The sequence below is a fragment of the Somniosus microcephalus genome, unplaced genomic scaffold, assembly GCF_052327205.1.
Source record: "Somniosus microcephalus isolate GS21.2 unplaced genomic scaffold, FLI_Smic_1.0 unresolved_chr9, whole genome shotgun sequence".
Lineage (NCBI taxonomy): Eukaryota > Metazoa > Chordata > Chondrichthyes > Squaliformes > Somniosidae > Somniosus > Somniosus microcephalus.
The window spans coordinates 37,873,104-37,945,192 of NW_028225187.1; the positions used below are offsets into that span (position 1 = coordinate 37,873,104).

The 72,089-nt window shown below is 45.6% G+C and overlaps 2 protein-coding genes across 2 annotated transcripts in view; one reads left to right on the top strand and one right to left on the bottom strand.

The window, feature by feature from the left end:
* The first annotated feature begins 19,454 nt into the window (after window positions 1-19,454).
* Window positions 19,455-46,457, top strand: LOC147085082 (low affinity immunoglobulin gamma Fc region receptor II-like). Its single transcript, XM_085979426.1, has 9 exons — window positions 19,455-19,485; window positions 21,061-21,096; window positions 22,080-22,370; window positions 26,359-26,664; window positions 29,259-29,360; window positions 33,083-33,110; window positions 33,279-33,331; window positions 41,218-41,255; window positions 45,944-46,457. The coding sequence occupies exons 1-9, from the start codon at window positions 19,455-19,457 to the stop codon at window positions 46,082-46,084; spliced, it is 1,026 nt and encodes a 341-aa protein (XP_085835552.1). The 3' UTR covers window positions 46,085-46,457.
* Window positions 46,458-62,433: 15,976 nt separating this feature from the next.
* The window catches only part of LOC147085083 (leukocyte immunoglobulin-like receptor subfamily A member 3), a 118,995-nt gene continuing 109,339 nt past the window's right edge, over window positions 62,434-72,089 (bottom strand). The window contains exons 6-8 of the mRNA XM_085979427.1: window positions 71,237-71,542; window positions 64,980-65,087; window positions 62,434-62,626 (exon numbers count right to left, since the gene is read on the bottom strand). Coding sequence (XP_085835553.1) covers window positions 62,523-62,626; window positions 64,980-65,087; window positions 71,237-71,542 — 518 coding nt within the window. The 3' untranslated portion in view covers window positions 62,434-62,522. The remainder of the gene's footprint in view (window positions 62,627-64,979; window positions 65,088-71,236; window positions 71,543-72,089) is intronic.

Consider the following 72,089-nt stretch of genomic DNA (forward strand, 5'->3'; position numbering starts at 1 on the left):
ATGAACTGCATGGTGTATCGGCGGAATAATTGCCAAGTTCGCAAATGACACAAAGCATAGAAATATAGTGAGCAGTGAGGAGCATAGTAGTAGACTTTAGGAGGAAAGAGAAAGAATGGTGAATTGGGCAGAACAATGGTAGATATATTTGATGGAGAGATTTGTGAAGTGATGCATTTTGGCAGGGAAAAAAATGAGGAGCTGCAGAATAGACTCAATGGAAAACATTTACATAGGGTGCGGGAACAAATAGAACTGTCGATTCACACATACACATTTTTGATGGTCACAGGACAAGTTGAGAAGGCTGCGAAAAATGTATCCGGGACACATTGGTTTCAAAATAGAGGCATAAACAAGGAAGTTATGGTAAAGCTTTATAAATCATTGCTTACGCCTCAGCTAGAGTCTTGTGTACTATTATGTTCACCACACTCTGGAAAGAATGTCACGGCCTTGGAGCAGGTACAGAAGAGATATACCAGAATTAGGGATTTCAGTCATGTGGAGGGACTAGAAAAGCTGGGATTGCTCTCCTTGGAGGAAAGATTAAGTAGAGATGTATTCAAAATTATGAGGGTTTTTTTATCGAGTACATAGGGAGCAATTGTTTCCACTAGCAGGAGCGTTGTTAAGCAAAGGCCACAGATTTTAATTTATTTGTCAAAAAAACAGAGGAAGGGTGAGGAGATTTTTTTTAACTCAGCGATTTATGATCTGGAATGCAATGCCTGAAAAAGTGTCATAAGCACCTTCGACAGTAACTTGCAGGGCTAAGGGGAAGGAGTAGGGGAGTTGAACTATCTGGAGAGCACTTTCAGAGCGCTAGCACAGGCACCATGGGCCGAATAGCCTCCTTCTGAGCTGCATGATTATCTGAATATTAGCTGTGCTGAATTTTCTTCGATGTGAATATTTTTTGTCAGAAACAACCTGATGGTTTTTATATTCCGTAATAGTTTTAAAAGGGCTTACAATGGTTCATATTAATACACAAACCACATTAAACTATTTTTAGCTTTTACCAGCGCTCAGTTTTTGCGAATTCTTCACGGTCTATCAATATTTCCTCCTCGGAAGACGAAGGGTGAAACCCGAATTCGGGAGATTTACCAAAAGTGGGGAGCGGATCGGCTGACCGTTATACACGCAGCTCATTTTACTTTCTATTTGGGATTAATTTGAACTCCTGGCACAGGTGAACAACGGGCGACATTGAATTAGCCGCTGAATGTGCAACTCTCCCGATTTTACATTCCATCACCTTCAGTGGAAAGGGAAATCCGGTGTGGTTTATAATGGGTGTCTATTTCAATACTGCACATTCTGTGCCATCAGCCAACTGTAAGATTCACCTATTAAATTCAATGGGAACTAAATTCGGGCCGGGTGTATAACAGGTGATGTATCCACACCTGCCCTCTTTTCACCCTTGCCATTGAATCCCCCGTCTCCCAGTTGAGGCTTTGCTCAAATTGTTTACTGTCCAAAGAGCGCCCTCGTGTACTTCATGAAATGTGTCTATTATTCTTGTTCCGGTTGTTCAAAGGCCAGTGGCCAATGCTCAGTGCCTCATTGCTTGAACCCACTGAGCCACTGGGTGAAGCTGCACCCATTTGTGTTGTTCATTGTTTGATAACAATATCTTCCTGGACCTTACTCTTACCTTTTCTATATCAATGGTGGAATCACATTTGGGAAGTAAGAGCGAATATTTGACGTGCTGGGACAATTTTTCAACATAATTGTTTAGGAGGTAATTTGCTGTCGCATATTGTCTGTACTTGATAGAACCCAGCAATTTACATTCAATTTCGAGCGGTTTTATAACTGGAAGCAAATGCGATTCCGCACATGTTCCATCCCCGCACAGGTGCTATTTCACCACCTCGAATCTAGGTCAAGGGTTACATTCGGTTAAACTACATTTTACCCACAGATCTCTTGAGTCTAATGCAGCTTTCTTACGTTCCATGTGTTATTTGTCTGTTTGTCAGGATGAATTGATTCATTTATACAGTGTGGCTGCAGAAATCGAAAAATGTATATATTGCCACGAGCCCTGTATTCATTCTTTACCTTTACCTACATGTCACTGTATAAATAGCACTCACCCTTTACAGTCACCTGCACATGTTGACTGATAGCTGATGTTATCACTGTTCCATTAACCATTGCTTTATAGCAATAGGAGTAGACTCCTTCATCATCCTGAGTCACATTTGTGAAGGTGAATGTGAAGGTGACAGAATTATCCTCTGCTGACACAGTCAGGGAGGCAGAGCAATTGGTATTGCCAGCTCTCTGCAAGAAGAATATGATGCTGCGATAGACAGTCGATCTGGTGCAGGTAATAGAGACGTTTCCACCGATTTCAACTTTTCCTGGATGTATTGATATAACTGGTTTAAAAATCTCTGAAAAGTAAACGTATTGAGTGAATTTGACTAAATTTCCTATGTTGAAGCCATTGCCATCAATTCAGTGTAGAGTTGCGCTAAGTACAATTGGGCAAGTTGCTGATGATATGATTGAGTCGTTAGAAGTCAATAGAGAAATTGGACTCGGACGGTGGCGAAAACCGAATGGTGTCGGATCGGCCGCCCGCTCTATGTAGCGACTGATATTAAGTTCAATTGACAGCATATTACTCGGCGAATGAATTGAATGTCGGGCACAGCATATACCAGGTCACTAATGTTCTACCGTCAGTTTTACAAGCGCACTCCCTACCCCCTGCCCCGCCATGACCAATTCCACCACAATCATTCTTCACACTTCAACTTCACGTTTGTCTTTAATGTGCTAAATGTTGATCCATTTCAGTTTCAGCGTGGTTCGTAACCTCATAGGTAGCAGATTCATTCCTGGATAATGGGCTTGTTGTTTATTTTGCTGGCTAAGTGTATTAATTGTCGGTAAGCATTGGCAGCTGGTTGTAGAACCGTCTCCAGTTACATTTCCATTGGTTTCTTTAATGGGAACACCGGGGTTCTGCCCAAGCGGTAGGTAGAATATCTATCCCTGTATGACTAATGTTTAACCAGATGGTTGTCACTATTCTTACTGCTGTGTCTTGCAGAACAGGAACACACTCTGAAATAGCCCATTTAAAGTACTGGGGCTTCCACAGGGGAAGCTCTACAGATATGGAGAGACAGCCACATAATACCAGTTATGAGTAGATTTACATGGCATGTGCCAAAATTGTTGAAGGTGAGCAGAGATGTGGCAAGGCAAAAGGTTTAGCAGGATAATTCACTAGAGCAGGAGTCAGTTAGTCTAATGCTTTACCAATCACAACAATTGTCACGAATAGAAGTGAAAGACACTGGATATGATCGACCAGTAACTCCACAGATTTTCTACCGCCAGGTGATTCACCGGCGGGTTCAGTCCCATTCATGTTAATTGGACTGAATATCCGGCGGGGCAAATAACACGCGGCCAATAAGATTCCGCCCGTTTGTCGCTTCTGCCAAAGACGAAATTCAGCTGTGTAACAGCCGCATCTCTTACCAATTCAGAAAGTGTATGTTTTGCCTAAGGATGGGGGATGTATTGTTTGTTGCATGAGTGAGGAAATCATAAACTCCTTCTAGGTGTAGGAATTGAGATTTTGTTAAGTAAAGCAAAAGGAGGAAGAGTTACCTTCCACAGTTATTAACACAGAGGTGTGATAATAATTGCCTTCCGAACACTCTCAACTCGTACTTGCAGCTGTAAAATCCTGTGCGTATATCGGAAATGTTGCTGATAATGATCGAGGCAAAATCATGAGGGGAACCAATATCTAGGGAGCTCAGTACCAAATTGTCCCGATAGAAAGTGAAGTTGTTAACCTTGTTCTGATCGGAATCGGAACAGGTAATGGGAGCTGACTCTTCTTTCATATACACACCCGGCTCGTGGTACAAAGAAACACTGGCGATCATCTTTTGTCCTGGAACAGAAGTTTAAAATAATAGATTTGAAAGAATTTATATTCGTATCGCAACATAAATCTCTAAGGCGCGAGACTCTGAGGGTCAATTAATTTTGCGAGGTGGTATAAAACGGATGATAATGAATTGACCGGTCATTATAAATAAATTCAATGGAGGGAAAAGCAGGCTTGCAAGTATTACAGGTGGCTAATGGAAATCACCCAATTTGCATCATCGCAAAAATGTAAAACAAGATCTGTTATCATGGGCCACAATTACAGAGATATGCGCCAGAAATCTCAACTTCCCTAGGGGCGTAAAACGACGATTTCCGATCATCCTTCCATCATACCCACTGCCTGCCCCACATTATTTTATTTTCCATTGAAAACAATGCAAAGCAAAAGCGAGCATGATATATAATGGGCAGCATTCCCATATTGCCCATATTATCCAGCTGAAGTTGAGGCAGCCACACACAGGCAGCCAACATCAATAGAGACGCCAACGGCATCATTCAGATGCATTTCTATTGATTTTGTCTAGCAATTCTTATATTACATTACTGGTTTTTAGCCTGCTGCCTTAGCTCGGGTTAATTCGTTATAAATTTATTTCCTGAAGATGTTGCAGTATTAAATCATATCGGGTGTAACACAAAACGTGAGCAATGCAATCGGCCTCCCATTATACGCACCGGGGTGTGGAACAGGCAGAAGAAGCGATGCTGCCCATTATACCATTGCTGCCCAGGAGGAAGTTCTACCACATAAAAATGCAGCAGAAGAACAATTCTAGATGTCGCTACAATTTAACGTGGTAACTCGGTAAAAGCATATTTTTGCGGTGAAATTTGTGTTGTGCGGAAGCACAAAATGGTGGGAATTAATCGGTCGCCCCTTTTTAACACTGCCCAGTTTCCGTTTCCACAGAGGGTTGAGCACACACAATAAGATTTTTACCAGTTATCAGAGCCAAGTTTTACAGGTAGATATTCAGTTCCATTGCAGTCAATCGATGTCAACATCAGGCGGGACCAAAAACGTGCAGCAGATTGGATAGCGCCCATTTGTGCACCAGCCCATGAGCAATATCTACGTTTCTTCAACTGAAGGTGTTGCTGATCTCTGGAAGCCGTTATACAAAATTGGAATGGCATAAAATATCAGAAAGTATAACTCACTTTGGACAGTCACAGCATCACTGGGAATAGAGTTAATCCGGCGTCCGGACACTTGTTTCTCATAAAGGCATTTGTAGCATCCGTCACTATTGTTATTGACATTTATTATTGAGTTAGTAAACGATTGTTGTTCCTTGTATATTTCATTGGCTGCATTGCCAACCGGCCACCTGAGTAACCACTGAAGCTGACCGAAAGTGTAACCATTGGCAGCTTCGCAGATAATGATGAGTTCTTCTCTGACCAGATATACCGGATAACTGGGCCTTGTTGGAGGAGGTGGGGGGTCTGAAACGATAGAATTCATTACTGATGTTACACTCAGGCTCTGACTGATGAATAAGCCAATTAACATTGCATTAACACATATGATCTGGTGCGCGTTCAGTGTCACAATGTTGCTGCTGTGTTAGAACAAATGTAAACTTCATTATATAAAGGACAGAAAATAACAGGTTTCTGTCAAAGTTTGTTCTATAATAAACGGACCAACACAATTATAATAATATACACCAGTGAATATCACACACTTATTTTACAAACTATCGTTGTATTCCTTGGTATTTAGATGATTAAGATGTGATTTTATTGAACTTTTCAAGATATTATGGGTAACATAGGGTCCTAAATTTAAATAAAGGAAACTACGATGGTCTGAGGCTGGAGTTGGGTAGGATTGATTGGGGAATGTCACTCAAAGGGTTGACGGTGGATAGGCAATGGCAAACATTCAAAGACTGCATGGATGAACTACAGAATTTATTCCTCACAGTTTGGCATGAAAATAAAACAGAAAAGGGGACTCAACCGTGGCTAACAAGGGAAATTAGTGATAGCATAAGATCCAAGGAGAGGACATATAAATTGGCCAGAAAAAGCAGTAAACCTGAGGATTGGAAGCAGTTTAGTATTCAACAAAGGAGGACAAAGGGATTAATTAAGAAAGGGAAAATAAAATATGAGAGTAAGCTTTCAGGGAACATAAAAACTGACTGTAAAAGCTTTTATAGATATGTGAAGAGAAAACGTTTGGGGAAGTCAAGCTAAGGTCCCTTGCAGTCAGAATCAGGGGAATTTATAATGGGGAACAAAGAAATGGCAGGCCAATTAAATACATTTTTTGATTCGGTCTTCACAAAGGAGGACACAAAACCTCCCACAGATTTCGGGGAACATAGGGTCTGATGAAAGAGAGGAACTGTAAGAAATCAGTATTTGTAGGGAAATGATGTTAGGGAAATAGATGGGAGTGAAGGCCGATAAATCCCCACTGCTTGATAATCTACATCCTAGGGTACTTAAGGAAGTGGCCCTAGAAATAGTTGATGCTTTGCTGATCATCTTCCAGCATTTGATGGAATCTGGAACAGTAGCCATGGATTGGAGGGTAGCTAATGTTACCCCACTATTCAAAAAAGGTGGTAGGGAGAAAACAGGGAATTACAGACTGGTAAGCCTGACAGTGGTAGTGGGGAAAGTGCTAGAGTCCATTGTAAAAGATGTAATAGCAGAGCACTTGGAAAACAGTGACAGGATCGGACAAATTCAACATGGATTCACAAAAGATAAATCGTGCTTGACTAATCTACTGGCATTTTGTGAGGATGTAACTGGTAACATAGATCAGGGAGAATCAGTGGATGTGGTGTATTTCAACTTTCAGAAGGCTTTTGATAAGGTCCTGCATAAGAGATTAGCGTGTAAAGTTAAAGCACATGGGATTTGGGGAAAGGTATTGACTTGGATAGAGAACTAGTTGGCAGACAGAAAGCAAAGAGATGGAATAAACGGGTCATTTTCCAAGTGGCAGGCAGTGACTAGTGGGGTACCGCAAGGATTGGTCCTAGGACCCCAGGGCCTAGAAATTCAGTTGGGCGTGCCAGCTGTTAGCGTCTTAGGAGGAGCAGATCTCGAGCGCTAGGTGCTTAGCGCCCGGACGCAGCGCGATCTGCGCCTCGCCCCAACTTCAGTACACATTTAGCACTGGCGCAAAATCTTAGCGCGCGCCCTGCTGCGCGCGCAGATCATGACGTCATTTACTAGTGCAACGCCCTTTGTGCGCCCTGAACTGGAACTTCACTCGCGCCGGCCCATTGTGCACCGGGCGGTCGTAACGACTGTGAAGTGGAACGGTACACAGCCGATGCGGGCCGCGGGGAGCGCAATTTAAAGGGCCCTCCTGTACTACAAATGGTACGGTATGGCTGGGGGGGTGGGGGGAGAGGAGGAGGAGGAGGAGGACGAGGATGAGAATGAGGAGGAGGAGGAGGAGGAGGTGGAGGAGATGGAGACGACTGGTGTTCCGGGAACACATAACAAACTGATGGAGAGACACCCTCCCCAAAACCACAAATACACCAGTGGCGGCCTTTCAAAAAAATCCACCCTCCCCCTTTAAGAGCTCACCGGAGCCAGAGTGTCTGCCGTCAATCAGCAGCTCGCCGCACCTGCCCTGCGCCCAACTTCCGGTGTAGCACCCCGGCCCGCCGGCTTAGCGCCTAAAGAGAGGCGTGCAGCGCCAGTTTTAGCGCTCGAGCAAACTCTTAGGGCGAAGCTAATGAATATCGGAGAAGTGGCCTCGATTTGGCGGCGAGCGCAAACTTTAGCGGCCGCCCTACTTTACCGCCCCAAAAGTGGCTACAATGAATTTCTAGGCCCAACTGTTCACAATCCATATTAATGATCTGGATGAGGGAATTGGATGTAATATCTCCAAATTTGAAGACGACACAATGCTGGGTGGGAGGGTATGCTGTGAGGAGGATGTCGTGAACCTCCAGTACGATTTGGACAGGTTGGGTGATTGGGCAGAAACATGGCAAATGCACTAGAATGTGGATAAATGTGAGGTTTTCCACTTTGGTGGCAAAAACCAGAAGGCAGATTATTTTTTGAATGGCAATAGATTGGGAGAAGGGGAAGTGCAAAGTGACCTGGGTGATCTTGCGCACCAGATGCTGAAGGAAAGGATGCAGGTGCAGCAGGTGGTTAAGAAGGCAAATGGTATGTTGGCCTTAGTAACAAAAGGGTTCGAGTACAGGAACAAGGATGTCTTGCTGCAGTTGTACAGGGCCTTGGTGAGACCGCACCTTGAGTATTGTGTGCAGTTTTGGTCACTTTATCTGAGGAAGAACGTTCTTGCCATTGAAGGAGTGCAGCGAAGATTCACCAGGCTGATACCTGGGATGGCAGGAATGACGTATGAGGAGAGATTGAGTCGATTCGGCTTGTACTCGCTGGAGTTTAGATGAATGAGAGGGGATCTCATTGAAACTTATAAAATTCTAACATGACTAGACAGACTAGATGCAGGAAGGATGTTCCCGATGGTCGGCGAGTCCAGAACCAGGGGTCACAGTCTAAGGGGTAAGCCAATTAGGATAGAGATGAGGAGGAATTTCTTCACCCAGAAAGTGGTGAACCTGTGGAATTTTCTACCACAGTTGAGGCCAATTAATTACATATATTCAAGAAGAAGTTGGATATATTTCTTAAGGCTACAGGGATCAAGGGATCTGGGGGGAAAGCAGGGACAGTGTACTAATTTTGGATGATCAGCCATGATCTCATTGAATGGTAGAGCAGGCTCGAGGGGCCGAATGGCATACTCCTGCTCCTATCTTCTATGTTTCTATGTAAATAGTGACTGTAATTCCCACTTCAAACAGGAGGTGACGATCGAATGGGTGTAGAGCCACCTGTTCATGTGATTCGTGCTCCAGACCCAGCTTAATCATTATCGCAGCTCATTAACAGAGAGCTTTCGAGGCAGTTGCCTCGGCTGGAGTTCAGCCTAATGACAACATTGTGATGCCAAGATTTTGTGTCAATGGGAAAGGAACAGAAAGTATTTGAACAGTGGTCAATGGAAGGGTTAAATCTCCAAGGCATCAGAGAGGATGGAATCATTTATCGAGGGGCGGCAGTCTAGAGGGAGGAGAAGGACATTAAAGGTCAGGAACGGAAAGTTATAACAAGGTGGATGAAGAAGTTCACAGTCCGTTGTGTATGTTCAAAATACACAAGAGGGGAAGGTGAGTGGCAGTGCCAATGAAACCATTTATTCGGGGTAATATAAAGCAGTTAAAATTCTGCCATTAGTACATCATTCATCCGTGCCAGGTGTAGTGAATGGTAGGTGCTGTTTGACGCAGATACTCTTTAATGCTGTTCGCCTTTATTCCCTTCACTGCACGCTAATGAGTGACAAATGGAAAGCAAAGACACAAACACGTAAGCAGAGTAAATGACATGCATTAAACTTTCACAATATAAGAGGTATAACATATGCTAATGAAGCTGAGATCAAAACCTCTCCCAGCTAGCTGCCTATTCTGTGAAATGAAAGAAGGATTTGCATTTATATAGCGCCTTTCATGGCCACCGGACATCCCAAAATGCTATACAGCCAATGAAGTACTTTTTGAAAATTAGTGACGTGCAATGTAGAAAACTCGGCAGCTAATTTGCACACAGCAAGCTCCCACAAGCAGCAATGTGATAATGACCAGATCATCTGTTTCTGTGATGTTGAATGTGGGATAAACATTGGCCAGGTCAATCGGGAATAACTTCCATGCTCCTTTTCAAAATTGTGCCATAGAATAATTTACGTCCAACTTACAGAGCAGAAAAATCTGAAAGACGGCACCTCCGACATTGCAGCACTCCCTCAGCACTGTACTGGAGTGTCAGCCCCAGGTTTTTGTGCCCAAGTCTCTGGAGTAGTGACTTGATCCCATGAGCTTGTGCGAGAATGCGACCCATTGAGCTCTGGTTAACACTACAACAGGAAGAATACTTTCAAATATTTTGTCAAGCTATCATTTCCTGTTGCTGTACTGTTCCCGCTCTCTCACTATGTGAACCATGTGACTGCACAGTATCAATGTTGGGAAAGCACCTTAACAGAAGCTGGCCGCTGTTGAAATGCAATTAATTTTCTTGGCTGGTCAGGTTCCACCTTTCTTGTTGCGTGTGACCGTTTAGTATTAACATGTTCAAACAGCAGGTTATTGCTCCTTCTGAGTAACGAGGCATCTGCCGTGATGGCTTTGGCTCAGTGCTGTCCACCCTGTGGGATTAGAATTTTATAGTAATATTCTGCACAATATAGAGTGTAGCCGAGCTGATGTTTTAACTGAAGATATAGGCAAATATGACAGCAGCAAATTAGGCCTGTGGCTCAATTATCAGGCCAAAAACATTACATTTTATGTCGCCCAATGTGTACAAACACTGGATGTAATTTTATTGAAATGGCACAATATCATCAATGTCCTTCCATATTCAGTTGATGAGGTTGGCTGTGATGTTATTTAATTGCTGCATCATTTGAATCAATGGAATAGATCTTCCACTTCATATCTCAGGGAATCTTTGAATCTGAATTATTCCATTGTGAAGGAGTGTAGAAAAAGCGCTGGCCTAAGATTTATTTCTACAGACACAGTGATTTCCTTCTTGGCAGTTTCACTGCCATCCTCCCTGTGACATCCACCGCCAGACCTACCCGAGCCCCTTTCCTGAGGCATCACCCAATTCATTATCAGCAAGTCAGGAACGCTTACACAGAAGGTGGTATACGGACCTGGTCCTTTGTTAACAACTCTAATCACTGATCACATACAATACCTTATCTCCGAGTCACCCGGAGATCCCCTTTTTCTGCAGAATAATTTTGGAGAACCGAGAAATTCCTCAACTCCACTTTCCAATCTCTAATAGATTACTTACAGAGTCTTTCCCTCCCTTGGGAAGGAACGGTTCAGATTCACTGGGAGAAATTGCTGACAAATATCCTGTAGATTACAACATTGCACAAGTCAAATAACGAACTATCACTCAAATACTGGATTCAGGTCCAGAAAATGCTCCACAATTGCGCATTTCTGTCATCTTTGAACAGACCAACATACATTTTAAAGTGAAGCCTAGGCTATACAGTACTACAATATCATATCAGTTACTCATATTCTATTTTATGTTAATTGTGTTACAACATCGACTCACCTAGATTTTAAAACTACCCATGCACGGAATACAATCGTGTTTTGATTTAATAAAGGCTTTCATAACCTGTATATCTTTCTGACAGCACGTTTATACAGTCTGTGCATATTAGTGATGTACACCACCGCATCATCATCAACCGATCCCCTCCCACCCCACCAGTATGTCGCTTTGTTTGTTTTAGCCTAGTTTAACCTTGAGTTCAGTCACCATTCAAACGTAAGCAGTTTTCTCTTTCGCATGAATTACTTCTTTTGAGGTTTTCTGAAACTTTAGGATTTTGCAGATGCTCATGACACCATTCAGACCTCCCTCTCTCTCCCTGTCTCTCTCTGTCTCTCTCTCTCTGTTTGTCTCTCTGTCTTACTCTCTCTCGATCTCTCTCTGTCTCTGTCCCTGTCTGTCTCTCTCTGTCTGTCTCTCTCACACTCTTTGTCTCTCTCTGTCTCCCTCTCTCTCTCTCTGTCTCTCTCTCTGTCTCTCTGTCTCCCTCTCTGTCTCTCTGTCTCTGCCTCTCATAGAGTCATAGAGTCATAGAGTAATACAGCACGGATAGAGGCCCTTCGGCCCATCGTGTCCGCGCCGGCCATCAAGCCCTGTCTAATCTAATCCCATATTCCAGCATTTGGCCCGTAGCCTTGTATGCTATGGCATTTCAAGTGCACATCCAAATGCTTCTTAAATGTTGTGAGGGTTTCTGCCTCCACAACCCTTTCAGGCAGTGAGTTCCAGACTCCAACCACCCTCTGGGTGAAAAAGTTCTTTCTCAAATCCCCTCTAAACCTCCCGCCCTTTACCTTGAATCTATGCCCCCTAGTTATCGACCCCTCTACTAAGGGAAAAAGCTCCTCAGCATCCATCCTATCTATGCCCCTCATAATTTTGTACACCTCAATCATGTCCCCCCTCAGCCTCCTCTGCTCCAAGGAAAACAAACCCAACCTGCCCAGTCTCTCTTCATAGCTGAAGCGCTCCAGCCCTGGTAACATCCTGGTGAACCTCCTCTGCACCCTCTCTAACGCGATCACATCCTTCCTGTAGTGTGGCGACCAGAACTGCACACAATATTCCAGCTGTGGCCTAACCAGTGTTTTATACAGCTCCATCATAACCTCCTTGCTCTTATATTCAATGCCTCGGCTAATGAAGGCAAGTATCCCATATGCCTTTTTTACCACCTTATCCACCTGTTCCGCCGCCTTCAGGGATCTGTGTACTTGCACACCCAGATCCCTCTGACCCTCCGTCTTGCCTAGGTTCTTTCCATTCATTGTGTATTCCTTTGCCTTGTTAGTCCCCCCAAAGTGCATCACCTCGCACTTTTCCGGGTTAAATTCCATTTGCCACTGTTCCGCCCATCTGACCAACCCATCTATATCGTCCTGCAGACTGAGGCTACCCTCCTCGCTATTTACCACCCTACCAATTTTTGTATCATCCGCGAACTTACTGATCATACCCTTAACATTCATATCCAAGTCATTAATGTAGACCACAAACAGCAAGGGACCCAGCACCGATCCCTGTGGTACCCCACTGGCCACAGGCTTCCAGTCACAAAAACAACCTTCGACCATCACCCTCTGCCTTCTGCCACTAAGCCAGTTTTGTATCCAATGTGCCAAGGCACCCTGGATTCCATGGGCTCTTACCTTCTTGACCAGTCTCCTGTGCGGGACTTTATCGAAGGCCTTACTGAAATCCATGTATACCACATCCACTGCGTTACCCTCATCCACACACCTAGTCACCCCCTCAGAAAATTCAATCAAATTAGCCTCTCTCTCTGTTTCTCTGCCTCTCTCTCCGTCTCTGTCTGTGTGTGTTTGATTCTCTTTCTCACTCTCCCTGTCTCTCTCTCTGTCTGTTTGTTTCTCTCTCTGCTGGCTGTTTGCTGCAGCAACCCTGATGAAATTCCAATATCCTGCCGTTTTGCCATAGCCCTGTATTTGCCTCAGCTTAAAACATGTAAACTCTTACCCCTTAAACAAGTCAATACAACCTGCTTGTAGTTGCTGCCTGTGTTGCTACTGTGTCCGGGTCCCTCCTTTTATTCCTCGACATTCAATTAAAAACTATTGAACGGTAATTGCCCACTTATTGCTGCTTATTGTCCTTTTCTCAATTATATTAATTAAGAGTCAGTGGCAGCGTGGATATAAAAACAGCTCAGGATCAGAAAGAAGTGAGTGGTGCTGAAGGCTTGTTTTTCAGACTGGAGAGAAGTATGTAGTGGGGTTCCCCATGGGTCGCTTATTGAGACCTCTGCCCTTGCTCCTATATATTAACGACCTGGACTTGGGGTTAAAGGGCATCATTTCAAATGTGCAGAGACATTGCTGCTGAAACGTAATGCAGGGAAGTGATGCCTGTTGGAAGGAAGAATGAGGTGAGACAATATAAATAGCTTGGTGTAATTCTAAAGGGGGTGCAGTAACAGATAGACCTGGAGGTTCACTTACACACATCTTTGAAGTTGGCAGGCCAATTGTAAAGACTGTTAAAAAGTATACCGTATCATGTGATTTATAAATAGAGCCATAAAGTAGTGATGAATAATTGTGAGGTGATGCTAAATCATTAAACATCATTGTTGGGGGCTCAGATGGAACATTGTGTCCAGTTCTGGCCATCAGATTTTACAAAGGATGTAAAGGCCTTGGAAAGAATGAAGAGAAAATTGAACAGAATGGAAACAGATGAGGAACTTCGATTATGTGGACATGGTAGAGAAGCAGGGTGATGTTCTCTGTGCAGCAGGGAAGGGCAAGGGGTTTTAATAGAGTTATTCATAATTAGAAATTATTTTGATGATGCAAATAGGAAAAACCGTTTCACTGTCCAGAGATCAGCAACCAGAGGGTGCACATTTAGGGCAGATGGTAAAATCGCCAGAGGGAGCGCTGCACTGCCGGAGGTGCCCTCTTTAGTATGAGATGGTAAACTGAGGCCCCTTCCTCCTCCCTCAGGTGGATGTAAGTTATCCCACACCATGACTCAATGAAGATCAGGGCAGCTGCACTGTTGTCCTGGTCATTATTCCTCACTCAGCCAACCGAAAATAGCATTTGGAAAATCCACCCGTTTGGGAAGTTAGTGCAAATTTGAAGACAAATGATATAAGATGAAACGCATTGGAGAATAAATTATCAATATAGGTATATCTCAGGTACAGATCTGAGAATAAAGCATGAAATAGTAATCCTGGCGCCGGCAGTTATAGAAACAGAATAATTATTCACAAAGACTGAATCACAAGCTGCCTGCAGTTAGAGCAAACTTGATTCAGGCATTGCTCAATTTAACCTGTTTCCTTTGAAAACTGATATCTCTGCTGTAAGCTGCTGCTGGCATTTTCACAGCAACACCATCAGTTGAGGAAGATGCCTTTAATACACACTGTTTCGTGCAGAGAGGGAAGTGTAACTTCTTGACTCACTTCCCTGTGAACTGTGGCTCAGTTGCTAGCACACTCGCCTCTGAGTCAGAAGGTTGTGGGTTCAGAGTCTCACTCTATGGTCTTGAGCACATAAAGCCATACTTGAAGCTCTGAAGCAAAGCTGAGGGAGAGCTGCACTGTCGGAGGTGCTGTCTTTTGGATGAGACATTAAACAGAGGGCCTGTCCCTCTTCTCAGGTGAACATTAAAAAGGTCCCATGGCCAATATTTCAAAGAAACAGGGGAGTTATCCCCGGTGTCCTGGCCAACATTTATCCCTCCACCAAACTAACAAAAACAGATTATCTGGTCATTATCACATTGCTGTTAGTGGGACCTTGCTGTACGCAAAATGGCAGCACCGTTTCCCACAATACAACAGTGATTTCACTTGAAAAGTATTTCATTGGCTGTAACGTGCTTTGAGAAGTCCGATGTTCGTGAAAGGCGCTATATAAATGCAAGTCTACATTTTTTCCAATTTTCTCGCTGTCTTCTTCGCAGATAGATCAGTGCCACAGAAACGATACATTAATAATACAGCTCCCTTCTAATCAATTAGCGAGGGAAAACTGTGGCTCAGAGAAGGTGCCTTTATATGTATTCTGGATATCAATCATTACATGTTCAGCAATGTATTCATTTTCGGTTTAATTTTATGCTTGTCTGTATATATGTAAGCTTGTCTAAATGCCTCTCTCTCTATCTCTTTCTTTCTCCATATCTATAGTAAGAGAGAGTGTAGGGAGAAATAGATACCACAATCTGCATCGTGTACCTGAGAAGAACCTAAAGTGATCATAATTATATAGGGTTTTGATAGGTTGAATTAGGACAAACAGTTCCCACTGGCTAGAGATCGTTGACCAGAGGATGTACATTTATGGTAATTGGCAAAAAAGAGGGGAGTTGCGGATATTTTTTTAATACCCTATTAATCACTACCTGGAATTCATTGCTTGAAAGGAAAATAGAAACAGATTTCACACTTAATTTAAGGTAAGTGATTTTATAGTTGAAAAGGAAACATTTACAGGGATTTGGTGAAATAACAGGGGAGTGGGTCAACTGAATAGTTCTTTCAAAGAGACTGTACAGGCACGATGACCACATTCTGTGCTGTTTTGCTATATATATACAATAATTTGTAATATGTCTCTGAAAAGTACACAAAACACTTCTGATTAACCAAATTGTTTGCTGCATGTCTTTGGAATAATACAGGGTATCATTATCAGAGATGAAATATGTGTAAAGTGATTTGTTCACTATCTTTGGCTATGAAACATTGCTTCCTGCTAAATACTGCACTGGCTGCAGATAGGCTACAGTACGTAAAGCTAATTATTAAACAAATCTGCTCTTTGAATAATGTAGCGAGTAATCTTATTGTTGTACTGAAAATTAAACAGGATTGTTGTGTGTTTAGCGATTAAATGTACTAATATGTACATATATATGCAAATATATTAAGATAACGTCAACATACAATTAACATAATCTGGAATATAAATTAATCCTTCTGAGCTTCTCTCTGTGATCCTAAAACAGTCTCTATTTTTTTAAATTAAGGTTTTCAGTCCTTCATCATTGAAACAAGATGTTTAATATTGAAAGATCTTCAGAGAGGCACCGGGAAGTTATATGTGATTGCCTAAAACGCACTGGCATTGTAGGTGGTTGTTTCAATACATTGTTTAATATATGCTACAGGCTTCTATTTACATATATAGGAAAAGGAAGAGGCCATTCCGCCCCTCGAGCCTGTTCTGCCATTCATTGAGATCATGGTTAATCTGCCTTTGGCCCATATCCCTTAATTCCTTTGGTTAATGGAAAGCTATCAATCTCCGATTTAAATTTAACAATTGATTTAGCAACAATTGCCGTTTGCGAGAGATAGTTTCAAACTTCGACCACCATTTGTGTGTATAATTTTGGAATTTCATATTTTCACTCCTGATAGGTCTGGCTCTAATTTTAAGACTATGCCACCTAGTCCAGGAATCCCTAACCAGCGGAAATCCTTTATCTCTATCTATCCTATCTGTTCCCCTTACTATCTTGATAACATCGAACAGATCACCCCCTCACATTTAAATTTTAGGAAATACATGCGTTGTTTGTGTAATCTCTCCTCGTAACTCAATATATTACACACCGGTGTAACATGTCAAATTCATGTTCAGAATGAGTGTGTAGTAATTGTATGTGCTGACAGGTCAGGAAGAGAGTGTTTGAAGACCAGGACCACAAACCCAGCACTAGGCTCCTGGTCTACAGAGCAGCAATGATACCCGCCCTGCTGTATGCCTCAGAGACATGGACCATGTACAGGAGGCACCTCAACGCGCTGGAGAGGTACCACCAACGCTGCCTCCGCAAGATCCTGCAAATCCTTTGGCAGGATAGGCGCACCATTGTCAGTATTCTCGGTCAGGCCAACATCCCCAGCATCGAAGCCTTGACCACACTCGATCAACTCCGATGGATGGGTCAAATTTTCCGCATGCCCGATACGAGACATTCAAAACAAGCACTCTACTCAGAGCTCCGGCACGGCAAGAGAGCCCCAGGTGGGCAGAGGAAACGCTTCAAGGACACCCTCAAAGCCTCCTTGAAAAAGTGTAACATCCCCACCGACACCTGGGAATCCCTGGCCTGAGACCATGGCACAAAGTGGAGGAGAAGCATCCGGGAAGGCACCGAACACCTCGAGTCTCTTCGCCGGGAGCAAGCGGAAGCCAAGCGCAAGCAGCGCACGTCAACCAAAGCACCCCACCCTCCCGCCCCTTCAACCACCGTTTGCCCCATGTGTGACAGAGACTGTAGGTCCTGCATTGGACTCATCAGTCACCTACGAACTCATTTTTAATGTGGAAGAAAGTCATCCTCGGTTCCGAGGAACTGCCTATGAGGATGAAGAAGATTATTCGTTCCTTTATTAACAACTTGATTAACGTGATTTCTGTGTTGCAATCTTGGTTACTACAGCAACAGCCACGTCATATCCTTTATGCCCAAACCAATGACTAAGGAAGTTAAGAAAGAAATCTATCTCGGTCCTTTGGAGGCTCCGAAAATTGTGCGCGAATCTAATTAGAACATGTATACTCTCTCAGTTCTTCTTGGGATCAGTGAGTATGATTCTAGTGTCTGGTAATTTCAAATCCACGAAGGTTTTTATTTCAATGTAAAGTTGAAATAGAGAGTTATGCAAACTGTTTGAATTGAGGAACAGTCTACACAGGGCGTTGCTCGCTGCTGTATTTGTTTCTAATGAGCATAGTCGGTGATACTCGACCTGTATTTGTAATTGTTAAAAGGTGGGCGAGCAATTCACAGGGTACAAACTGGATGATGTGCTCTGGTAGCTTAAACAATAAATCATGCAGAGGTTTCTCAAGATCTGGACACTGTTCTCGTACAGTTTTGAAAGCGGATTACAGGAAGTAAGGGCAGGGTATGTGTGGCTGCTATATAACTAATTCAAAGACACATTGTCTATCTAACTTACTTCAAACGGTAAGTGCTGGACACACCCAAAAAGTCAGGCATCATCTGTGGAGAGAGAGTAGAGTTATTGTTTCAGTTCAACGACTTTTCATCAGAACTGGAAGTTGTTAGAGATGAGCAGCTTTTAAGAATATAAAGTGCCAGGATAAAGGGGACAGGAAATTAATAAAAGGAGGCAGTCTGTGATATGTTGGAGGACGTGAGTGATTCAGTGACAAAATGGATGATGGTGTAAGGCAAATGGGAGTGCTAATGTTGCAAGTGTAGAAACACATATTGGGTGCAGAGGATTTTTAATGGTTACAGTAGAACAGCGAGAGGTAAGGGAATCGTGGAAAATCTAACAAGGTGGAGAGGCTTACCGTGGTTCGGGAATGAGGTGGAAGACAGTAGGTAGACTGGCAGGGGTGGGGTTGATGGTCGGAAATAGTTTCTGGGAGGGAAGTGGCGATGGTGGAAGTGTGGGAAAGAGGTTTCTGGGAGTGGTTCCCAGTTCCTGCACTTATTTTAAAAGCACTTCATCTCTAATATCTTCTAGTTCTCATTTCATTTATCGACCTGAATCGTTAACTCTGTCTCACTCTCCACAGATACTGCGTGACCTGCTGAATGTTTCCTGAATTTACTGTTTGTATTTCAGGATTCCAGGATTCACTGTGTTTTGTTTTATCGACTTGCCTAACTTTCTCTTTGTTTTTTCTTTCTTACTATCTCTTTCTTTCTTTCTTTCTTTCTTTCTTTCTTTCTTTCTTTCTTTCTTTCTTTCTTTCTTTCTTTCTTTCTTTCTTTCTTTCAGTCATTCTTTCTTTCAATCTCTTTCTTTCAATCATTCTTTCTTTCAATCATTCTTTCAATCTTTCAATCTCTCTCTCTTTCTCTCTTTCTCTCTCTCTTTCTCTCTGTTTATTTATTGCTCTGTGTCTATATCGATGTGTGCATCTATCATCTTTTGCACTATTCCACAGGTTGTTCCCCTGTGTCTATTCCCGTGAGCACATTGACTGGCAGTCCAGACCCGAGCCGTTCATTTCTCTTTCCACTTTCTCTCCCCTTTTACTTTTCTCGCTCTCCCTCCATGACCGCGCCCTCCTGTTGTTCTGCTTCCTTCGCTCTCTCCACTTTCGGATAGTCTACCCTCCCAAATCCCTACCACAATCCAACATAACGAATAAGGGATGTTATCCACTCCTTTAGTGACAACTTGACGAATGTTAACCCAGTGCCCTAATTAGTGACTTCAGTCTGTGTTGCAATCTCGGTTACTACAGCAACGTTCCTGTCATATCCGTTACCCCAAATCAATGACCAAGGCAATTAACAAAACACAATATCGCGGTATTTTGCAGGATCCGCACAGTGTGCACGAATCTAATTAGAACATGTTTACTCTCTCAGTTGTTCTTGGGATCAGTGGGCATGGGTGATTACTGTCTGGTAACATTAACTACTCGAAGATCTTTACGTCAATGAAAAGTTCAAATAGAGAGTTCCGCAAACTGCTTGAATTGAGGAACTGCCGACACAGGGTTCAGCACGCAGTTGTTTTTTCTCTAATGTGCATAATTGATCATTATCGACATTTCTTTGACATTTTAAATACATGAAATAGCAGTTCACAGGATACAAACTGGATGATGTGCTCTAGTTGCTTAAACAAAATCACACAGATGTTTGTCATGATCTGGACAATCTTATCGTACAATCTAAAAGCCTATTAAAGGAACAATGGAGAAGGTATGTGAGGCTGCTATAGACATAAGTCAAAGACACATTGGCCCTGAATTTCCGATCAGAGGCTTCGTGCGTGCGGATGCCTCCGATCAGGAAAAATCTACGCATTAAGCTGTTGGCTCTGTTGGTGCCGAGGATTGCGATCCTGGGTCTCTCCACTACGAAATGTGAGGAGGGCCATGTATCCCAGGGACTCATGCAGTTCGGAGGCTTGCGCTGTTCAAAGTGCAGAGGCTTGTCCTGGATCGGCAATGTGGCAGACGGAAGGTAGTTAGACACCCAAGGGGGGCGGATATTTATTATAAATGCTCTTCATCTCTACTTTCTGCTAGTTCTCATTACATTTATACACCTAAAACTTTAACTCTCTGTTTCTTTCTTTCTTTCTTTCTTTCTTACTTTCTTACTTTCTTTCCTTCTCTCTCTTGATGAAAGTTTGAGCAGGTTGGGCCTGTACCGATTGGAGTTTAGAAGAATGAGAGGTGATCTTATTCATACATATAAGATTCTGAGGGGGATTGACAGGGTGGATGCTGAGAGGATGTTTCCCCTCCTGGGGGAATCTAGAACTAGGGGGCATAGTTTCAGAATAAGGGGTCGCCAATTTAAGATGGAGATGGGGAGGAATTTCTTCTCTCAGAGGGTCGTGAATCTTTGGAATTCTCTAACCCAGAGAGCTGGGGAGGCGGAGTCAGTGAATATATTCAAGGCGGAGATTGACAGACATTTGAACTACAGGGGAGTCAAGGGGCATGGGGAGAGTGGTGAAGTGTTGTTGAGGGCAAGGTTGGATCAGCCATGATCTTATTAAATGGTGGAGCCGGCTCGAGGGGCCAATTGGCCGACTCCTGCTCCTATTGCTTACTTTCTTATGTTCTTATGATCTTTCTTTCTTTCTTTCTTTCTTTCTTTCCTTCTTTCCTTCTTTCCAATAGTCTAGACCAAAATGTATTAACATTTATATCCACTACGAAACACAAAGTGACATTTCAAAATGTTTTTCTCGGTGTATACAATCTGTTTAATTGTGCAGTAATATAATTATGCTGGTTATTGTTTGATAATTTAGAATCAATTTGAATTTTGTACCTTACCTGTACTGAATTATAAAGGTACACATAAATCTGGGGAAGAAAATCTGATGTAATTCCGGAAGTGATAACATGCGAGCTCTGGGAGCTGTTGGTTAATGCGACAGGTCAACAGGCTATTGATGGGCAAAACTTTTCATTGATCCATTTTTTTCTCTTTCAGTTCATTTCCAGGCGTTGTTCGGACAGAGATTTATATGTAAGTATGTGACATTAAAATGAATAGTCAATTCATTAATATAGCCATCAGTTAGCCGAAATTAATATTTGACAGTTGGGATTTCGTTTAACTCCAGGGCGCATTGATCTATTGCAGGAATTATTGTGCAACTTCCCGCAATTGTTTCTTAAATTCTGATATTCCAAAAAAAATTGCACTTATTTGAAAGGTGATCACGGCTTGTACGCGTTTTGTAATATTGTATTTATTAACACTGTCAATCACTATTATTATGGGCTAGACATTCATCTCGGGCGGTGCGCAAAACGGGCAGCATCGGATCGGCCGCACATTATACGCAGCGCCTGCTATTCAGTATTTGGGTGGATCAATTGGTTGGCGACCATTTCGGGATGCCAAAGTCGCCGGCGCTAATTTTAGCGCCCCGTAAAATTTAGCGCCCCTCCGCTGGAAATTCATTAGTAGTGTCCCAAGCCGAATGTGGAGAGCGACTGGAAGTGCCCCACACCCTTCTTGGGCCGCCATAACTGATGATTGTGGGGCTATGTGCAACAGCGCCAAGCGCGTTGGAGCATACCGATGCCTCATTGCAGGACTCCTCCCCTGATTAATAGGGAGGGACCTAGCGCTGCATGCATCGGGGCCCTGCTGGACCACCAGGGAGCGGGGTGCAGTAAAAACTACCTGGTCTGCCCTGGGGGCGCTAAAGGGAGGCGCAAATCCACCTAATTTACCAGTTTTTAAAATGACAGCAGTTCCCTTTCCTGTTATGTTGTTTGAAACATCATGTTACTGTTACATCCCAAACAGTTATTATAATTGCACATTAATTTCAATGATATAGAAAGCGGAGCGCTCGCTATCTCCTGACACCATTACCATTTCAGTGCGGGGGTGTATACTGGTAAAGTTCAGGTTGAACTTAGCTTATGACAATGATATTGATGTTAATTGATTGAAGCTTTTCAGCGTTTAAACTCTTTTGACTGTGCTTTCCTCAGATGATTTACCGAAGCCAATCTTCTCTGTGAATCCACCATATGAAGTCATTGTATACGGAGAGACAATAACTATGACTTGTCGCTGTCAGTGTCCCCTCACACTGAACCGTTATTACCGAAGGCAAGGTTACTTGCTAGAACAGGTCGCTGCTAAAGGACAATGTTATACCTCTTATGAATTCACCACAGATCATGGCTATCAAGACAGTTACTCATGTGCATGTCTACTTTTGGAGAATGGACAATGGAGACATTCAGAATGGAGCGACCCTGTTCAGATAATTATTCGAGGTATGTTAACAGAACCAATTCTCCCAATGGGATTAGAACAATTTGTGCTTACTCAGCAATGAAACGATCCAGTGGAACAGAGGGACACTTGGGCTGCAGTTACATTGGGCCTTGGATGTTAGATTCCAAACCCAACCTCTTTACATGGTGTGAGCGGATTCATTAATGGTTACCGTCATGACAAACAAAGTTGTCCGGCGACAATAACTCTGCTTATGATTCACACATGATTTTTTCTTCTTTTAACAGGTTTAGTACATTCACTAATAACATCATTTTATATGACTGTTCTACAAGGTTATATTATTTCACAATAGAACCTTAGAATGGTTACAGCACAGACAGAGGTCATTCGGCCCGTTGGCCCCTGTCAGCTCTCTGAAAGAGCATTTCATCTATTCCCACTCCCCTGCCCTTTCTCCGTAGCCCTGCCATTTTTTTCCTTCAGCTCCTAATCCAATTCCATTTTGAAAGCCACTTTATTTTGAAAGCCATTTTGAGTCTGCTTCCACCACCATTTCAGGCAGTGCTTTTCAGACCTTAACCAGTCGTGGCATAAAAAAAGTTTCTCCTCATTTCACCTCTGGTTCATCTGCCAATCACCTTAAGTCTGGTTCTGGAGCATTCCACCAATGGGAACTGTTTCTCTCTATCTACTCTGTCTAGATCCCTCGTGATTTTGAACACCACTATAAAATCTCCTCTCAAAGTTCCGTGCTCTACGGAGAACAACCCCAGCTTCTCCAGTCTATCCACGTAATTGAAAACCCTCATCATTTGAACAATTTTTGACAATCTTTCCTGCAACCTCTCTAATGTCTCACACCCTTCCTAAAGTGCGGGGCCCAGATGTGGACACAATACTCGAATTGAGGCTGAACCAGTGTTTTATAAAGATTCATCATAACTTGTTTACTTTTGTACTCTATGCCTTTCTTTATAAAGCGCAGGATCCGTATGCCTTTTTAAACGCTTTCTCAACCTGATAATTTACATCCTAGGGTATTTAAGGAAGTGGCCCTGCAAATAATAGATGCATTGCTGATCATCTTCCAACATTCCATGTAATCTGGAACAGTACCCATGGATTGGAGGGTAGCTAATGTTACCCCACTATTCAAAAAAGGTGATAGAGAGAACATGGGGTATTACAGATCGGTAAGCCTTACATCGGTAGTGGGGAAAATGCTACAGTCCATTATAAAAGATGTAATAGCAGAGCACTTGGAAAACAGTGACAGGATCGGACAAAGTCAACAAGGATTTACAAAAGGTAAATCGTGCTAGACTAATCTACTGTAAACTTTTGAGGATGTAACTGGTAAAATAGATAAGGGAGAACCAGTGGATGTGGTGTATTTGGACTTTCAGAAGGCTTTTGATCAGGTCCCGCATAAGAGATTAGCGTGTAAAGTTAAGTCACGTGGGATTGGGGGCAAGGTATTTACTTGGATAGAGAACTGGTTGGCAGACAGAAAGCAAAGAGTTGGAATAAATGGGTCTTTTTCCAAGCGGCAGGCAGTGACTAATGGGGTAGCGCAGGGATCGGTCCTTGGACCTCAGCTATTCACAATATATATTAATGATCTAGACAAGGGAATTGGATGCAATATCTCCAAATTTGCAGACGACACAGAGCTGGGTGGGCGTGTGTGCTGTGAGGAGGATGCCAGGAAACTCCAGGATGATTTGGACAGGTTTGGTGATTGGGCAAATGCATGGCAGATGCAATGTAACGTGGATAAATGTGAGGTTATCCACTTTGGTGGCAAAAACAGGAAGGCAGATTATTATCTGAATGGCAATAGATTGGGAAAAGGGGAAGTTCAACGAGACCTGGGTGCCCTTGTGCACCAGTCGCTGAAGGTAAGCATGCAGGTGCAGCAGGTGGTTAAGAAGGCAAATGGTATGCTGGCCTTTGTAGTGAAAGGGTTTGAGTACAGGAACAACGATGTCTTGCTGCAGTTGTACAGGGCCTTGGTGAGACCACATCTTGAGTATTGTGTGCAGTTTTGGTCGCCTTATCTGAGGAAGGATGTTCTTGCCATGGAAGGATTTCAGCGAAGATTCACCAGGCTGATACCTGGGATGGCAGAAATGACGTTTGAGGAGAGATTGGGACAATTGGTCTTGTACTCGCTGGAGTTTAGAAGAATGAGAGGGGATCTAATTGAAACTTATAAAATTATGACAGGACTGGGCAGACTAGATGCAGGAAGGATGTTCCCGAAGATCGGGGAGTCCAGAACCAGGGGTCACAGTCTAAGAATAAGGGGTAGGCCATTTAGGACAGAAATGAGGAGGAATTTCTTCACCCAGAGAGTGGGGAACCTGTGGAATTCTCTACCACAGAAGGCAGTAGAGGCCAATTCATTAAATATATTCAAGAAGGAGTTGCATATATTTCTTAAGGCTAAAGGGATCAAAGGATATGGGGAGAAAGCAGGGACAGGGTACTGAATTTGGATGATCAGTCATGATCTGATTGAATTGAGGAGCAGGCTCGAGTGGCCGAATGGCCTACTCCTGCTCTTATCTTCTATGTTTCTGTGTTTCTGACCTGCCACCTTCAATGATGAATGCACATAGACCCCCGGGTCTCTCTGTTCCTGAGCCCTCTGTAGAACTGTACCCTTTAATTTAAATTGCCTCTCCTTGTTATTCACACCAAAATGTATCAGTTCACACTTTGCTGCGTTAAATTTCATCTGCCACGTGACCATCCATTCCACCAGCCTGTCTATGTTGTCTTGAAGTCTATCATTATCCTCCTCACTGTTCACTATATATCCAAGTTTTGTGTCATCTGCAAATTTTGAAATTGCGCCCTGTACACAAGTCCTGTCATTAACATGTATCAAGAAAAGCTGTGGTCCTTGCAGCAATAACCTCGTGAACTCCCTCCATCCTGCAGACAACTGTTCAACACTACTCTCTGTTTCCTGTCACTTAGCCAACTTCGTGTCCATGCTGCCACTGTCCCTTATATTCCATGGGCTTCAACTTTGTTGGCAAGCCTTTTATTTGGCACTTTAACCAACTCCTTTTGTAAGTCCATGTAAGTGCAGTTCGTTCAAAGCGTTCCCTGGGATCACGTGGGCCATGCAGAGCCAATTGTAGCATTATGAATAGAACTCGGCCCCAAAACCTAACTAAAACTTCAAATAAAATTATTAAAAACATCACATTTTTAAAATAACTATAAATTACATAAATAACTATATTAAACAATAATTTATATTTTTGAAAAAAATAATGACAGTTTTTAACGGGGCTAAAAATAAACTTACCTTTCTTTAAAGTATTTAAAAATAATAAACCTTTTGATAAAATGCTTTCATTTTACATAATTCTCCACTTACCTTTTAAAAGCAGGCCTTGCGACTGCTTTTTTCATGTACAGCTGCTAGAGACTTACCCTCCCGGGAAAATCTGTAAAAAAAAATCAGAAGTTCAATGCGTATGCACTGCCTCTCGGGCGCACGAGTGATGGGACGTTTATATTATGGCAATACAATAAACATCAGTCTTGAAAACTGGCTGTTGCTAAGTGACATCTCTCTCTCTCTCATTCTCTCTCCAATGATGCCAACAACATTTATTTGCTGTGTACTGAATGAACTAAACATGAAAACCTTTCAGAAGCCGATTCATCCGAGTTCCAACAGAATGGGAGGCCATTTAAAGCGTTGAGCCAAAAGAAGGTCGGGTTTTGCAGATTCAATGGAGATGTTCAGTAAGCGGCTACCCAAAGGTCATTATTGAAAGCAGAAAAAAACAGACTGAATCAAATACCTTGCATAATAGAAAAAATCAGCACATTCTGGTTCACCCTGTGTCCCATCTGTCCTTTTCTTGAAGTAATAATAAAAAGCGAAGTATGCATTGGAATGAAGGCGACAGATTTTGTTCCATTTTCACAAAAGTGTCCTCATATGTTATTGAGTAGACTTTTGACACACAATTTCATGCAGTATTTTTCATACAGGTGAACTCCCGGAGCCGACTTTCTACATGGACCCAGATTCCGGTACAGTTTCAAACGGGGAAAATGTTGGCATTTCCTGCAAAGGTGACATTCGTTCCAGAGGGGGAACATTTCTCTTGTACAAAGATCCGAAACAAAATCCTGTACAGTCTCGCAATGTGAGTGGCGATGAGCGGACTGTGATCTTCAACATAAATACCCGAAGGGAAGGCTCTGTGGGAAATTACAGTTGTCGATATCAAACAGAGGTCGCAGGACGTTCCAGGCATTCGCCATTCAGTAAAGATGTCCCGATTATGGTGAAAGGTAGGGACCAACACATTTCAAAATGATGTTGTGTGTTCTTTTATCTCATGTCTGTCTCGTTCGCTCATATATAGTTAAATATAGGTGACAAATTCCCTTTAAAATCGAACTGAGATGTACATATTTTGCTGCAACAGTTAACTGGGGATCGTTCTTTTATCTGCTGGCTTAAAGTTCCCATTTGTTCTGCATAGTCTGCAGAGGCTGACCCCCCCCCGCCCCACCCCGCCTGTTATCCAGAAATAATGGTCACGAATTAAGAGCTGGAAGCGTTATTTAACGCTCTTTCTTTATAAGTGTTGAAACGCCAGAAAGCTCCCGAATTTAACTTCCATTCGCTTTGAGCACGGTGCATCAGCAGCACACATACCAGGGAATGGTCTCTGCATACATTCAGTGCTGCCTGATTGGGTGCACCACAGTTCTTGTGTCTGTATCCACCAAGAGAGCTGTGCCCAAGATTAATAATACATGAACCAGTCTGCGGCTGAGAAATTCCCCAGGGCAGAGGTCCAAAAGCGGCGGTATCGAATATGCCGCCCGTCTTAATCAGCAGTCGAATTTCTCGCCCTGATTCTTAACTTGGGCAATCCTCCATTTTCTGGATGGTCTGATGGGCAGGGAAGGCCAACTCGGACTAGCTGTGATCCATCCAAGTAAGGAGATCAGAAATTGAATGACATTGACAAGTTAAAGAAGGCGCAATGCAAATTCACTGTGATGCTGCCTGGTATGATGAGATAGAGATATGAAAAAATACTTCAAATATACAGGCTAGTTTTATTGGCCCAGATATTCCGATTCCTACGGGTGGGTAAGCGCTGTGTACCTGCAGGAGTAAGATCTGCTTTTACCAGGATAAAAGTTCAAAAAAGAAAAAAACATTTCACTGATTTATCATTTTTAAATACTTTTAAAAAATGTATGTTTATTTGTAGCCCCGTAAAAAAACTTGAATTATTTTTCTCAATAAATTAATTTTTGTTTAAAATACTTAATTTATTGTAATTTCAAGTCATTTTAAAAATGTGTTTTTAAAAAATAATTATTTAAAGTTTTGCCATGTTTTTTCATTGATCTCCATTCATATATTTGACAGGTCTTCCTGTCAAACGTATGAAGGGAGATGCCCTCCTGTGATTGGCTCTCCAAGGCCCACGAGATCCCAGGGACGCTGCGATTGGAAAATACGGGCCATTATAAAAATGACAATTACAATGTCCCAGAAATTCGGGTCGGGGGCTTCCCGCGGGTGTAAGCCCCCGACCTGCACTTACCTAGCGCGCCGGCCGTTGAGCTGTGGGCCCGCGTGGGATTCCAATCCTAGGCCTTCTCCAACTGCCGGCGCGCAGTGCTTGCGTTTCCCAGGGGTGCAGTTAGTTTGAAGCATCCCCTGGGATCACGTGGGCCGTGGAGATCCAATGGTGGCAGGGAACGCTTCATTCATAAGTTTGACAGGAAGAGTTGTCAAACCTATAAACACTATAAGCCCCAAAACATCACTAAAACTTCAAATACATTTTTTTAATGACATTTTAAAAATAACTATAAATTACATAAAATAACTATTTTAAACAATAATTTACATTTTTGAAAATTTAATTACATCTTCTAACGGGGCTAAAAATAAAGTTACCTTTCTTTAAATATTTAAAAATAATAAACCTGTGGAAAAATTATTTTTAATTGTAATTAATTCACCACTTACCTTGTTAAAAGCATGCCTTCTGCCTGCTTTTTAAAAGCATAACTCCTGGAGACTTACCTTCCCGGAGAAACCTGGAAAAAAAATGTAAGTTCGGTGTGCACGCGCTGCCTCTCCGGCGCACGCGTTCCACCTGTGAACCCCTTCCTTCAAGGGAACGGAAGTTCCGGTTTCTCGTGCATGCGCAGTGCTTGAACGAAATCGGCACTTCCATTGGGCCTACGGGTGAGTACCCAGCGCGTACTCATCTGGGGGGACCCGAATTTCTTGGCCTATGTTTTTTAGATTATGAAAGCACGGAAGTTGGCTTCCATGATAATTTAAAATCATGATAGAAGCAAACTAGTTTCAATAGTTAGGGGTCTATAAGAAAGTGTAGTAAATACAATATTAGAGGGGAGACAGCAGGAAAAGTCCCTCTATACAGAGGGATGTGAGGATATGGGGGTTAGAAATTTGACTTGGACATTGGCGCAGAACGGGCGCCATATTGGCGGTATCGGTCGGCAATGGAATTGAATATCATGAGCTTCATGTAATGGACGGCCGATCTGATATCGCTGATCCTGCGCCACCGCCCGAGTGGAATTTGGAGCGCAATGTAACTGCATCTCAAACGGGGCGTAAAATAAGCGAACAGTGCCATACTGACGTTTTCTTTGAATTTTCCACCCATGTTCAATTTCACCCTCATATAATCATACTCACGTCAAATGAACTTAATTTCGGGCGTGTGGTAGAATGTGTCACTGACGCAAAGCAGTCAGTCAAGCAGAGAATATCATCTAGTGCCCTTTTATGCACCGGATATTCAGCTGGAAGTAAATGCTGACATTTCTTGTGTGCTGATTAAATCTTAGCAATCTTCCATCTTTCTATCACTGTATAGATGCAGATAACAGTTTATTGCTCAACATTGGCCTGGGATGTGCTGCTGGGACCATCGTTTTACTGGTTGTGGCGCTGACCTGGTTCTTGATCGCGAAGAGAAGTAAGTGATTGTGGTGGAAAAAAAGTACGAATTTTCACATGAACTAAGATCGTTGAAAAGCTGGTCGGGCCTTGCAAATATCCTGCAGTCCTCAGTCCAGCGTTAAGATTGTGAAAGGTGACGGTAAGGCAAATGTTGAAGAGTTCTGTCTGCTTGCTTTGGAAAGGCTTCTCTGTCTAGTCGGATCTCCAGAATATATTGGCCCGGACATTGCGGGGCCGATGACAGCGTATGCACAGCGTACACACCATAGGAAGCCCTCAGAATGGCCCCGCAAGTTCCAGGTTTTGGCATAACGCTGCGCATGCACGATAAACAGGAATTTGTGACCTGTCGCGGTGATCATCGCATGCGCTATAAAAAAAACTCTATTGCTGCAGCAGATTTGGATTTGACTATCTCGGGATTAAAAAGAAGCTGTGCGCATATGGGGTCCAGAATTGCTCTCTTTTTTTCAAATGGTAGAAATTTATTACATGCCCTTGCAATATAAAACAAAATCCCATTGCTGATCTACAGTGCTGTCTGTCAAGCTCTGTCTTTCCACCTTGCCTCAATCCGCTCACTCATCTTTGCATAAACCTTTTCTCTTTCTATTTGGACCTGAAACCGTGTCATTTGTTGGTCACTACTCCTGAGATTACTCAGCTACTTCAGTGAGTGCCCAGGAAAACACTGACGCCTGGCAAAAGCAGGCACTGGCCCTGCTTTTACCAGCATAAGGGTTAAAATAGATGTTAAATTACATTTTATAAATGATAAAAATATACAAAAACCTTTAAAATTAATTCATCTAAATTTTGGCCTGAATTAAAATTATTTTTCAGACAATTCAATTTTTATTTTAAATGCTTAATTTGGAGCTTTTAATTAATTTTGAACATGAGAATATTTATTTTTATTAGAATTTTGTAAATTACTTATTTATTTGGGGATTTTTCATTTGCTTATGGGGATTCTCCCTTCTAATGTGTTTACGTAGGATTACATAGGATATACGGCAAAGTAACAGGCCATTCAGCCCAGACAGCCCATGCGAGTGTTTATGCTCCACTCGAGACTCCTCCCGTCTTTCCTCATCTAAATCTATCACCATAACCCTCTGTTCCCTTCTCCCTCATATGCTTGTCCAGCCTCCCTGAAATACATCTATACTATTCACTTCAAACACTCCCTGTGGTAGCGAGTTCATCATTCTCACCACTCTTTTGGTAAAGAAGTTTCTCCTGACTTCCCTCTTTGATTTCTTGGTGACTATCTTATATTGATGGCCTCTAGTTATGTTCTTCCCCACAAGTGGAATCATTTTCTCTATATCCACTCTATCGAAACCTTTCATAATTGTAAAGACCTCTATTAGGTCACCCCTCAGCCTTCTTTTTTCAAGAGAAAAGAGACCCAGCCTGTTCATCCTTTCCCGATATGTATACCCTCACATTTCTGGTATCATCCTTGTAAATCTTCTCTGCACCCTCTCCAGTGCCTCTATATCCTTTTTATAATAAGGTGACCAGAACTGTACGCAGTACTCCAAGTGCGGTCTAACCAAGGTTCGATACAGGTTTTGCATAAGTTCCCTACTTTTCAATTCTATCCCTCTAGAAATAAACACTAGTGCTTGGTTTGCTTTTTTATAGCCTTGCTAACCTGTGTCGCAACTTTTAGAGATTTGTGAATTTGTACTCCGAGACCCTTTACTCCTCTACAGGACCTCGCCTCGCATCCTCCAAGTGACCATTGACCTCCCTACTCTCCCTCCCAAAATGTAGTACATCATAATTTTCCGTGTTGAACTTCATGTGCCAATTATATGCCCATTCTCCGAATTTACTGACGTCCTCCTGTAATTTGTTGCAGTCCTCCTCAGTATTGACTATCCCCCCCCAATTTGGTGTCATCCACAAACTTAGAAATAGTGTTTTTGATTCCAAAGTCTAAATCGTTAATGTAAATTGTGAACAGCAGTGGTCCCAGCACTGATCCTTGTGGAACACCACTACCCACCTTCTGCCACTGTGAATAGCTTGATAGTGTCATCTGTGGTCCAGTTCGCCTGAGTCCATAGGTTGTGGGTTCAAGTCCCACTCCAGATACTTGAGCACAAAAATCTAGGCTGACAGTCCTCAGTGTAGTACTGAGGGAGTGCTGCACTGTCGGAGGTGCCGTCTTTCAGATGAGACATTAAACCGAGGCCCCGTCTGCCCACTCAGGTGGACGGAAAAGATCCCACAGCCACTATAGAAACATAGAAACCTGGAGTAGGCCATTCAGCCTTTCGAGCCTGCTCCGCCATTCAATGTGATCATAGCTAATCCTCTATCTCAATACCATATTCCCATACTCTCCCCATACCCCTTGATGCCTTTTGTGTCTAGAAATCGATCTATCTCCTTCTTAAATAGATTCAGTGACTTGTCCTCCACAGCCTTCTGTGGTAGAGAATTCCGCAGGTTCACCACCCTCTGAGTGAAGAAATTTCTACTCAGCTCAGTCCTAAATTTCCTATCACATACCCTGAGACTGTGACCCCTCGTTCTAGACACACCTGCCATTCTGGGTAGCTACACGTTACTCCTACTCACTGCTTCCTGTCCTGAAGACAGCCAGCAATCCATTCTGCTACTTGTCCCCTGACTCCGCATTCTCTGATCTTGTTCATCAGCCTATTATTGGGTGCTGATCTGGCTCATGGGAATCGAGGGACGCTTCCTAACCACTTGCCTACCTGGGATCCGTGGGCCTTTATGCAGCCTGAGGACGCAATGACTCCGATGCCCGTGACATAAGAACATAATAAGTAAGAGCAGGAGTAAGCCATACGGCCCCTAGAGCTTTCTCCGCCATTCAATAAGATCATGGCAGATCATCGACCTCTACTCCACTTTCCCGCCCAATCTCCATATCCCTTGATTCCACTGGAGTCCAAATATCTATCGATCTGGGCCTTGAATATACTCAAAGACTCAGCATTCACAGCCCTCTGGGGCAGAGAATTCCAAAGACTCACAACCCTCTGAGTGAAGAAATTCCTCCTCATCTCAGTCTTAAATGGCCTACCCCTTATCCTGAGACTGTGACCCCTAGCTCTAGACTCCCCAGCCAGGGGAAACAACCTCTCAGAATCTACCCTGTCAATCCCCCTCAGTATCTTGAATGTTTCAATGAGATCACCTCTCATTCTTCTAAACTCCAGAGAGTATCGGCCCATTCTACACAATCTCTCACCATAGGACAGCCCTCTCATCCCAGGAATCAATCTAGTGAACCTTCGATCCACCACCTCCAAGGCAAGTATATCCTTCCTGAGAGCCAGCAGGTACTTTTGGATTAATTTTTCGGGTCGGAGGCGTACTCCGGAGGTACACTTCCAACCGCAAGTTTAGGCCCAATACTATTTAAGGTGGTAATAGCTTCCGACTTTGCTGTCAATATTTTGGGGTAGGAAGAGACGAATTTCTAGACCTATAACAGCAAGCAGTTTGCGTTGTTGCTGAGGTAACCAAGTAGAGGAAACTGTTTTTTTCTTTCTCATTCCATATTTTCTTGCACCTTTTGTGTGTATGCACGTCTCCATTCCTTGGTCTCTTCTGGGAAGGGTGCATATTAAACAATTGAATCTACTTCACTTGTATTAATATTCAACAGTGGAAATTTTGATAGTTTGGGTCACTTTATTGCGAAATTAACATAGTGATTTATATGTTCCCATTGTTACCTTGCAGGACAATTAAGAAGGCAAAATATTGAGAGGTGAGAATACCATGAGACACACTTTATTTTGATACTCATAGTTTTATGCAAATTATGCAATTATACTTTACTCACTCAAGTTCATTGCATCTTAGGTAATGGTGCAGAGAATAAACATTAATTTGGGGCTATATTTAGGATAATATAACATGTTTGTGTATGTTACAGAAGGGCAGCCTCTGCAGGTGGAGATACGAGTCACGAAGACGCTGATAACACGTGTAAGTGCAGTGTTGCTTTAATTAATAAGGTTAAATATAATGGGCCAGAATTTGCCATGGAAATGTACAGCACGTTCGGAATTTCCACATGCGAATGCAGGTGCTCAACATCCCGAAATTGCTCTCTGTTACGTTCTGACTTGACAGGTGATCTGCACCGATGGGGATATTCAAAGTACTGGCCAAAGAGTCGGGCTAATTGCTCAGCAAGATTACAATTTTAACAGCTTATGCAAACAGGCGCAGGGCCTGACACATACCGCCTGACAGTTCCAATTATTTCTAAAAGCTATATGTGGCCGGAAATGGAAGCATTTTCGGATTTTGTCCAGGCAATGTTTCTAATGTCCGTGAAAAGCTCGGAGGAAGTGCTTGGTACATTGAGCTAAGTGTGCATTGTGTTCGGAGTAGTTACGCCATCGACCGTTTTATCCAGGTCAATATGATTCTAGGCGACGCTAACAGCAACAGATATCTTAATGGCTTAATTTGTAATACTCGTACCTGATTCGGCTTTTAGTTATTAATGCACTGGTGTAACTCAAATAGAATGAAAAATGCAAAATAACTCCCTTCATATGATTGAATTAGATACAGTGCGCGTGAAATTTGAAACGGGCCTGGAAACAAACAGCGGATTCGCATTTTTTTATTTGTTTATGGGATCAGGGCATCGCTGGCAATGCCAGCATTTATTGCCCATCCCTAGTTGCCCTTGAGATGGTGATGGGGAGCCGCATTTTTGAACCGCTGCAGTCCGTGTGGTGAAGGTACTCCCACAGTGCTGTTAGCGAGGGAGTTCCAGGATTTTGACCCAGCGAAGATGAATGATCAGCGATATACTTCTAAGTCAGGATGGTGTGTGAATTGGAGGGGAACTTGGAGCTGGTGGTGTTCCCATGTGCCTGCTGCCCTTGTCCTTCTAGGTGGAAAAGGTCGCGGGTTTGGGAGGTGCTGCCGAAGAAGCCTTGGTGAGTTGCTGCAGTGCATCTTGTAGACGGTGCACACTGCAGCCACGGTGCGCCGGTGGTGGAGGGAGTGAGTGTTTAAGGTGGCGGATGGGGTGCCAATCAAGGGGCTGCTTTGTCCTGGATGGTGTCGAGCTTCTTGAGTGTTGTTGGAGCTGCACTCATCCAGGCAAGTGGAGAGCATTCCATCACAATCCTTACTTGTGCCTTGTCGATGGTGGAAAGGCCTTGGGGAGTCAGGAGTTGAGACACTCGCTGCAGAATATCTAGCCTCTGACCTGCTCTTGTTGCCAGAGTATTTATGTGGCTGGTCCAGTTAAGTTTTCGGTTAATGGTGACCCCCAGGATTTTGATAGTGGGGGATTCGGCGTTGGTAATGCCGTTTAATGTCAACAGTTGTACGACACGTCCGATATTCCAATCTATTCAAGTTAAAGGAACTGAATGATGACTTGAGCGGACTACAGATGATAGGTGCGATAATGCCTTTTTTATGTCCCGCCCATGTACAAATCTGTCCACAAAATATTTGAAACAATTAATAATGACGTAGAGTCAAATTTACCTCTTTGGAGCTTGGCTACCTGGCATCTTCTGAGCGGGATGGAAAAGGAAATAGCTCCATGGAAGGGATGCATGCCTACATAAGAACACAATAACATAATAAATAGGAGCTGGATTAGGCCATTCGGCCCCCGAGCCTTCTCTGCCTGTCCATGAGATCATGGCTGATCATCGACCTCAACTTCACTTTGCCACCTTATCTCCATCTCCCTTGATTCCATTAGAGTCCAAAAATCTTTCATATGAACATAATAAATAAGAGCAGGAGTAGGCCATACCGCCCCTCGAGACTGCTCCGCCATTCAATGAGATCATGGCTGATCATCCAAATTCAGTACCCTGTCCCTGCCATCTCCCCATATCCCTTGATCCCTTAGCCTTAAGAAATATATCTAACTCCTTCTTGAATATATTTAATTAATTGGCCTCTACTGCCTTCTGTGGTAGAGAATTCCACAAGTTCACCACTCGCTGGGTGAAGAAATTCCTCCTCATCTCAGTCCAACATGGCTTACCCCTTATCCTTAGACTGTGACCCCTGGTTCTGGACTCCCCCGCCATCGGAAACATCCTTCCTGCATCTAGTCTGTCTAGTCCTGTTCGAATTTTAAAAGTTTCAATGAGATCCCCTCTCATTCTTCTAAACTCCAGCGAGTATAAGCCCAATCGACCCAATCTCTCCTCATACGTCATTCCTGCCATCCCAGGTATCAGAACATAAGAGCATAAGAAATAGGAGCAGGAGTGGGCCATTCGGCCCCTCGAGCCTGCTCCCCCCATGCAATAAGTCCATGGCTGATCATCGACCTCAACTCCACTTTCCCGCCAGATCTCCATATCCCTTGATTCCCTTAGATTCCAAACATCTATCTATCTCAGCCTTGAAGATGCTCTGTGACTGAGCATCTGCAGCCATCTGGGGTAGAGAATTCATAGGTTCAAAACCCTCTGAGTGAAGAAATTCCTCCGCATTTTGTCTAAAATGGCCTACCCCTTATCCTGAGTCTATACCCACTAGTTCTAGACACTCCAGCCAGGGGGAAACAACCTCTCAGCATCTACCCTGTCAATCCCCTTCAGAATCTTGTATGTTTCAATGAGATCACTTCTCATTCTTCTAAACTTCAGAGAGTATCGGCCCATTCTACACAATCTCTCCTCATAGGACAACCCTCTCATCCCAGGAATCAATCTGGTGAACCTTTGTTTCACCGCCTCCAAGGGAAGTATATCCTTCCTTAGATAAGGAGACCAGAACTCTGCACAGTACTCCAGGTGTGGTCTCCCCAAGGCCCTGTACAATTGTAGCAAGACTTCCTCACTCTTATACTCCAACTCCCCTTGCAATAAAGGCCGACATGCCATTTCCATTACATATTGCTTGTTGTACCTTTATGCTAGTTCTTTGTGTTCCTTGCACGTGGACACCCAAATCTTTCTGAACACCAACATTTGAAAGTTTCACATCGTTTATAAAATATTCTGTTTTTCTATTCTTCCTACCAAAGTAAATAACCTCACATTTCCCTACATTATAGTTGGTCTGCCACCTTAATGCCCACTGAATTAATCTATCTGTATCCCTCTGCAGACTCTTTTAGTTCTCCTCATAGTTTACTGTCCCACTTTGCATTGTATTGTGATCAATTTTGGATACATTTAAGAACATAAGAAATAGGAGCAGGAGTAGGCCAATCGGGCCCTCGAGCCTGCTCCACCATTCAATAAGGTCATGGCTGATCTGATCCTAACCTCAAATCTACTTTCACTCTCCATCCCACCCAAACCCATATGATCTCCCGGGGGAGGCGAAAAACCAGTTAAAAAACCCAATGGCCAATTTGGGAGAAAAAATCTGGGAAATTCCTGTCCGACCCATCTAGGCAACCGAAACTCGTCCAGGAGATCACTCTATCCCTGTATTTCCTACAGTGCTTACCTTCTGTAAAAGTGATCTCCACCCCAGCCAGGAACAGGCCCAATTTACTCTTGACGGACACCTAGCTGGCAGCCTGTTCGATGTCTCCACTAATCCCTGGGAATAGAAGCATCTCCTGAAATCAACACAGAATTAGAACACAAGAAGTAGGAGCAGGACCAGGCTACACGGCCCCTGGGCCCGCTCCGCTACCCACAGGGCCATGACCGTTCTGAACCTAGACTCATGTACAATTTGCTGCCCGCTCCCTGTAACCCCTAATTCCCTTTACTTCTAGGAAACTGTCTATTTCTGTTTTAAATTTATTTAATGATGTAGCTTCCACAGCTTTCTGGGGCAGCAAATTCCACAGACCTACTACCCTCTGAGTGAAGAAGTTTCTCCTCATCTCAGTTTTGAATGAGCAGCCCCTTATTCTAAGATTATGCCCCCTATTTCTAGTTTCACCCATCATTGGGAACATCCTCACCGCATCCACCCGATCAAGCCCCTTCACAATCTTATATGTTTCAATAAGATCGCCTCTCATTCTTCTGAACTCCAATGAGTAGAGTCCCAATCTACTCAACCTCTCCTCGTATGTCCACCCCCTCATCCCCGGGATTAACCGAGTGAACCTTCTTTGTACTGACTCGAGAGCAAGTATGTCTTCTCTTAAGTAAGGACACCAAAACTGTATGCAGTATTCCAGGTGCGGTCTCACCAATACCTTGTACAACTGCAGCAGTTCCTCCCTGTTTTTATATTCTATCCCCCTCGCAATAAAAGCCAACATTCCATTTGCCTTCTTGATCACTTGCTGCACCTACATACTAACTTTTTGAGTTTCGTGCACTAGGACCCCCAGATCCCTTTGTACTACAGTACTTTCCAGTTTCTTGCCATTAAGATAATAACTTGCTCTATGATTTTTCCTGCCAAAGCACATAACCTCACACTTTCCAGTATTGTATTGCAACTGCCAAACCTCTGCCCACTTACTTAGCCTGTCTATGTCCCCTTGCAGGTTTTTTATGTCCTCCTCACTCACTACTTTCCCTCCCATCTTTGTCTCATCTGCAAACTTTGATATGTTACACTCGGTCCCCTCCTCCAAATCGTTAATATAGATTGTAGGGAGTTGGGGACCCAGCACTGACCACTGCGGAACACCACTAGTTACTGATTGCTAGTATGAGAATGAACCATTTATCCCAACTCTCTGCTTTCTGTTAGACAGCCAATCCTCCACCCATGCCAGAATATTACGCCCAATCCGTGATTTTTTATCTTGAACAATAATCTTTTGTGTGGCACCTTGTCAAATGCCTTTTGGAAGTCTAAAAACACTACGCCCACTGGTTCCCCTTTATCCACCCTGTATGTTACTTCCTCAAAGAACTCCAGCAAATTTGTCAAACATGACTTCCCCTTCATAAAACCATGCTGACTTTGTCCTATTAAATTATGTTTATCCAAATATCCCATTACTGTCTCCTTAATAATGGACTCTAAAATTTTACTAAGAGGACTATAGTTTGCAGCCTTCTGCCTACTTCCCTTTTGAAATAAGGGTGTTACATTAGCAGTTTTCCAATCTGCCAGGACCTTTGCTGAGTCCAGAGAGCTTTGGAAAATTATTACCAATGCATCCACAATCCCTACCGCCACTTCCCTCAAGACCCTAGGATGTAAGCCATCAGGTCCAGGGGATTTATCCGCCTTGAGTCCCATTATTTTACCGAGTACCACTTCCTTAGTGATTTTAATCGTATTTCGCTCCTCCCCCGCTAGATCCCCCTGTTTGTCCAGTGTTGGGATATTCTTAGTGTCTTCTACTGTAAAGACTAATACAAAATATTCATTCAGTGTTTTTGCCATCTCCATGTTTCCCACCATTAATTTCCCGGTCTCATCCGCTAAGGGACCAACATTTACTTTAACCACCCTTTTTCTTTTTATATAACTGTAGAAACTTTTTGCTATCTGTTTTTATATGTTTTGCTAATTTACTTTGATAATCTATCTTCCCTTTCTTAATCAATCTTTTAGTTATTTTTTGCTGTCTTTTAAAGACTTCCCAATCCTCTATCCCCCCACTAGATTTGGCTACCTTATATGCCCTTGTTTTTAGTTGGATACTATCCTTAATTACTTTACTTTGCCACGGATGGCTATATTTTCTTTTACACCCTTTTTTCCTCAGTGGAATATTTTTTTTTTGGAAGTTTTAAAATAACTCCTTAAATGTACACCACTGATCATGTACCGTCTTACCCTTTAATCTATTTTCCCGGTCCACTCTAATCAATTCCGCTGGCATACCTGTATAGTCTCCTTTATTCAAGCTCAGCACGCTTGTTTGAGATCCAACCTTCTCACCCTCTAATTGAATATGGAGGATCCTTTACAGGGACATTTTTAATTAATCCTGTCTCATTACACAGGACCAAATCTAAGGTTGCTTGCCCCCTGGTTGGTTCAGTTACATACTGCTCAAGAAACCCATCCCTAATACACCAAATGAACTCATCCTCAAGGCTGCCCTGCCCAATTTGATTTGTCCAGTTAATATGATAGTTAAAATCCCTCATAATTATAGCTGTTCCCTTATTACAAACCTCAACTATTTCCTGATTAATACTCCGTCCAACAGAGTTGCAACTGTTCGGAGGCCTATAGACTAGGCCCAATAGTGTTTTTTTCCCCTTATTATTCCTTATCTCCACCCAAACTGTTTCTCTATCCTGATCCTTTGGCCCAATATCATTTCCCTGTATTACAGTGATTCCTTCCTTTATTAACATAGCCACCCCACCTCCCCTTCCTTTTTGCCTGTCCTTCCTGAATGTTAAATAACCTGGTATGTTTAATTCCCAGTCATGGTCACCCTGCAGCCATGTTTCTGTAATGGCCACAAGATCATACCCATATGTAGTTATTTGTGCCATTAACTCGTCCATTTTGTTATGAATGCTACGTGCATTCAGATAAAGAACTTACAAATACGTTTTGTGACACTTAGTTCCTGCTTTTTCCCCTTTTACTACATTACCTTTTACTCCATACCTTCTGTCCCTTCCTGACACGCTCTGGTTTTTAATTCCCCCACTGCTACCTAAGTCTATAACCTTCTCCGTTGTCCTTTTTATTATTTGCGCTCTAAAACCCTCCCCCCCACTTATTAGTTTAAAACCCTCTCTACAGCCCTAGTTATATGATTCGCCAGGATTCTAGTCCCAGCACTGGCCAAGTGAAGTCCGTCCCAACGGAACAGCTCCCTCCTGTCCCAGTACTGGTGCCAGTGTCCCAAGAAGCAAAACCCATTTTTCCCACACCAGTCATTGAGCCACGCATTTAACTCTCTAATTGTATTTATCCTAGCCAAATTCGCTCGTGGCTCAGTTAATAATCCAGAGATTATTACCATTGAGGTTCTGTTTTTTAATTTGACCCCTAGCTGCTCATACTCCTTTAACAGAACCTTCTTCCTTGCCCTATCTACGTCGTTTGTACCAACATGGACCACAACAACTGGATCCTCCCCCTCCCACTCCAAGTTTCTTTCCAGCCCAGAAGAGATGTCCTTAACCCTGGCACCGAGCAGGCAACACAGCCTTCGGGACTCCCGCCCTCGACTGCAGAGAACCCTATCTATCCCCCTAATGATACTATCCCCTACCACTACAACATTTCTTTTTACTCCCCCCACTTGAATGGCCCCCTGTTCCACGGTGCTGTGGCCAGGTTGCTCGTCCTCCCTGCAGTCCCTGCTCCCGCCCTCACAGGGAATAAGTACCTCGAACCTGTTTGACAAGAGCAAGTGCTGCGGCTCCTTCAACACTACCTCCTGGATCCCTGTACCTGCCTCACTCATAGTCGCACCGTCCTGTCCCTGACCACGGGCTACATCTGAATTAATTAATTTCATAGGTGAGACTAACTCCTGAAACATTGAGTCCAGGTACTTCTCCCCATCCCTGTTTTCTCTCGGTTCCTTCATCTCGCCCATTAATATAGATTGTAAATAGCTGAGGCCCGTCACTGATCCCTGCTTGTAACGTAACCCGCCAGATTTCCCTTCCTTTGAAATGAAGTGCCATGTTATACTTGTTGCGATATTTTGCTTTCTGAAATGTGGCCTTGTGATTGTTATTACCCATTAGGTAAAGACAAATATCTAAACATGATTTTAATTTGCGCTAAATTTGTGGTAATGAGTGATTACTGAGGATATTTTTTAATATCAGGGAAGATTTTCAGCGCGGGCGTGAACTGCAAGTCAACTGATTTTAATGGAATTTAGTAATTAGGCATTTACTATTACACGTGGCAACGGCAGTTTTCTGCCCGAGCAGCCAGTTGGCATTCTAGCCCATTGAAATTCGCTGGAAAAACAGGCAGAGACTTCACAAAATAAATGTCCTTCTTTTCAGATCAGACTGCGAATCTTCCTTTAGATCCTGACAAAAATGTAAGTTCAATTTTTCTCAAATACCAATCATTACGCCTCTTGCTTTGGAAACACCGATGAGCTGGCTCCTGTAGAGAGAGTCGGAAACTTACAGAATAGTGAGCGAGGGAGAGTGAGAGAGTGAAAGAACGAGATAGAGAGTGAGTGAGAGAGAAGGAGAAGGACAAGACAGAGAGAAGAACAGATGGGCACAGAGATAGAGATCGATACATTTATAGATAGATAGACAGACAGACAGACAGATAGATATATAGATAGAAATATATATAGGTAGACAGAGAGGCAGAATGACAGGCAGAACGACAGGCAGAATGAATGACAGACAGACAGAATGTCAGAGAACAACAGACAGAGAACGACAGACAGAGAAAGACAGACAGACAGAACGACAGACAGACAGAACAACCGACCGACAGACAGAACGACAGACAGACAGAATGATAGACAGACAGAACCACAGACAGACAGAACCACAGAAAAACAGAAAGACAGACAAAAAGACAGACAGACTGATGCACTATCAATTACTACAAAAGAGAGAGTAACAAACAGGCTTTTATTACCAAAGAACAGAGCATGCCTCTTGTGGTTGCCTGGTATCCAAAAGGGCCGGGGGCTGCCGAGCAGCCACCTTTATACCCAGCCATGAGGGTGGAGCCAGGGGCGGCGTCAGCTGAGGCATGCACAGACAAGTACAGCAATATGCAAGAGTGAACAACAGTATTAACAGTGAACAACAGTAATAACAACAGTGGTGAACAACAATACTAACAACAGTGGTTTACCACATTCACCCCTTGTTTAGAATTGAGTCCGGCGGGGTGAAGTGCACTAAAAATTCGTGTACTGAAGTCTATCAGGAGGCCTTGTAAGCCGTCCTGAGCGTCGCAGCAGCGGCGGTGATGGTGCAGCATCCAACGTTGAACCCGATGTCTCGTTCAGAGGTGGTGTAGCAGGTGGCGGACCCTGGGGCTGCTGCATGCCGTCTACAGGGGTCAGAGCGTGGGTAATGGGAGGTAGCGATGGTGGTCTCTCAGAGGCACCCGAAGGTGCGAGGTCTCGTGCGGGGACTGTGTCCTGGGGGTAGGCAGGAGTAGTGGTGGGTGGCGAAGAGAGTGTTTCAGGAGCACCCGCAGGTGCGAGGTCTCGAACGGAGACTGTGTCCTCCCGCCCGTCCGGGTACACCATGTAAGCATACTGCAGGTTGGCGTGGAGGAGGCTCACCCTCTCGACCAGCGGGTCCGCCTTATGGGTCCTCACGTGCTTCCGCAGTAGGATGGGTCCTGGAGAAGTCAGCCATGTTGGTAGCTGATGCGCTATCAATTACTCATAAAAGACTGAGAGTTAGAAGAGTAACTAAAGGCTTTTATTAACAACAGAATGGAGGTCTGCCTCGAGTGGTCGACCGGTCCAGGATACAAGGGCTGGGGAGCAGTCACCTTTATACTAGGACCTGTGGGAGGAGTCAGCCGAGGCATGTCCAGGCATGTACACAGTGGAATACAAACAGGAAAAACAGGAATACAAACAGTGGTTTACCACAGTAGCGAAATCCCCGATGTGGACTTCCTGGGGAAGGAGAACATTCTCTCGTGAGGAGTGGCATTGGTGGGTGTACAGAGCAGCGACCGAATGGAATGGAGCGGCGCAGGGAGGACCTCCTGCCAGCGGGAGGCCGGAAGGCCCTTTGCTGTCAGGGGGAAGGAGGCGGACTTGATGAGGGGTCGGGCTTTATCCGCATAGTTGGGCACCCACTGAGCATAGTAAGAGAAAAACCCCAGGCATCTCTTCAGTGCTTTCTGGCAGTGGGGGAGGGGGAGCTCCATAAGAGGGCGCATTCTATCGGGGTCTGGGCCAATGACTCCATTCTCCACTACGCAGCCAAGAATAGCAAGGCGCTTAGTACGAAACATACATTTGTCTTTGTTGTATGTGAGATTCAGCCGCTGGGCTGTCCGGAGGAATTTTCCTAGATTAACGTCGTGGTCCTACTGGTCGTGGCCGCAGATGGTGACGTTGTCCAGATATGGGAAAGTGGCCTGGAGCGCGTTCTGGTCAACCATCCGGTCCATCTCCCGTTGGAAGACAGAAACTCCGTTGGTGACGCCGAAGGGAACTCTGAGAAAGTGATAGAGCTGACCATCAGCTTCAAAAGCTCTGTACTGGCGGTCCTCAGCCCTGATGGGGAGCTGGTGGTATGCCGACTTCAGATCAATCGTCGAGAACACCCGGTATTGTGCTATCTGATTGACCATGTCAGATATGCGGGGGAGTGGGTATGCATCCACCTGGGTGTAGCGATTGAGCGTCTGGCTGTAGTCAATAACTAGGTGCTGTTTTCCGCCAGTCATCACCACCACCACTTGTGCTCGCCATGGGCTATTGCTGCTCTCGAAAATCCCTTCCTTCAGGGGTCTCGCTACCTCGGATTTAATGAAACCCCTATCCCCGGCACTGTAACGTCTACTTTTGGTAGCGATGGGCTTACAGTCGCAGGTGAGGTTAGCGAACAAGGAGGGGGGGAGACTTTAAGGGTGGAGAGACTGCAAATGGCGCGCGGCGGGCGATTTAAAAACTGCTGGCTGCAGACCGTGAGAGGGGGGAGGGGTCCACCGTACGCTAAAGTGACACTCTTAAGGTGGCACTGAAAATCCAACCCCAGTAGGATGGCAGCGTAGAGATCGGGTAGGACCAGAAGTTTAAAAATTTTGTATTCAGTACCCCGCACTGAAAGAGTCACCATACAGTAGCCACCGACTTCTGCTGACTGGGCTTTGGAAGCCATAGAGATGCGGTGACGCGTCGGCAGGACCGGGAGAGAGTAACTGCGCACCGTGTCGGGGTGTATAAAACTCTCCGTGCTCCCGCTGTCAAAAAGGCAGGTAGTGGCGCAGCCGTTTACCATAATGTCCATCATGGACCTGGACAGTTGATGCAGGAGAGATGGATCCAGCGTCACGGAAGCCAGTGTAAGTTCAAGTGCGTCGATGCGGTCGTCCGATGAGGCGGTGGTGGAGTATGGGTCCCCCGTAACCGAAGTCGGAGGCGTCCAAGATGGCGGACAAAATGGCGGCGCCCACGGTCCCGATCCCCACGCGGCTGGGGGAGCCCAAAATGGCGGGCAAGATGGATGCACCCACGGTTCACACGCGGCGCTGCTGGCGTTAGCGGTCTTCCCTTTGCAGGCGCTAACGTAGTGACCTTTCATCCCACAGCCAGAGCAGGTAGTATTCTTCGCGGGGCAGCGTGCTCTAGGGTGTTTAGCTTGGCCACAAAAATAGCATTTTTGTGCCTTGGACATCACTGCAGCAGTCGGAGGTGGCGGTCCCATGGCCCAAGATTGCGGCGTCCACGGCGCGGGGCGATTAGGGGAGAAAGCGTCCATATTTCTGTGGGCTGCATCGAGCGAGAGCGCGAGGGACACTGCCTTTGTTCGGTCTATTTCACCCTTCTCCAGCAGCCTCTGCCGGGAGTGGTCGGACCTTAGACCTGCAACGAAAGCGCCTCGTATCAGTCCCTCCACATGTGCCACGGCCGATACTTCCTTGCAGTCGCAGCCGCGTCCGAGTACCTGCAGTGCCCGTAGGAAGGCCTCCACCGTTTCCCCGGGCTGCTGTCTGCGAGATCTTAAAAGGTGCCTGGCATAGACCGTGTTAACCGGGCGTTCATACTGCCCTTTCAGTAGGTCGATAGCCGCCGCGTAGGTCGTCGCATCTTGGATTAAAGTATAGACTTGATGGCTCACCTTCGAGGCCAGGATTTTCAGTTTATTTTCATCGAGAGTCACGGTCGAGGCTTCCAGACACGCCTCAAAGCAATGCAACCATTGTGCGAATTTAGTCGACGAACCCGCTTCTTGGGGGTCTAGGTCCAGGCATGTTGGTCTGAGGGCTCGCAGCAGCACCTGCTGCTCAGCGTTTTGCGCCATCGGTTGATCAGCATTCGCAGCCAACATTTAACTTTGGTAATAAAATTGATGCACTATCAATTACTACAAAAGAGAGAGTAACAAACAGGCTTTTATTACCAAAGAACAGAGCATGCCTCTTGTGGTTGCCTGGTATCCAAAAGGGCCGGGGGCTGCCGAGCAGCCACCTTTATACCCAGCCATGAGGGTGGAGCCAGGGGCGGAGTCAGCTGAGGCATGCACAGACAAGTACAACAATATGCAAGAGTGAACAACAGTATTAACAGTGAACAACAATACTAACAACAGTGGTGAACAACAATACTAACAACAGTGGTTTACCACACAGACAAATAGACAAACAGACAGACAGAACGAACAGACAGACAGACAGACTGACCAGACAAAATGAACAGACAGACAGACAGAACAGACAGACAGAATGAACAGACAGACGAACGAACGAGAGTCAGAGGTGTGAGAAACAAAAGAGACAGACAGACAGACTCCGAGAGAGACTGGCACAGAAACAGAGAGTGAGAGAAAGAGAGAGAGAAAGCTGCAGTGAGACACAGCGACACAGAGAAAGATAGACAGTCAAAGGCAGAGAGCCAGACGGAGAGTAAGATAGCTGAGAGAGGGAGAGAGAGAGCGAGGCAGAGGAAGTGAGACAGAGAGAAAAAGATTGATATAGAGAGGCGACGAGAGTTGGAGAGGAGGAAAGAAACTCATTATCTGTATATTATCTACTTCTGCCATTTCTTCATGTTATTCATTGCAGGGAGCGTCTGCTGATGTACCAGAGAGCGACCACCAGGAACTCACCTATGCTACTTTGAATATGGAAGCTCTGAATCAGAAAGAAGCTGCCTTGGCCACTGCTGCGGACAGCATTGTGTATGCCGAAGTGAAAAAGAAATAAAAGTTCTCAGCAGCTTTGATATATGTTACTCACCAAGACCTGTGGAGACAACTGCTTTCTCGGGACGGATGGTGGGAGTAGGGTCGCGATTTTCGTAATTAACGCTTGGAGATTAAGCATTACTGGGGCGAACGGCAGGCTCGGAATTCCGGCAGAGTATTATGCACAACTCCGACAGAACTGGCCAGAGTTCCTTTCCATTAATATCAAAATAGAAAATGAGGTGGTTTCTATTACAGGCGATTTTCTGCTTTGCCCAGAACATGCTTAATGCCCTAGTGGTAAACACAAAAATCTACAACTATATTGCCTCATTATTTTTTAGCTCAGCATGTTTTTTTTAGTAGGTATATAAGATTGCATGCTTATCACATGCAAGCTGTTACATATAGCAACATGTTTTATACTAATTGCTTCAATCATAACATGGAATGTATGTTGTGAGGATGATGTATGGAGGCGCCAAGGGGATATACACAGGCGAATGAGTGGGCAGGAATAAGGCAAATGGAATGTAACGTGGAAATTTGTGAAGCTATTCCTTATGGTAGGAAAAATAGAAAAGCAGAGTGTTTTTTAAATGGTGGGAGATTGGGAAATGTGGGTGCCCTTGTACAATAATCACTGCAAGTCAACATGCAGGTACAGCAAGCAATCAGGAAAGCAAATTGTATGAGGGCCTTTATTACAAGAGGATTTGAGTATAAGAGTAAAGATGTCTTACTGCAATTATATAGGGCCCCGGTGAGAACACACCTGGAGCATTGTGTACAGTGTTGGTCTCCTTCCAGGAGGAAGGATATACTTCCCTTAAAGGGGGTGCAACGGAGTTTCACCAGGCTGTTTCCAGGGATGGGGGGATTGTCCTATGATGAGAGATTGAGTAGATTCGTCCTATATTCTCTAGAGTTAAGGAAAAATGAAACGTGATCTAATTGAAGCATACAAATTTCTTACAGGACTTGACATGGTTGATGCAGGGAGAAGGTTTCCCCTGGCTGGCGAGTCTACAACCAGGGGTCAAAGTCTCAGAATAAGGGGTCGGCCATTTTCGACTGAGATGAGGAGACATTTCTTCACTCAGGAAGTGGTGAATCTTTGGAATTTGCTAACGCAGACGCCTGTGGAGGTTCAGTCTTTGAGTATATTCAAGACAGAGATCGATAGATCTTTGAATATTAAAGTAATCAAGTGATATGGGGATAGTGCAGGAAAGTGGAGGTAAGGTAGACGATCAGCCATGCCTTTATTGAATGACAGAGCAGGCTCGAAGGGCCAAATGTCCTACTCCTGCTCCTATTCCTTTTTTTCTAATGCTGTGGGCATCTCTTATCATATGTGACATTTACGATGGGAAACATTTGATTAAAAAAGCTTGAAAGCAATGTTTTATTGTCGATTTGCATGAAGCTGGAACAATAAACAACATTTACGCTTGAAAATGCCTATTTATTAGACATAGGAAGGGTATACATTTGTAGAAGTGTCCTCGGGACCGAGAATGTTTTAAGGATTCGGCCATCAGTAGTCTATTTCCTGGGACAATAAGCTATATACCGTTTTAAATTATAGAATCAGTCATATCCCCTCTAATCAATTACAGACAACAAAATTAATCTGTTGCTCAGAGAACGTGCCTTTTAATCAATTCTGGATATCAATGATAATACATTTTCAACAATGCAGTCATTCAAGGATTAATTAAGATATGAGAGGGAGAGAGAGACAGGGAGAGATTTAGCAAAATGCATTATTGCTCTGAGAAGGACACAATGCACTTCGGATTAACTGAATTGCTTGCTGCAGTTTTTTGGAATAATGCAGTGGCTCATGATCGGAGATGAGTGATGTGTGAAATGGTGTGTTAAATATCTACGGGTGTTCAACATATCTTCCTCTTAAATACCTCACTGGCTGCATATAGTTTTCAATAAGTGAAGCAAACAGTTTTTCAAATCTGTAACATGAGTAATGTAGCGAGTAAACTTATTGTTGTCTTGAAATTTTCTTTTCGTTTTTGCAAAGTCAGATTTAAATAAAAATGCAATACAATAAGATGACGCTGGTATTGTATTAACATAATATAGTATAGAAAAGTTGTAGACTTGGAAGATAAGTGTCAAATTCAATTTAAAATTATTAAATGTGATCTGATGTATTGATAGAAATGTCACCTATTCAGTAGAATATAAGAACCTGAATGTGGAGAAGAGTACAATGAACTCGTGATAAACGTGAACATATAATTAAATGCAGCATCACAGATCACTGCGGATGGTACTGACTTATCAACCTGGATGTCACGTTCGCGTCACTGCTATTGTTTCATCAGCAACTGCAAATGTAATCATCAAAGCTGATGGATTGTTGAAAAAATCCAACTGGTTAACTACTGTCTTTGGGGGAAGGAATTCTTCCCACCCACCCCAATCAAGTCTAGTCCCAAAAATAAATATGGAATCCCCACCGATAGATCAAAAGAGCCGATCAGTAATGAGACATTACACCGTTTATAGGAAAGCAATTTATTTCAGCCCAATTGATCAGCAAAACACCCAAATTCCATCGCTAATTCACCTATCATATGTGAGCGGGTGTCCGCGGGGCTTCATAAATAGATTCATCATGTACAAAAACAACTCACCATTCACGACTGGTTGCTGGAGGACTGCAAAGTGTTAGCCTGATCCGTTGGATGTGGGCTCGCTGGGCTTTATGTGAAGCATGCTGCATCCACTGTTTAAGGTCAATATTGTCCTGTGTTGTAGCATCAATTGGTTGTCACCTCATGTTCAGTAACGTGTGACGCTGCCCCTCCCACCATCTTCTACACTCGTTATTAAACCAGGTTTGTTGATCTGGCTGGAGGGCGTTGGAGGAGTGAGGGCTATGGTGGGACATGAGGCAGCAGATTGTGCTGGAACACCTCATGGTTTCCCCATTCTGAGCTGCTGGCACTGTTCTTAACCTGTCCCATTCAATAAGGTGATAGTGCCTCACGACATGCTGGATGGTGTCCTCAGTGTGAAAACGGGAATTAACCTTCACGAGAAATGTGAGGTTGTTACCTGTGTCAAAACAATCATGGACTGATGCAACAGTGTCAGGGATATTGTAGAGGACTGGGCCAAGTTAATTATTTCCTCCTATTGCTTATCTCACTGACAGCTATGTACTTCACGACTCTGCCAGCTTGGTCGGTGACGGATGTATGAGCCACACATGCTAATGGACAATCAAGTCCCACCACCAGGGGACATTCTTTGTCCTTGCTCAACTCAGAGCTGGTGTTCAACTTGGAGGAATATTGATCCATCAGCTGATGGAAGGCAGTAGGTGGTAATGAACAGGTTGACTCCTTTCGTATGTTTGACCTGAAGTCATGAAACTTCATGGGGTTGTAGTCAATGTTGATGATACGTAGGGGATCTCCACACAACTGTATTTTTAAGTGCCCCCATCTCTGGTGCGTCTGTCCTGTTGGGGCAAAGGACATAACCAAGGATGTTCAGGAAGGAATCTGGGATGTTGGCTGAAGGTGTGATTCTGTAAGTATCACTATATCAGACTGATACTTGACTGTGGTTTGAGACAGCTCTCGCACATTTGGCATCAGGTAGTGAGGAGGCTTTTGCAGGGTCAGACTGAGCTTGGTATGCCCTTTGTAGTGTCTTGCTTTGATGTGTGTCGCAGTGGAGGAATCCGTCATGTACAGTTATTTGTTTTCCTTTCCAGCGAATTGGTACAACGGCGTTGTTTGCTCTGCAGCTTCAGATTGAAGGTCTGAATCAACTACATCGATGGAGTTACATGTAGGCCATACCGGGAATGGACAGCAAGCTTCCCTCCTTAGTGGACATTGGGCAGTCTTGTGGACTTTAGCAAATGGTTACCCATGTGTCTGGATAAGGGAACATACTTTGAAATGAATTAAAATATAAGAAATAACCTCAGCGAAAAATTACTTAAACTTACATAGATTTAATAGCACAGTTTTAGACCATTCACTCCAATTGTTCTCCGGTAGTGCTTATGATCCACACGAAGCTCCTTCCACCCAACTTCATCTAACTCTATCAGCATATCCTTCAAATCCTTCCTCTCTCATGTACTTCTCTAGCCTCCCCTGAAATGCAACTATGCTGTTCGCTTCAAATACTCTGTGTGGCAGTAAGTTGAAGGTATACAGGAAAATATCCACGTGATCTCGCAAAACAACGGGGTTCCAGAACGAACACGCGACAAGAGACATCTTGTGTTTGTCCATCACTGTAACTGTTAGCACTGCGAGCTAGACTCTGTTCATGAGCTCATTCGCTCTTTCTCATAAAGGATGACATGAACCTTGTCATTCATGTGAAAATGACTGATGTAATAATACTGGGCGGCCTGCTGGTTGCGCTGTCCAGGGAGAGTATAAATACTCGGGCATGCGCCCAGCTTGTGCAGGACATTCTTTAACAGGAGCAAGTGAAGGACCCAACTAGATCTCCATGTCGAAAAACAGTTGATTAAAGCCTTGTTTAACACTCAGACCGAGTGCCTAATAGTTATCTGACGTCAAAGGACATGTGTTCAACTTCAGCAACCATGAGTTCATCATTTAGTTCTACAAGAAAAACAGCAAGGCATTATATAGAGGCTTGCACTTCTTAAACCGTCCTAAGGTGCTTCACAGGAGCGTTATCAAACAAAAATTGACACCGAGCCACATGAGGTGATATTAGGACAGATGATCAAAAATCTTGGTCAAATAGATAGGTTATAAAGAGCGTCTTCAAGGAGGTAAGTGTGGTAGAGAGGCGGAGAGGGTTAGGCAGGGAATTCCAGAGCTTAGGGCCCAGGCAGCTGAAGGCACGGCCACCAATGGTGGAGCGATTAAAATCAGGGATGCTCAAGAGGCCAGAATTAGAGGAGCGCAGATATCTCGGGGGGTTGTGGGGCTGAAGCAGATTACAAAGGTACATACAGGCGAGGCAACTGAGGGATTCGAAAACAAGGATGAGAATTTTTAATTCGAGGTGTTGCTTAAGCGGGAGCCAATGTAGGTCAGCGAGCATAGAGGTTGAACGGGACTTGGTGCGAATCAGGAGACAGGCCGAATGACCTCAAGTTTACAGAGGGTAGAACGTGGCAGGCTGGCCAGCAGTGTGTTGGAATAATCACATCTAGAGGTAACAGAGTTTATCGCTTCTTCCTGTTATTCAGTAAGCAACATCCACATAAATATTAACATTAAAATTCGGTCTTTGTGATGAACGTTTAGAACCCGGAAGCTGTTTCTGTTATAGAGTCATAGGCCTAGAAATTCATTAAGGCGCCGACAGCTTTGTGGCCAGTTATCGCCCAAAGAGGGCTTCTGCACCAATAGAGGAGTTTGCGCTGATATTCAGCGCAGTGGTAATGGCGGCGGTAGCCGGTAGCGCTGCGCCGACACTGATGACGTCATCGGTGTGCGCAGTGCCCCGGTTCCGCCCCGCTACCTGCCCGACCCCCATATTGAGTTCCGGCCGCCTCTTCTGCAGCGGCCGCAAACAGCGATTGGAAAACGGGACCGTCCTGCATCGTTACTGGGGCGCTTTAAGGTGGAGGTGCGGCAGGCCGTTTTATCGGCGGCCGCCTGCCCGCACCTCCTTCCCTGGCCTCCTCCTCCCCCCCCCTCGGCATTGCCGGCTGCTTTCTGCGAGGCTGGCACTTCTCCGTGGTGCCGGGCTCATTTGCCGGCACAATCCAGCGGCGATCTCCCCGTTGCAGGCACCTCCCCCTTAAGAGAAGGAGGAGGCCTGAAGTACCACAGCCTGCCGCTCCGCAGCGGGTGGCGCAGCGGCACCTACAGCGCTGAAATTCAGCTTCAGCGCCCCAAGCGGGGGCGGGCACACCCTGGAATAGTGCCCGGTTCCAACTTGGGGTGCAAAAACTGAATTTCTGACGGCCGCAACTGGCTCCGCGCCCAGCGCTAACTTTTGGGCACTAGCCAGCTGGCGGGGCCATAGTGAATTTCTAGGCCATAGAGTCATAGAGTTATACAGCACAGAAAGAGGCGCTTCGGCCCATCGTGTCCGCGCTGGCCATCAAGCCCTGTCTATTCTAATCCCACTTTACAGCACTTCGTCCGTAGCCTTGTATGCTATGGCATTTCAAGTGCTCATCTAAATGCTTCTTGAATGTTGTGAGGTTCCTGCCTCTACCACCCTTTCAGGCAGTGAGTTCCAGATTCCAACCAACCTCTGGGGGAAAAAGAGTTTCCTCGAATCCCCTCTAAACCTCCTGCCCCTTACCTTGAAACTATGCCCCCTGGTTATTGACCCCTCTACTAAGGGGAAAAGTTCCTTTCTATCTACCCTATCTATGCCCCTCATAATTTTGTTCACCTCAATCAGGTCTCCCCTCAGCCTTCTCTGCTCTAAGGAAAACAACCGCAGCCTGTCCAGTCTCTCTTCATAGCTGAAGCGCTCCAGCCCAGGTAACATCCTGGTGAATCTCCTCTGCACCCTCTCCAATGCAATCACATCCTTCCTATAGTGTGGCGACCAGAACTGCACCCAGTATTCCAGCTGTGGCCTAACTAGCGTTTTGTACAGCTCCATCATAATCTCCCTGCTCTTATATTCTATGCCTCGGCTAATGAAGGCAAGTATCCCATATGCCTTTTTAACCACCTTATCTACTTGTCCTGCTGCCTTCAGTGATCTATGTACAGTATTTGCACACCAAGGTCCATCTGATCCTCTCTCCTTCCTAGGGTCCTACCATTCATCGTGTATTCCCTTGCCTTGTTAGTCCTCGTAAAATGCATCACCTCACACTTTTCAAGGTTTTATTCCATTGCCACAGTTCTGCCCATCTAACCAACTGGTCTATATCACCCTGTAGCCTGAGGCTTCCCTCCCCGCTATTTATCACTCCATCAATGTTTTGTCATCTGTGAACTTACTGATCATACCTCCTACGTTCATATATAAACCATTAGTGTACACAACAAACAACAAAGGAACAAGCACCGACCCCTGTGGTACACCACTGGGCAGAAACTTCCAGTCACAAAAACAACCTTCGGCAATCACCCTCTGCCCCCTGCCACTAAGCCAATTTTGGATCCAATGTGCCAAATTGTCCTGGATCCCATGAGTCCTTACCTTCTTTAACAGGTTCCCATGTGGGAGTTTGGCAAAAGCTTTACTGAAGTCCCTGTAGACTACATCAACTGCACTACCCTCATCCACACACCTAGTCAACCTCTCGAAAAATTCAATCAAATTGGTTAGACATGATCTCCCCCTGACAAAGCCATGATTAATCCTGATTAATCCTTGCCTCTCCAAGTAGAGACTAATTCAGTCCCTCAAAATTGTTTCCAATAATTTCCCTACCACTGATGTTAGGGTCACTGACCTGTAATTCCCTGGTTTATCCCTACTACCCTTCTTGAACAATGGTACTACGTTAGCTGCTCTCGAGTCCTCTGGCACCTCCCCTGTGGCCAGGTAGGTTCTGAAAATTTGTGTCAGAGCCCCTGCAATCTCCTGCCTTGCCTCACACAGCAGCCTGGGTTACATCTCGTCTGGGGCTGGAGATGTATCCACTTTTAAGCCCGCTAAAATCGCTAGCACCTCCTCCCTCTCAATAGAGGAATAGGGGAAGTGCAAAGAGACCTGGGTGTCCTTGTGCACCAGTCGCTGAAGGTAAGCATGCAGGTGCAGCAGGCGGTTAAGAAGCCAAATGGTATGTTGGCCTTCGTAGCGAGAGGGTTCGAGTACAAGAACAAGGATGTCTTGCTGCAGTTGTACAGGGCCTTGTTGAGACCGCACCTTGAGTATTGTGTGCAGTTTTGGTCTCCTTACCTGAGGAAGGACGTTCTTGGCATGGAAGGAGTGCAGCAAAGATTCACCAGGCTGATACCTGGGATGGCACGAATGACGTATGAGGAGAGATTGTGTCGATTGGGCTTATACTTACTGGAGTTTAGAAGATTGAGAGGGGATCTCATCGAAACCTATAAAATTCCATCAGGCCTGGACAGACTAGATGCAGGAAGGATGTTTCTGATGGCCGGGGAGTCCAGAACCAGGGATCATTGTCTAAGGATAAGGGGTAAGCCATTTAGGACTGAAATGAGGAGGAATTTCTTCACCCAGAGAGTGGTGAACCCGTGGAATTCTCTACCACAGAGGGCGGTGGAGGCCAGTTCATTAAGTATATTGAAGAACGAGTTGGATATATTTCTTAAGGCTAAAGGGATCAAGGGATATGGGGAGAAGGCAGGGACAGGGTACTGAATTTGGATGATCAGCTATGATCTCATTGAATGGCGGAGCAGGCTCGAAGGGCCGAATTGCCTACTCCTACTCCTATCTTCTATGTTTCTATGTTTCTTTACTAATTTGTTCAAGTATATCACAATGCCCCTGCCTAATTTATATGCCTACATCGTCCTTCTCCATCGTGAACACAGATGCAAAATATATCATTTAAAACCTCACCTACATCTTCCGACTCTACACACAGATTGCCACTTTGGTCCCTAATGGATCCTACTCTTTCCCTTATTATACTCTTGCCCTTAATATGCTTATAAAACACCTTGGGATATTCCATTATTTTGCCCGCCAGTGTTTTTTCATGCCCCCTCTTCACTCTGCTAATTTATTTTTAAGGACCCCCCTGCACTTTCTATACTCCTCTCGGGCTTCCACTGTTTTTAGTCCTTTGTATCTGCCACAAGCCTCCCTTTCTTTCCTAATCCAGAAATTATGCACATCTTAACTTAGAAACAATAAAACTGATACAGAATTTACTCTAAATCAAAGGTAATTTATTTGTGAAATTTTGAGACATGGCACACAGCTGAGATTATATATATGAATTCACGTTCAAATTTCCATCCATAGAAACAATTCGCAATAAATTCAATTTAATTAGCAACTGTCATGGGCCCGCAGAATGACTGATTACTGCCAATTAAAATGATTATGTAATGTGGTCACTGTCGTACTGTGGGGAAACATGGCTGCCAATTTCCTCACAGCAAGGTCCCATAAACAGCAATGAGATAAATGATTCGATGATCTGTTTGAGGGCTGAGTGTTAACTGATCAATGTCACCAGAACAGCCGGGGAGAAATGCCCTGCTCTTCTTTAACTAGTGCAGTGAGATCTGTCATCTCCTTGTGAGAGAGTGAACAAGACTTTGGTTCACCTCTCATCAGGAAGACAGCATCTCACAAAGTGCATCCCTCAAGTGCCAGGCTACATTATGTGCACAAGTGTGAGCCAGAGTTCTAGCAATGAGCCCAGGCTGACACTTCAGCGCAACATTGAGGTTATCATGGATCAGAATAATAAGCTCAGGCCAGTATCAATACAATCGTGCAAACTATTGAGTTCAACCGCTTGAAGACATATTTGTTAAACTCTGATTACAAAGTGCACAACAACATGAATTGTTCCAGGGATGAGACAGGAATGAGGATCTGAAAGGCAGATACAAGAAATGAAAGCTGTCAATTGAACCTTAATCCTGCAGATTTTCAGCGGTTCTGAGATTGTTGTTCACTACAAGAGTGTAGTTACAGTAGAGTTTCTCAGAAAACGCATCAATGAATTGGCGGAGATGAGGCATATCGTAAGCACCAGTCCGACCTGAAAGTCCAAGTACACTCCAATCTTCCTTGGCTTCACATTTAGCTTGAGGCTGAAGAATGTGCCCCTAATTCATTTGTATTCCTCATCCACAACAATCAGTAATCAGTCTGAAAGAAAGACTTACATTTATATAGCGCCTTTCACAACCACCGGATGTCTCAATGCGCTTTACAGCCAATGAAGTACTTTTGGAGTGTAGTCACTGTTGTAATGTTTCAAACGCGGCAGCCAATTTTTGCAGAGCAAGCTCCCACAAACAGCAATGTGATAATGACCAGATAATGTTTTTTTGTGATGTGAATTGAAGGATAAATATTGGTCAGGACACCGGGAAAAACAGCCCAGCTCTTCTTTGAAGTGAGGCTTGAACCCACAACCTTCTGACCCAGAGGCGAATGTGCTACCAACTGAGCCACACCTGACACTGTGGTGTCTGCACTGACTGCGCTGTTCCTACCTCATACACCATCCGTTCAAAGGACTTTAAAGCCAATCCCACATTCCTCTGTGCAGTTTTTTCCAACTTCACCAACAGATTTTACATTCTTGCCGTGGATCCCTCAGAAATCAGAATAAAAAGACATCAATGCCCCATCTTCGGGGTGTCAGAGTGTTCCTTCCTTTACTTTCCAAGTCTGACTTTGATCAGGTTCTTTGATAGTAAGAAATAACCATTCATTGTGATAAGATCCGAAGCCAAAGAGGTTGGAGCTGGGCTGATGCTGTGTCATTTGATTCCACACCATTAACTGTACACTTCCTGTGAATATCACCCGTGACTCATTGCCTTCCGCTAATTATCCTTTCTTACCAATTTTATTAATCTTCCCCTTCAAATAAACATTTCCGTTCAACGTTTCAGCCTATCTTGTTCCATTTGTATCAGAGATATTGCCAATTCTTGTTCAGTAGACTTTCATTCTCTTGATTCTCTTGAAGATTTGCTTCCATTATATCTATTATCTGCCCATCACATTGATATGCCTATCAATTAGTCCAATAAAAGGTGACGAGTTGAGAACGTAACTGAAGGTTTTTATTGGCTAAATAACAGAGCCCACCCTCGTGGGTGATCCGATCCAACAGGGAGGAATACTAGCCAGTCAGCTACCTTTATACCTGGGCAGGTAATGGGCGGAGTGGGAGGTGGTCAGCCCAGGTATAACAGTGCGACAAGAGGCGACCTCGTGTAGTGATGTGACAGTGAGAACAGTGAGAACAATATACAGTGATAACTATAACAGTGGTTTACCACATTCACCCTTTGTTTAGATTAGAGTCCGGCGGGGTGAAGTGTATTACCAGCTCTGGTATGTCAGTCTGTCCGGAGGCTTCGTTAGCCTCTCCGATCGTCGCAGCGGCGGTGTTACATTATCCGGTGTTAAAGCTGGTGTCTGCGTAGTCGGCAAAGGCTCGTGGGGTTCCGGCATGCCGTCTACCTCGGCTGGACTCGGGGGGTTGGGAGGGGGGGTGAGGGTGCGAGGTCTCGTAAGGAGACAGTGTCCTCCCGTCCGTCTGGGTAAGCCACATAGGCGTACTGGGGGTTGGCGTGCAGGAGGTTCACCTTCTCGACCAGGGGGTCCGTTTTATGGGCCCTCACGTGCTTTCGCAGCAAGACGGGTCCCGGAGAGGTCAGCCAGGTTGGTAGGGTGGTTCCCGTAGTCGACTTCCTGGGGAAGACAAACATTCGAGCATGGGGGTTGGTGTTAATGGCAGTGCAAAGTAGTGACCGGATGGAGTGCAGCGCAATCGGGAGGACCTCTTGCCAGCAGGAGGTTGGGAGGCCCTTAGACTTTAAGGCTAAGAGGGTGGCCTTCCATACCGTCGCGTTCTCTCTTTCCACCTGGCCGTTCCCTCGGGGGTTGTAGCTGGTGGTCCTGCTTGCTGCAATACCCCTCTCCAATAGGAACTGACGGAGTTCCTCGCTCATGAAGGAGGCGCCCCGGTCACTATGTATATAGTTCGGGAACCCGAACAAGGCGAAGAGTTTGTTCAGGCATTTAATGACCGTGTTACTGGTCATGTCTGGGCAGGGGAAGGCAAAGGGGAAACGGGAGTACTCATCAACGATGTTGAGGAAGTACACATTACGGTCGGATGACGGTAGGGGCCCCTTGAAGTCGATGCTCAGACGCTCGAAGGGGCGGGTGGCCTTGATCAGGCTTGCTCTGTCCGGCTTATAGAAGTGCGGTTTGCACTCAGCACAGATCTGGCAGTTCCTGGTCATGGTCCTGACCTCCTCGATGGAGTATGGCAGGTTGCGGGCCTTAATGAAATGGTAGAGTCTGGTGACTCCGGGGTGGCAGAGGTCATTGTGGAGGGTCTGAAGTCTATCACTTTGCGCGCTGGCGCATGTAATGCGTGAAAGAGCATCAGGGGGGTCGTTCAGTTTACCGGGCCGGTACAAGATCTCATAATCATAGGTGGAAAGCTCGATTCTCCACCTCAAGATTTTGTCGTTCTTGATCTTGCCCCTCAGCTTGTTATTAAACATGAAGGCAACCGAGCGTTGGTCGGTGAGGAGGGTAAATCGTTTGCCTGCCAAGTAGTGCCTCCAGCGCCGTACTGCCTCCACAATTGCCTGGGCTTCCTTCTCGACCGACGAGTGTCGGGTCTCGGGGCCCTGTAGGGTCCTTGAGAAGAAGGCTACCGGCCTACCCTCCTGGTTAAGGGTAGCGGCTAGGGCGAAGTCGGATGCATCGCTCTCCACTTGGAAGGGATTGACTCATCCACTGCGTGCATTGTGGCCTTGGCTATGTCTCCCTTAATGAGGGAGAAGGCCGCGCACGCCTCTTCCGTGAGGGGGAAGGAAGTGGTTTTCAGGAGGGGTCTGGCTTTGTCCGCATAATTGGGTACCCATTGGGCATAGTAGGCGAAAAGCCCCAGGGTTCTCCTAAGTGCTTTTGGACAGTGGGGGAGGGGTAGCTCCATGAGGTGGCGCATTCTTTCGGGGTCGGGGCCGATGACTCCGTTCTCTACTACACAGCCAAGGATGGCAAGGCGCGCTGTGTTAAACACGCATTTCTCCTTATTGTAGGTGAGGTTCAGCCGTTGGGCCGTACGGAGGAATTTCTCCAGATTCACGTCATGGTCCTGCCGGTTGCGTCCGCAGATGGTGACGTTATCGAGATAGGGGAAAGTGGCCTGTAGTCCGTTCTGGTAAACCATCCGGTCCATCTCCCGTTGGAAAACCGAGACCCCGTTGGTGACACCAAAGGGGACCCTAAGGAATTGGTAGAGGCGGCCATTCGCCTCGAAGGCGGTGTACTGGCTGTCCTCCGGGCTGATGGGGAGTTGGTGGTAGGCCGACTTGAGGTCGATGGTCGAGAATACGCGGTATTGTGCAATCTCATTGACCATGTCCGATATGCGGGGGAGGGGGTATGCGTCCAGCTGGGTGTATCTGTTTATGGTCTGGCTGTAGTCGATAACCAGGCGATTTTTGTCGCCGGTCTTGACTACCACCACCTGGGCACGCCAGGGGCTGCTGCTCCCCTCAATAATGCCCTCTTTCAGGAGTCGCTGCACCTCAGAGCTAATGAAGGCTCTGTCCCCAGCGCTGTACCGCCTGCTCTTAGTAGCGACAGGTTTGCAGTCGGGGGTGAGGTTAGCGAACAGGGAAGGTGGCGGTACCTTGAGGGTGGATAGGCTGCAGGTGTTACGCGGTGGGCGGTTTAACTTTCGCTGGTTGTCGACTGTGAGTGGGGGGAGGGGTCCACAGTATGCTAGGGTTACACTTTGGAGGTGGGATTGGAAGTCCAGCCCTAGTATGACGGCAGCGCACAGCTGGGGGAGTACGAGGAGTTTAAAATTTTTATACTCTGTCCCTTTAACCGACAATGTCACGACACAGTAGCCGCTGATGTCTGTGGCATGCGACCTCGATGCCATCGAGATGCGGCTGCGCGTTGGCAGGACGGGGAGGGAGTAGTGGCTCACCGTGTCTGGGTGGATGAAGCTCTCCGTGCTTCCGCTGTCGAACAGGCAGGTCGTGGCGTGGCCGTTGACTTTGATGTCCATCATTGAGCTGGCCAGGTGGTGCGGGCAGGCTTGATCCAGGGTCACGGAAGCTAGGGTGTAGATGAGCGCGTCGTTGTCATGACAAGATGGCGGCGAAGATGGCGGCTCCCGTAGTTCACATGAGGCTCTGTTTAAATCGTTTGCCCCGCACAAAGATGGCCGCCCCTGCTGTTCCCATGAGGCTCTGCAGGCTTCGGGTGCCCCGCACAAAGATGGCCGCCCCTGGTTTTCCCATGAGGTTCTGCAGGCTTCGGCTGCCCCGCACAAAGATGGCCGCCCCCAGGGTTCGCATGAGGCACTGCTGGCTTCTGAGGATTTACTTCTGCAGGCCTTGGAGAAGTGGCCTTTCTTGAGGCAGGTTTTGCAGGTCGAGTTTTTGGCTGGGCAGCGCGACCTCGGATGCTTCTCCTGGCCGCAAAAGAAGCAGCCAGCGGCCCGATCGGGGTTGCCTGATGTCGGGGCCGGTACCGGGGCTAGCGGGCCCGGTCGGATCCGTGATGCAGACGCTGAGGTAGGTCCCGGGGGCAGCGCTGTGAAGGGTGGTGGGGTGGGGGTCGGGCCCGAGTCCCAGGGTCGCGAATAGTACCTGGCAAACGCTTCCTGGTCTTGCTGGGTGGCCTCTAGGGTGAGGGCGAGGGCTTCGGCCTTGTCCAGGTCTATGTCCTTAGCTTCAAGCAGTCTTTGCCGTGTGTAGTCGGAACGTAGGCCTCTCACCAAGGCGTCACGGACATTGTCTTCCATGTTCGCAGTAGCCGTCACCGCTTTAAAGTCACAGTTCCTGCCGAGTTGTCTCAGCGCTCGTGAAAATTCAGCTATCGATTCTCCTGGCTGTTGCTGGCGAGATCTTAAGAGATGCCTAGTGTACATGTAGTTTACCGGGCTCCGGTACTGCTGTTTCAGTAGGTTGATGGCGTCGTCGTACGTAGTCATGTCCTGGATGTGTGTATATACTCTCGGGCTCGCTTGGGCTTTCAGGACTCTTAGTTTGGATCTCTGAGGGACGACGGCTTCCTCCAGGTACGATTCGAAGCAGTCCAGCCAGTGTTTGAAGTCGTTGGCTGAGTTTGGTGCCTGTGGGTTTAGATCCAGGTATGGTGGTTTCAAGGCTTGCAGCCAAGCCGGCTGGTGTGGCCCGTTGTCTGGAGGCTGCTGTTGCTGTGCTGCTGCGTGAGCTCCTTGCTGTTGCTGTTCATTATCAGACATCTTTAAAATTTAGTCAATAAAATTGATATGCCTATCAATTAGTCCAATAAAAGGCGACGAGTTAAGAACGTAACTGAAGGTTTTTATTGGCTAAATAACAGAGCCCACCCTCGTGGGTGATCCGATCCAACAGGGAGGAATACTAGCCAGTCAGCTACCTTTATACCTGGGCAGGTAATGGGCGGAGTCGGAGGTGGTCAGCCCAGGTATAACAGTGCGACAAGAGGCGACCTCGTGTAGTGATGTGACAGTGAGAACAGTGAGAACAATATACAGTGATAACTATAACAGTGGTTTACCACACACATTTCTTGGACTATAGCAAAATACTGTAGATGCTGGAAATCCGAAATAACAACAGAAAATGCTGGAAAAACTCAGCAGGCCAGGCAACATCCGTGGAGATAAAATAGAGTCAACGTTTCGGGTCAAAACCCTTTGTCAAGACTAAAGAAGCGCAGGAAATGAAATAGATTAAGAGGCCAGGCTGGGCGAGAACAAAAGAGAAGTGAAGAGACATTAAGAGGTATTCAAAACGAGACGGGATGGTGATAGGACTAGTGGAGACAAAAGACGGCTCTAGATTAGGTGTGAAATGTGCTGGCAGAATGGGAGACAGCTGCCATGTGGGAGAGAGAAAAACAAAGAAAGGGTGGGGGAAACCAAAACAAAGGTGTGAATAAAAATATAAGTAAAAATATAATAGGGGCCGAGGTTCTGATCTGAAATTGTTGAACTCGATATTGAGTCCGGAAGGCTGTAAAGTGCCTAATCAGAAGATGAGGTGAAGTTCCTCGAGCTTACGGTGAGCTTCCGTGGAACAATGCAAGAGGCCAAGGACGGTGAGGTCGGAGTTGGAATGGAGCGGTGAATTTAAATGACAGGCGACCAGAAGCTCGGGGTCACCCTTACGGACTGAATGGAGGTGTTCCGCAAAGTGGTCTCCCAATCTGCGTTTGGTCTCCACAATGTAGAGGAGATCACATCGTGAGCAGCGAGTACAGTATACTAGATTGCAAGAAGTACAAGTAAATCGCTGTTTCACCTGGAAGGGGTGTTTGGGGCCCTAGACACATTTCCAGGACTCTTTGGTTAACAGTTGCTCTACTTTCATTGAGAATATGGCGTATTTATACATACCCGGATGTAATTTGGGCTTGCAGTCTGCTGGACTATTCCCTAACCTGTAAAACTTTATGTGTCTGTTCCTGTCCTACTTCTGTTTCTTGAGCAATTGATTCCTCCTCTGTGGGAACATCCGAGGAAGGTTTTATCTGAGCCTCGCAGATCTCAATAGCCATAATCAGGAGGAATCGCTGGGTCCTCTGGCTCAGCTCATCTCTCCCACCAAGGCGCTTCACACAGCTCAATGTCTACTTCACAGAAATTATCAAGTTCTTCCTGATTCTCCGACATGTTCTGCTAAAATAAGTGTAAAGTGTTCAGTGCTGATTTGTCACTGTAACCTATATATTAGAGAGGGAATAGCATCAAAACAGACATAGCTGTCCTTTAAAAGAAATATAGTAGCAAAATATCTGCTCTGCAGGCAAGCAATATCTTCTGCAAACGTTTAAAAAAACACCCCTGAAACAGAAATTCCATCCAGGGACATAATGACCATGTTGTGTCTGTTGTGGCGGTCTGGAGAACACGTTTTGTCCAATGTTTCTTTTCCTGTATAAAAAAACAAACATATAATGACATTGGATTGACTTAGTAGAATTGAGGATGATTGATGCAAGTTGTATCCCTGCCTTGTCGAACTCCTGTAACATTGCTGAATGGGACATCTGTGGTCAGGGACACTGCCAGAACACACCCTATCAGGTCCCTGCCCACCTGTCCCTCTGGAGAAGTATAATAACAAAATTTACGGGTAACACCACATTGGGTATTGTAATTAAAACAGAGGAGGCCCACAACATATGCAGGAAGATATTAATAAACTTGCAGATTGGGCGTGTAATTGGCAAATAACGTTCTATATGTTTATATAGAAGTGTAAGGTGGCACGTTTATCACAGAATCACAGAATCACAGAAACCCCACAGTGCAGATAGAGGCCATTTCGGCCCATCGAGCCTGCACTGACACATATCCCACCCGATCCCCGTAACCCCAACACCAACACATATCCCACCCTATCCCCGTAACCCCACATATTTAATCCCCCTAACACTAAGGGTCAATTTTTTTTTCATCATAGCCAATCAACCTAACCCGCACATCTTTGGACTGTGGGAGGAAACCGGAGCACCCGGAGGAAACCCACGCAAACACGGGGAGAATGTGCAAACTCCACACAGACAGTCACCCGAGGCCGGATTCGAACCCGGGTTTAGGTGGAAAGCATCAGGAGGCTACATACTCCATTGAAAATAAGTGCCTAAATGGGGTAGAAGAGCAGTGGAATCTGGGGGTACTTGTGTACAAATCACTAAAAGTAGCGAAGCTGGTAAATAAGCCCATAAAAAGCAAATAGACCATTTTGGTTAATTTCTACAAGGGTAGAATTGAAAATCAGGGAAGATCTTGAGTATTGTGTGCAGTTCTGGTCGCCTTATCTGAGGAAGGATGTTCTTGCCATGGAGGGAGTGCAGCGAAGATTCACCAGGCTGATACCTGGGATGGCAGGAATGACGTATGAGGAGACATTGGGTCGATTGGGCTTGTACTCGCTGGAGTTTAGAAGAATGCGAGGGGATCTCATTGAAACTTAAAAAATTCTAACAGGACTAGACAGACTAGATGCAGGAAGGATGTTCCTGATGGTCGGGGAGTCCAGAACCAGGGGTCAGAGTCTAAGGATAAGGGGTAAGCCATTTAGGACAGAGATGAGGAGGAATTTCTTCACCCAGAGAGTGGTGAACCTGTGGAATTCTCTACCACAGAAGGCAGTAGAGGCCAGTTCATTAAATATATTCAAGAAGGAGTTGGATATATTTCTTAAGGCTAAAGGGATCTAGGGATATGGGGAGAAAGCAGGGACAGGGTACTGAATTTGGATGATCAGCAATGATCTCATTGAATGGCGGAGCAGGCTCGAGGTGCCGAATGGCCTACCCCTGCTCCTATCTTCTATGTTTCTATGTTAACATTGTACTGCACCATGGTTAGAGTACACTTGGAATACTGTGAACAGTTCCAGTCTCCATATTATAAAATGCATATAGAGGTATGCAGAAGCTGCAAAAAATATTTACTAGAATCATACCACAATTGAGAGGTTATACCTATCAGGAATTATTCAACAGGCATTGTCTCTTTACTCTGGAAAACAAAAGGCTGAGGGTTGAGCAGTTTTGCTAATATTGTGTTGAACCTGGGTTAGACCACACTTAGAATACTGTGAACAGTTCTGGTCTCCATATTATAAAAAGGATATAGAGGCACGGAGCAGGTAAAAATGAATTACTAGAATTATATCAGAACAGGAGTGTTTTAACTATCAGGAATGATTGAGCGGGCAGCGGTCTTTTTTTGAGAAGGGAGAACACTAGTGGTTGACCTGATAGAGGGCTTTGACATTATGAAAGGGGTTGATAGGTTAGCTGTTGAGAACATGTTTGCACTTACGGATGAGACCAGAACTATGGGCATGGATATAAGATAGTCACTGATAAATCCAATAAGCAATTCAGGAGAAACATCTTAATCAGGAGAGTGGTAAGAGGTGGAACTCGCAAGCGCAAGTAATGGTTGAGACCAACATCATCGAAGCATTTACAGAGATGCTAGATAAACGCATGAGGGAGTAAGGTATAGAAGGATATGCTGATGGGGTTGATGAAGAAGGGTGGGATGAGGTTCGTGTGGAGAATAAACTCCGACATGGACCTGTTGGGCCGACTGACCTGATTCAGTGCTGTAAATACTATGTAATACTGCCGAACTGGATATGTGGTGCCTTCTGCAAGGCTCTGTATTAGGTATAACAATGTAGGCATGCCCTTTCCGGAGAATTTTACAGAATAACTCAAAACATTCTAGACAAATCAAAAATTTGCAATTATATTTAATGCCTTACCTTTGGGCGGGTTAACATTCACGAAATGCTCAACAATGAATATCACCATCACAATGACCACGAAGGCACTGAGGCAGAGTCGGACTAAGGGCACCATGAGATATTGTTCTGTGGAAGAAGCAACGAGCATTGATAGTTCATTGTGTGCAAGTCTTAAATTAGTAATTAACGCTTCCAAATTCAACTGAAATTGAACATGAACGCTTGCTTTACTATTTACACAAAGACATTGTTAACACCCGCTGGCCATTCCTCTACTGCAACAAGAACAATACAATAATGACACATTATATTCAGGGTAATAATTGTAGGAGATTAACATATTTTCCTTCAAAATGCTTAACGTGTTCCTTTAGAACTCATTTGCCAGAGTTCATGAATGGAGGGAATGCATTTACGACGTTCTTAAACATGGCCATTGAAGCAAGTACTGCTATTATTTGTCTGCAGTGAATCTTGTTGAATTTTACAGCTTGGTCAATGTTAATTCGGTTCGATTCGGTTCTCACTTATTCATACTCTTGTTGTAACATTGCATGCGTATGTCACAGTGAGAGTACTGGGGGCACAAAGGAAGGAATTAACGCTGTTAACTTGTTTTGCGCTGCAGTCGATGTCAGTTAATCCATGAATTAGATTCCCCGTGGCATTGTCAGTATTGCCCAGTCCTGTCAGTAGGAATGCGAGCTCTGTGAGGCAAATGGCAGATATTATTAAGTGATATTGGTGAATATATAATGCATCAGATTATCCTGATAAACTGATAAATTTTGAAATGCACTGTTCTATTCCGAAAGCCTGTTGTGCACTCAACGGATTTTTATTACTTAAGTAGAAGACATCGGGCTAGATTTTCAGTCGCTTGCGCCAGCAGTTAGCGCCTTAAGAGAAGTGATTTCCGGGCGCTATGCGGGTAGCGCCCGGGCGCAGCGCAGTTTGCGCCCCGCCCAAAATTAAGTTGCCCATTAGCGCCGGCGCAAAGTTTAGCGCCCGCCCGGATGCGCGCGCAGAAAATGACGTCACATCCTCGTGCAACGCCCTTTGGCCGCCCCGATTCCAAACTTCAGTCGGACAGCCCCATTGTGCGGCGGGCGGCCGGAGCGTTTGGAAAAAGATCGCAACACAACCAGCGCGGGCCCCGGGGGGCGCTAATTAAAGGGAACGTCCTCTCCAGTATAAAGGCCATCCTTTTTTCAGAAAACAGTCTTGTGCAACGCATTTCTGGAGACACAACAAGGAGGATAGCTAACTGGTTTCAAGCAGCAAGAGCCAGGTATTTTTGGACTCAGGCCATAGCGCTGCAAGTGGCCATTTGGAAATTAGACTGTTTGCCAGGTTTTGATGGGGGCTGCATGGGGTGCCAACGTGCAGCTGCAGCGCCATGTCCATGGGGCTCGCAGATGCATTGTGAGAGCGGCAGCCCTGGCTAGAGGCAGAGGGGGCTACAGGCGTCGGCCACGTAGGCCTTACCCAGTCAGGCTATACCGCCAGCAGCACTCCTACCTAAACATGAGTGCCGCGCGATGTGTTAGAAGGCTCCGATTCCGAAAGGAGGTGATTGCAGAGATCTGCCACCTGCTTCGCCGAGATCTGCGGCCAAAGCTAAGGTGCAGGACGTCTCTGTCGGTGGAAGTGAAGGTGATGGTGGCATTGAACTTCTATGCCACCGGCTCCTTCCAATACGCTGATGGGGACATAGCAAACATCTCCCAGTATGGCGCGCATCGCTGCATCCGCCACGTGACCGAAGCACTGTTCAGAAGGAGAAGCCAATTCATCTCCTTCCCCATGGCCCTCGAGAGCCTGCATCAGCGCGCATTGGGATTTGCCAGACTCGGGGAATTCCCCTTGGTGCAGGGCGCCATTGACTGTATGCATGTGGCTTTGCGGGCCTCTCTGGAGCATGGCGAGCAGTATCGCAACAGGAAGGGCTACCATTCTCTGAATGTGCAGCTGGTATGTGACCACAAGCAGCGCATCATGGCAGTCAATGCCAGCTTCCCAGGCAGCAGCCACGATGCCTTTATCCTGCGGCAGAGTACTGTGCATGACATGTTCCAGGCACAGCCTCCCCCAAGAGGATGGCTCATCGGGGACAAAGGTTATCCTTTGTGCACCTGGCTCATGACCCCGCTCCGCGCGCCCAGGACCGCTGCTGAAGAGGCCTACAACGAGAGCCATCAAACCACCCGCAACATCATCGAGCTAACTATTGGGGTCCTCAAGCAGTGGTTCCGCTGACTTGATTGCTCCGGAGGAGCTCTCCACTATTCGCCGGACCGGGTCTCCCAATTTGTGGTGGTTTGCTGCATGCTACACAACCTGGCTATCCGCAGGGCTCAGGCACTGCCACCTGACGTTGGACCAGCACCTCAGGAGGAGGAGCAGGAGGAGCATGAGGAGGAGGAGGAGGAGGAAGAGCAGGAGTACGTTCCCAGGAGGGAGCGACCAGGGCCAAGGGCCGCACGACGCCACCTTATTACACGGTACTTCTAAGCCCCCTGTCAGGGAATGGCCAGGGGCCATGAGGGAAGATGAATGCAGCCGCTCCGCAAGCCCTCAGCCGGCGAAGCCAACAAACACTAAGAAGAACAACCATGGAGACTGCATGAATAAAGATAATTTTTTATTGCGCAAAAATGAAAAGCCCTTCCCACATGAATCCCCAAAAACAATAAACGGGCCCCACAAAAAGCCCAACAAACGACTCACTCCCACAAACTGGGGAGGAGCCACTCCACCTTTCTTCAAACCGGGCCTCAACGTCAGCCTAACGCAAAAAACAAGCCCTCCAAAAGCACAGCCATGGGCAAAATAAAGATGGCCACCGCCATATTAAAGGAAAGCTGCCCACACCCTCTACTGAGTGGCCCGCGAGGGCGAGACCTTGGCCAGCCTTTTGCCTCCCCTGCCCGGCCTGCTGCTCCTTCGCAAGCTCTGCCCAGTGGCTGCTGCGAGGCTGGGGGAAGGCATCTGAGGCTCAGATGCCCTTCCGCCAGATGCCGCTGGGGGGCGGCCTACATGGCGTTTGGGCCTCGAGGGGCCGTCTGCTAAGTGGCACACCTGAGCATTGCCACCATCAGCTGCAGCCGCTTGCCCTTGACGCCCCAGAGGGGGAATGGCGGCGACGGATGGCGCAATGTGGGCCAGCTGGCGTCTGGGATGCGCTGGCTGGTGCTGTGGCGCGGTGGCACTCGGCCGGGCCCGCACTGCAGGATCCGCAGCAAACAGCCGACGGGCGGCTTGCTGGGATGGTCTAGCGCGGTGGCTGCCCTGGCGATGCCTGCCTGAGACAACGCGTGTGGCAGCAGTGAGTGGCCCTGTGGTCCTGGTGTGCGCGCGCATCACATCCGCCAGGGTCTTGACGGAATCAGTCAGCATGCGGCCACTCGCGGCAGTTGCTGCCCCGAACTCGCGCACACTGGTCGCCAGCGACTCGATGGCCTCAGGCATGCGCCCCACCACGCTCATGAGCTCCGTGTGGCGCCGGTCCGAGTCGTCGGCCATCTTATCCAGCTTCCGCACCTCCTCCGAAGTGAAGGTGTCCGGACTGGAGTCGCGACTCTCCCGCTGGGGAGGAGGGGGCCGAACTAGGGGACCCTTACCGCGTTGGAGACGGTGAGTGTGCCGAGCAGCAGCACTCCCCTCTGATCCTTCCCCCCTTTGGGGGGAAGGCCGCGGGCCACGCGCACGGCTGCTGGGTGGCTGGACACCACTGGTCCCAGAAGCTGCATTGCCCTGCGACAGTTCCTCCAGGCACTCGTCCAGTGAGGAGGTGTCAAGCATTTCCTCCTCTCCTGCGGGACGTGACTGTTCCCCCGAAGGTCCGGCTTGCTCCTCCTCCTCCTCCTGGTCGGAGGTGCTGTCACTGGCAGCTTCAGGGTCCTGGTCGTCACCAGCTGAAAGCAGAAATGCACAAGAGTAGCTTCAGAGTGAGGAGACAGCGTCAGCGAGGGAGTTAGGACTGGTGGGATTCAGCGCATTGGTGGGACAGTGGCAAAGGAGGTAGCTCGGATGGGCCAGTGCGACGCGAGAGGGCCAAAAGGTGAGGTCCTTTCCATTGCCGGGCAGTGGAGGGTCGGATACACCGCACGCTGTGGGGACGATCACACAGGCTCCCATGAGCACACACACACGCTCCTCCAGCCGAGTGAGCTTCTGCAGCTTGGTGTGGCCACCCCTGGCACGGGCCTGGCGATTAAACGCTACTTTAGCCTGCAAGAGAAAGGACGGGCTGTAAGTGCGCAGTGAAGCCCTGATGTAGTGTGCACTGCCTCCCATGGTGGAATAGCTTGGACAGAGTGAAGCCCTGATGTAGTGTGCACTGCCTCCCATGGTGGAATGGCTTGGACAGAGTGAAGCCCTGATGTAGTGTGCACTGCCTCCCATGGTGGAATAGCTTGGCCAGAGTGAAGCCCTGATGTAGTGTGCACTGCCTTCCATGGTGGAATAGCTTGGACAGAGTGAAGCCCTGATGTACTGTGCACTGCCTCCCATGGTGGAATAGCTTGGCCAAAGTGTAGAGTGCCGAATGGCCATTTGCTGCTCATGACTGTCCCAATGCTGCTGGCTGAGGGCTGGCCAATAGGACTTTCAGGTCCCTTTGCCCATCATGTCAGGTGTACATGCAAGAATGAGGAGGAGATTGGAAAGGCTACTCACCTTCACAATCCTGGTCAGATCATTGTATTTTTGATGGCATTGTTTGTGCGTCCTGGGGGCCTCGCCGGTGAACGTCACCCTCTGGGCGATCTGCTTCCAGGCTTTGGTGTAGTCATGGTGGGTTGGATTCCTCCCACTCTCTGGAAACAAGATCTTGCGCCTCACCTCCAGAGCTGTGACCATTATGTCCAGATCACCCTCTGAGAAGCGCAGGGCACGCTGACGGGCCTTCTCTGGCGTTGCCATGACACCCTGAGGCTGAGCAGCAGTGTTGAGGCCTCTTTGCAAGGCTGCAGTGTGCAGGGCGTGGCAGCAGACCAATTCGTCCCTTCCCCCTTTAAGAGCTGGTCGGCACCACGGGGTCTGCTGTCAGTGCAAAAATGACCGCACCCGTGCTGCGCCCCGCCTGGGCGCTATCCCTCTGGACCGCCGGCTTAGCGCCTAAAGGTAGGAGTGGAACGCCTCTTTTAGTGCTCCACCACTCCCTTAGGGCGAAGCCACTGAATTTCCGGCAACGGGGCGCTACTTTTGGGCAGGCGCTAACTTCGGGCGGGCGCTAAGGTTAGCGCCCCAAAACTGTCTATACTGAAAATCTAGCCCTAAGTATTTTAAACAAAAATTAATTTATTGAGAAAAATAATTCATGTTTTTTTACGGGGCTACAAATAAACATACCTTTTATTAAAAGTATTTAAAAATGATAAATCAGTGAAATTATTTTTTGCTTTTTTGAACTTTTATCCTGGTAAAAGCAGGTCTTACTCCTGCAGGTACACAGCGCATACCTACCCGTAGGAATCGGAATATCTGGTCCAATAAAACTAGCCTGTATATTTTAAGGATTTTTTCGTATCTCTATCTCATCATACCAGGCAGCATCACAGTGAATTTGCATTGCGCCTTCTTTAACTTGTCAATGTCATTCAATTTCTGATCTCCTTACTTGGATGGATCACAGCTTGTCCGAGTTGGCCTTCCCTGCCCATCAGACCATCCAGAAAATGGAGGATTGCCCAAGTTAAGAATCAGGGCGAGAAATTCGACTGCTGATTAAGACGGGCGGCATATTCGATACCGTCGCTTTTGGACCTCTGCCCTGGGGAATTTCTCAGCCGCAGACTGGTTCATGTATTATTAATCTTGGGCACAGCTCTCTTGGTGGATACAGACACAAGAACTGTGGTGCACCCTATCAGGCAGCACTGAATGTATGCAGAGACCATTCCCTGGTATGTTTGCTGCTGATGCACGGTGCTCAAAGCGAATGGAAGTCAAATTCGGGAGCTTTCTGGCGTTTCAACGCTTATAAAGAAAGAGCGTTAAATAACGCTTCCAGCTCTTAATTCGTGATCATTATTTCTGGATAACAGGCGGGGGGGGGGCGGGGGTCAGCCTCTGCAGACTATGCATAACAAATGGGAACCTTAAGCCAGCAGATAAAAGAACGATCCCCAGTTAACTGTTGCAGCAAAATATGTACATCTCAGTTCGATTTTAAAGGGAATTTGTCACCTATATTAACAAGATATGAGCGAAGGAGACAGACATGAGATAAAAGAACACACAACATCATTTTGAAATGTGTTGGTCCCTACCTTTCACCATAATCGGGACATCTTTACTGAATGGCGAATGCCTGGAACGTCCTGCGACCTCTGTTTGATATCGACAACTGTAATTTCCCACAGAGCCTTCCCTTCGGGTATTTATGTTGAAGATCACAGTCCGCTCATCGCCACTCACATTGCGAGACTGTACAGGATTTTGTTTCGGAACTTTGTACAAGAGAAATGTTCCCCCTCTGGAACGAATGTCACCGTTGCAGGAAATGCCAACATTTTCCCCGTTTGAAACTGCACCGGAATCTGGGTCCATGTAGAAAGTCGGCTCCGGGAGTTCACCTGTATGAAAAATACCGCATGAAATTGTGTGTCAAAAGTCTACTCAATAACATATGAGGACACTTTTGTGAAAATGAAACAAAATCTGTCGCCTTCATTCCAATGCATACTTTGCTTTTTATTATTACTTCAAGAAAAGGACAGATGGGACACAGGGTGAACCAGAATGTGCTGATTTTTTCTATTATGCAAGGTATTTGATTCAGTCTGTTTTTTTCTGCTTTCAATAATGACCTTTGGGTAGCCGCTTACTGAACATCTCCATTCAATCTGCAAAACCCGACCTTCTTTTGGCTCAACGCTTTAAATGGCCTCCCATTCTGTTGGAACTCGGATTAATCGGCTTCAGAAAGGTTATCATGTTTAGTTCATTCAGTACACAGCAAATAAATGTTGTTGGCATCATTGGAGAGAGAATGAGAGAGAGAGAGATATCACTTAGCAACAGCCAGTTTTCAAGACTGATGTTTATTGTATTGCCATAATATAAACATCCCATCACTCGTGCGCCCGAGAGGCAGTGCATACGCATTGAACTTCTGATTTT

Coding starts and splice junctions, on each gene's coding strand:
- LOC147085082 (XM_085979426.1), top strand. CDS start 19,455: ATGTTTACTCTCTCAGTTGTTCTTGGGATCA. Junction 29,361..33,082: donor GTTCTTGATCGCGAAGAGAA/GTAAGTGATTGT, acceptor GTTACCTTGCAG/GACAATTAAGAAGGCAAAAT. Junction 41,256..45,943: donor CTTTAGATCCTGACAAAAAT/GTAAGTTCAATT, acceptor TATTCATTGCAG/GGAGCGTCTGCTGATGTACC.